The sequence below is a fragment of the Dipodomys merriami genome, unplaced genomic scaffold (genome assembly GCF_024711535.1).
Source record: "Dipodomys merriami isolate MVZ:Mamm:240054 unplaced genomic scaffold, mDipMer1.0.p SCAF_17, whole genome shotgun sequence".
Taxonomy (NCBI): domain Eukaryota; kingdom Metazoa; phylum Chordata; class Mammalia; order Rodentia; family Heteromyidae; genus Dipodomys; species Dipodomys merriami.
In genome coordinates, this window is record NW_027203048.1 from 4,710,176 (window position 1) to 4,782,264 (window position 72,089).

Below are 72,089 nucleotides of genomic sequence, written 5' to 3' on the forward strand. Positions count from 1 at the left end.
TGGTATATATACACAATGGAATTCTATGCCTCCATCAGAAAGAATGACATTTCCCCATTTGTTAGGAAATGGAAAGGCTTGGAAAAAATTATATTAAGTGAAGTAAGCCAGGCCCAAAGAAACATAGGTCCCATGGTTTCCCTTATTTGCAATATCTAGTATAGGTATGAGTCAAGCGGAAAAGATCAGATAATGTGATGTTAGGAAAACGAACCCTTAAATATGTATTTTAATGTTTTCGTTTCTTTCATGCATGTGTTTCTAACGCATTTATAAGATTATTTCTTTGTTGCTTTGTATGTCCCTCCCCCACAGTGTAACCCCCGCTTTCACTTTATTTGATGTCAGTATAACATGTGGAGGAGATGGGGACAAACAAGTCGTTTAAGGATTCAGGTGGACCTGTTGTAACAAGGAGAATTACAAAATGTCATGTCAAAGCAAGCTTTACAATGTCGGTGTGGGTGGGGGGAGGGTGGTATGATTGAGTGGGGGGGAGGGGGGAGGCTGGGAAGGGAGGTGAAGGGTAAACAAAGGAGGAGGCTGCAATGCTTGGTAAGAAATATATGCATTATCCTACCAATGTAATTGTAACCCCTCTGTACAGTATGTTTTCAAATAAAATAAAATAAAATTAAAAAAAAAAAGAAATGTACTCAATACCTTGCTCATGTAATTGTAACCCCTCTGTATGGTATTTCCACAATAAAAAACTTATTAAAAATTTCACTTTAATTTTTTAAAAAGTTTTTACTGGGACTTGAACTCAGGGCCCACATGCTGTCCCTTAACCTTTTCTCTCATATGGCTGGTGCTGTACGTCTTGAACCACGAGCTCTACTTCCAGCTTTTTTTCTTGGCTGACTGGAGACAAGAGTATTTTAGACTTTTCTGCCTGGGCTATATTTGAAACACAATCCTTAGATCTCAGTCTCCTCAGTACTTAGGGTTATAGGTGGAGCCACCAGAGACTGACTAACAAAACTCTTTGGGTTTTAAAAAACAAAAAAATAATTTAGAATTGGAAACATAAGCTCTCTGGTTCATGGTCCACTGGCTCAACTTCTTTACAAAAAGACATCACAGTCAATAACAATGAAATACAATACTACAAAGGGTAAATCTATATATTTTTCATTTTTCAGCTATCTGAAAAATATCATTGGCCCAACTTTAATAATTATTACCATTATCATTTAAATGTATATTTGAAGTACAGCATCATAAACCAAATCAATATTTTAAGTTGTGTTGTGTTTTCACTGGGCATAAAGTTAACACTTTCTATTACCATAACAACCAATCAGGCTCATTTTATATAAAGTCTACCTAGCTCTCCCAAATCAACATTACATCATGGAATACATGTGATATAGTTAACTGTTTATCATTCCTTGTCTTATTACTTTATGAGTAATGACCTAGTTATGAAAGAGATAGTATTCACTTAGAATATTAGAAAGGATTAATAACAGAAAAAGTAAAAATTAAATGTTTTCACTTGTCAGATATGCCCTTTCACTGAATGAATTACTTGCTAATATTAATTATTTATTACTCTAATCTGGGTCAAAACCATTTCTTGAGGTGGCTGCTTTTCAGGTATAAAGAAAGAAGCTATCTTAATTCGTGTATGGAGTTTGCCTTGTTTGGACTTTGGAAAGCTATAAGCCATAGTTTATCTTACTTTGGTTACATAATTATTTGTAAGTTATTCATAATTCAGGGGAAAACTCCTTCAGGTAAATTTCTGCTTACCTCCTCAGCCAGAAGGTTATACTGAGGTTAAGAAAAAACTTTCCTCATCCTCATCAAAGAAGAGATACTGCCTAATTTCTAAGAATAAATCTTAGATATGTTTAGTATCAAAAATCAAAAAATAAATCAAGCTGTGTGCTGGTGGCCCATACCTGTAATCCTAGCTACTCAGGAGGCTGAGATCTGAGGGTCGAGGTACAAAGCCAGAAAGTCTGTGAGACTTTTATCTCCAACTAATCCCCATAAAACTGGAAGTAGAGCTGTGTCTCAAAGTGGTAGGATGGTAGTCTTGTGCAAAGAGCTCAGGGACAGCGCCTAGGCCCTGAGTTCAAGGAACCACAACCAACAAAAAAACAATAATAAAGGTTCAAAAATCAAATTGTGTGTTTACTGTATTATCAAATGAACAATGAGGATAGACATCTAAACTGTAGTAAACCAACTGAAAAAGAAGCTTCTCACAGCCTGGCCAGATATGATGTGCAATATAGTCTTTCCTTTTTTTTCTTTTTTTCTTTTTTTATTGTGAAAATGCCATACAGGGGGTTACCATTACATGGGCCAGATAATGAGTACATTTCTTATCAAGCTTTGTTGCCTCCTCCTTTGTTTCCCCTTCCCATCCCTTCCCATCTCTTCCCTACCCCCTGCTCCCCTACCCCCCTCCAAAGTTATAAAGTTCATTTTTCGACATAATGACTTGTATATCTCATTGTTGTAATGGGCCCACCTGTATCCCTATTTAAATGATTTGTTTTTTCCCTTCCCCTTCACAAATTATACCAACATCAAACACAGTGAAAGCAGAGGTTATACCCTTTTTTTTTTCTTTTTTCTTGCTGGTCGTGGGGCTCGAACTCTGGGCCTGGGCACTGTCTTTCAGCTCTTTAGCTCAAGGCTAGTGCTCTACCACTTGAGCCACAGTAACACTTCTGGTTTTCTGGTGTTTATTCTCTAATAAATAAGAGTTACATAGATGTTCTTTCCCAGGCTGGCTTTGAACCATGGTCCTCAGATAGATCTCAGCCTCCTGAGTAGCTAGGATTACAGGCATGAGCCACGGGCGCCCGACTTTATAGTCTTTTCTTATGTATTCTTTTTTTTTGCTGTTGTTGGTTGTGGGGCCTAAACTCTGTCCCTCAGCTCTTCAGCTCAAGGCTAGCACTCTACCACCTGAACTATAGCGCCACTTCTGACATTTTCTGCTTATGTGATGCTGAGGAATTGAACCTAAGGCCTCATGCATGTAAGGCAAGCACTCTGCCACTGAGCCACCTTCCCAGCCCTCTTAATATTCTTGATAGCAGCAATCTCAAAGAATCCACCATTGGGGCACCTGCACTTTTCACATTGGTGACAGAAAGTGTGGGCTTGCCTGATTTGTATTACAAATGGCGGTATTTAGTTTACTAGTTTTCAAATGTGTGCTACAGTAGTATACAAATTGGAATGCCCGCACAAATGTTACGGGACCAATGACCTATAACACCAAGTTTCTCAAAAACTAGGTTTGGCCCTTAGTTTTGATCAAAGCACTCTTTTGATCTTCCACAAAGTTCATGCCCCTACTGAAGCGGAGATACTGACCACTAGAAGCTGCTGTGTGGCCACTTGTTTAGAGAGGTGTTGGGTTACTTATTCATATAGAAGAGAACGTTTTGTCACTTAAAGGCTTATAACCAGCACAATAAGGATACTTACTCTCCTTACCATGTGAATGCATGGTAATTACAACCAAGTAAACTAATCAGGACTTTTTTTTTTTTTTTTTTTAACAACATAGGACTTTGACAATTTGACAAGAGCTAGCACCATCTTGCCATAAAAATCTTAGCTGGCAGTAGTGGCTCAGGATTGTGGTTCAAGGACATCTGAGCAAAAGCATGAGACCCTAGCTGTAAAACTAAAAATAAAAGTAGTATCGCTTGCCTATCAAGTTCAAGGCCCTGAATTCAATACTAGGGTATTGCCAAAAAGAAAAAAATAGACCTACAAATTCCCAGACAATTTTATACAGAACTTCAAGAAAGTCATTAAATCTATGAAATCCATCCTTTGCCCCTAAATGCTCCCTGGCTGACATGTTTACTGCAGTAAGCAGAGGATTTGGTGGTACCCCTTATTCTGCTCTGACTCTCTAACCTTCCTGGACTGAACTGCAGTAGGTTTTAGGCTACTTTTGGAATAGATAATTGCCAAGGTGCACGGGTACTCCCATCCACAGAAATTTATATAGAAGTAGTAAGAAACTTCTCCGCCCTCCACTGCCCTAGCCTTGGCCATCCTGGTTCTTGGATGATTTTCCACCACTGCTTCTTGTCATCACTCAGTACAGATACCTTCCAGGATGACTGGGGAGGCTGGAAACACTGTGCATGCGAGGAACAGGTAAGAATGGGCAGGCCTCTTTCCCTCATCCAGTATAAGTGACGACCTTACCTGGCCGCATCAAGCAAATCCCGAGAGAGTTCACTGCTGTCAGGCTGGTCTTGTTTGCAGCTCTTATATACATGATATTAGAGTATTAGATGTTAGCACATCACTTTTCTTTAGTAAATACTCCAGTTAACTACTCTACTGTCACCAATAAATCTCTGGAGTTAAGGTTGAGAATTAGTGTGTCGAGTCACAGGTGCAGAACAAATTGTCTTGACAGGGAATTTGTACTATAGAATAAATACTAGAAATGACTTCAAATTTAACCATGCTCAAGCCTTAGAATTGAGTTGTCTTCAGGGTGAGGAGAGGATTGTGTGTGTGTGTGTGTGTGTGTGTGTGTGTGTGTGTGTGTGTGAAAGAGAAAGAAAAAGAGAGAGAGTCTTAAAGATGCAGGTCTCTCTGTTCGGGGTAATATTTCTAGGCTACTTTTCTCACATGTGATGAAGAGTCTTCAAGCATTGTCAAGAGATTCCCCCGGGAGCCACACTAGTCATACAGGGTACAGTGTGTCACTGATAACTTGTCATTGCCAATAACAAGTTTTCATCAGAATGCTTTAGTGTCAAAGGTCTATTCCATGCCTAGTACACCACAAACACCAGTATGACAAACGTGGATGATGGGAGTTTCATTTCATATCTTTCTACATCTGGGCTTTTGCCTTTGCTGGTTTGTGGTATGTATGGTGACTAGCTATGAGCAGGGCCGAGAGAAGGTGAACCCAGGGAGATCATCTTTACGTGTGAAGCTTTCACATGGGGAGCCCAAGCAAGAGCTCCTGGCATGGAGATGAGCAAGAGGTCTACCTTACATGTATGCTGCTGTCCTTACAAGGACCATCTAGCACCCCTTCTGTGGCTTGGGGAGATCATGCGGATGCAGCTTAGGCTCTTCCCCTGTGTGGTTCTCCCCAGCTCGGCTCAGGCTATTTCCTTTATTCCAGTTCTTCCTGTTGTGTTTCTCCAGGAACAAACTCCTAGTCCTTTCTCTCAGATTGCTCAGGATGGACTCCTGGAAATGTGCTCTAACACCTCTGTTGTCCCTTCTGTGCCCTCCTGTTACTAAAGAATGACTATTACCTTGAATGGAACTAAGTATTCTCAATGTTCTTGAGTTATTTCTGGTTATTCTTCTACCTTAGCTGGGTCCTGGAGCACAGGATGTCTACAGCCATCTTCCCATGAGGCAGAGCAAATGTGGTAATCAAGAAATACTGGACAAAGTTCATAATCCAATTAGTAACTCATAAGAGAAAGAATAAAGCCTTATTAAAATTCGGTTTTGAATTGGGTATCAATTATAAGCCAATTTTTTGAAATTAACACATATACATGCATATATAATAGAAATAAAATTACCTCAAACCACTTATAAATGGATAAGTAAAATATGGTACATAGACACCATAGAATATTGCTCAGCCATAAAAGAAATCTGAAATTATGTTCTTTGCAGAAAAGTGGATGGAGCTGGAGTCATGTTGAATAGGATAAGACGAGCTCAAAAAGTCCAATTCTGTGTGTTTTTACTTTTTAGGGTGTAGACTTCAAACACACACACACACACATACACACACACACAACTTGATTATAATCATGGGACAAGGTGAATAGCAAGAGGGAAAGAGAATGATAGAGGGTGAAGAATATTAACATAAATTGCATATATGTATGAAGATGACATAAAAAAATCTCACTGAAAGTTGTTAAGCAATAGAGGAATGGGGATGGAGAAAGAGCAAGCTGTATAGAGGGCATTATTCTGATTAAAGTATAAACTATGTCCCTGAGAAATATCATGGTGGATCTAGAGATGCAATTAATGTGCTCTTAGAAAAATGAATGACAGGAAAGTAAAATAGGATTTGTTTGAGTATGGGTGTCAGAGGGAGAGGGGAGGAGAGAATGGAGAGAGTGAATATGCATGGATGAATTTAAAGCAACAAAACCTGATGAAATTGTTTTAAGAAAAGGCACTGGATGGTTAAGAGAGAGATGGGGTAGATAGTATCTCTCTCTATATATATCTATATATTTATCCATGTGTATGTGAGTGTGTGTATGTAAATGTCACAACGAAACTCTTCCTCCTTGTATGACTAATGCATGCTAATGAAGAGCTTTTTTCAAAAGAGAATCTTACCTTAATACACATGGAGCACTCCATTTTCAACTCTGTTCTATGTCATTAATAAAAGCTCATTGATGCCAATTAAATCGATTTCATGATCCAGTAAATAGGTGGCTTCTTGTTTAGAAACACAGGGTTTTCTCATGGGATTGTATTCTATTCTGCTTCCATTCTTTTCTTAAAAAAACCCGTAAGAATGTTTGCCATTAATATTGAAAGTGAGTCCTTAATAGCAGTTCTGAACTGAGTATTACCAGGTCTTAAAGTTAACGTTTATGCCAGAATTTGTGTCCAGATTCAAAACCTAAAGCTATTTCTGCTTTATGACACTACTGCTGCTGTCATCTGATGTGGACCTGTCTAGTGTCGAGCCTCCCTTAATGGGGTAGAAGTGCCAAGCAGGTGAGGAATGCCCGGATGACCTATTGGTGCTCAACAGATGGTCAATGAATATGTTAAGCAGAGTGGAACAGCAGCCTTGGTCAAAAGCCATGTCTTGGTCGTGACACAGTATTTGAGACATCTGTGCCTAAACTTTACATAATCCTTTATAGTTTTATTTTCTGCCTATGCAATGAGCCATTGGTAGATGAGTCCTTAGAAGTGTCTCTCAAGTCTGTAAGGAATTCTTCAATGAACATATTGGGGATGCTAAGAGCTGGACACAATTTGATCCCTACTTGTGACTGAGAGTAAGGACAAGAGTTTCAGAAATGCCAGTATAAACACCAAACAGCAAGGCTTTTGATTTGGCTGTTTTCCCCAACCAGCGAGTTTTCCTAAGGATGTAATTTATAGACTTGGTTTTTCCCAGACTCTAAATGTAAATCAAACACATATTTTAATTGCAGTTATCTTCGGTCTTCCCAGCTAAATCCAGACTTTTGGGTTAAACACCCATTTCTGTCTATTCTAAGGTGTTGTATCATTGGAAGGGTATGAACAGCTAAGGCTCAGCAACTGAAGAGGCATTGAGTAATTGATCATCTGACCAGTGAATGAATATATGGATAAAAATCAAAGTGGGAATGCGTGCTATCTGTATATGGGTGTTTACAGTTTTTATATGTGTTTTTGTGAGGCTGTTTTTCTAGATGAAAAGAGGGAGAAAGAAATTAAAAAAAAACCACAGTCTCATGGGGAAAGAAAGAATAGGCAAAGAGAAAAGCTGGGGGGAAGAAAAATGAAGGTAAGCAGAGAATAATGAACGGGGAGAACATTTGGCTGGAATATCAGGAAGAAGGCCAGCAACTCTGAGAGTTGATCGCAATCATTGTGACTTTGTTAGCTCTAGAATAATCTTTATCTTACCTATTACTCTGAATACCTTGTTGAACTCAAAGTACAGGTTTCATATGATGGAAATTCCCCTGTTTACCTGTTCTTTCTGACCTAGTTTAAAAGGCCTACTTAGCCATCTCAGTAAATTTCTTGTAGTTGTTACACTTCTTGGGCTGAAGTCAGCAATTCCGGTGAGCAGTACGGTGAGCCTCTTAACCCCAGATTTGTGAGGAGGAATTGAACGATGGAAGAAGCCTTTCCTGACACTGAGTCAAACCGCACCCCCCCCCCCCTGCCCCCCACGCCCCTGGCAGGAGGAAAACAGACGATGTTGCAATGACAGTGTTCACCTTTCCATCTCATGACTGATAACGTTTGGGGAACATAACTTCATTCTTTCCAAAACTCAGGTCAGAAGTCTCTCTGACTTTGTTTTCCCAATCCAGCTTCGGTAATATCAAATAAAACTGAGGTCCTTGCCCCAAAATGAAGTCATCAGCAAATATCTCTGCTCTCCTGGGGACTGTGTTCTCTCCTCACAACTTTCTGAACGACCCCTTCTTGTTAGAACCACAGTTGAATTTTCCAATGAAGTACATAGCACTGGAATGGCAGCCAGTGCTTCTGGGGGAAGAAGAGAAGGCTGGTGCTACCCATGTGCCCTGGAGAAGTAGCAGGATCAAGAGCATGGTTCTGGGAGTCTGGCTGGCTGAATCTGAACTGGCTGTAGGTATGTACGTTAGATGATCTTTGGAAGCATCCCAGGTGAAGACAGAACAAAATGGTCTTATAGCAATAAATACATAGTTAACACAGAGAGTCCCTTGACATGGTGTGTATGTATATATGTGTGTATATAATATATGTAATTATATATATATGTGTACATATATATATATATATGTTGCAGACATTCAAGGCAGAACTAACAATTAGGATGTAAGAAAAGACATCTATTTACTAAATTCAAAGATTTATTTTTTTGTAGTTTATCTCTTCATTGGAACTAAGACCTGTCATTTCAGGAATCCTAGGATGTTAGAACTGAAAATAACTTTTATTATCGACAGATATGCAATTGAGATATAGAGAGGTAAGCTCTTCCAGGCCGCATGGCTGTCCCGTTGTAGATTCGAGATGCTTCATGATTCTATATCATTCTCACTGTCCTGCATGCCTCCTCCAGAGATCCAGTACAAGAGCAAGAAGATGCTGTTAGAGCAATGATGATAACCAGACAGCAGGGCCCTCCGAAGGACCCCCATGTGACTACAAAAAGAACATCAAGCTGGTTCATTCATTTATTCATTCACTCACTTGGCACTAACTTAGGCTACATGTTGAGAGTATAGGAAAGTAAAACAGTCTTTGTTCTTAAATGACTCTAACAATAGTGAGAGTGATGATACAATGAAACCCACTGGAGAGCAGGCGAAGAATGAGTAAAATAGACAAGATGATTTTGCTCAAAGTGTGTGATATACATTTATGTAAATACCACAGTGAAATACCTTTGAACAATTAATTTATATTAATAAAAATTTAACTGGGCTTTGGTGGTTACTCAGGAGCCTGAGATCTTAGGATTGTGTTTTGAAGCCAACCTGGGGAAGGAAAGTCTGTGAGATTCTTATCTCCAATGAAACTACTCAGAAAAAGCTGGATTGGTGCTGTGGCACAAGTGGTAGAATGCCAGCCTTGAGTACAAACAGGCTCAGGGACAGCACCCAGGCCCTTAGTTCAAACTCCATAATTGACAAAAGAATAAAAATAAAAATAAATAAAAACCAAACAATAATATAATCACCTATAAAAATATTAGAGAGCCTAGACATCTGCTGTATAGAGAGTGGATCACAGAATAAAAGCTTAGCATAAGGTAGTAACCCCATACTGACCCCCACCCCCTGCCAAAAAAAAGCATGGTGCACCTAGGAGATTCAAGGAAGCAAACGATAATGTGGCCACTCAAATCAGCTGAGAGTTCAGGAAGTAGGTGCTATTGGATATAGGCTATAAAACATGAACAGAGAGAATGTCATTCCTTCCTTCTCTTCCATGAAGAATTATGTCCTAGATAAAAATATACATGACAGTATGGATAATATATATGCGTATGAAAAGAAATAAAATAAGCAGTTTTACATATTTTTCTATAGGATATAGAAGAGGAGTTGAGAGAGTATCAAGTGCTTTCTATTAATTCTGAAAAAGGAAGTTGAAGAACAGGTGGTCTTGTCCAAAAACTATCCTCACATACAGTTTCCTAGTCCATCTCTGAGGCACAGACATGTCGAGCCTTACAAGGAGGAATGGTGGTTGAGAGCGAAGTGGAGAGCTCTGAGCTCTGCCACTCGTGCTGTGTGCTATCCTGAGATCCTAAACATTGAGTGGTCATCCCTGCAGAAGGGCAGAGGCAATTGAGGTATTTTGGATACGGGGTAGACATGTCGGAGCAGAAAAGTAGAAGAGGTTGATTCTCTTATTCTCAAACTGTTGCACCAATTTACATTCGCACTTGCAGTGAATAGGGGCTCCAGTATTTCCATCATCTGTCTTTTGATTAGAGCTATCCTAGTGGGCGTGAAATGGTTTCGTTGTGGTTTGAGTTTGTATTTCCTTGATGGCTGTCGCTTTCGTAGCTTAGAAGCCACTTATATATCTTCCTTGGAGAATTGTCTGTTACCATCCTTTATCCATTTTTACATTGGATTAGCTGTCTTTTCCATTTTTGAGATACTTATCTGTGTGGGTGCAGCTCAATTCTGTTTTCTTATCTAGGACATATAATCCTGGGTACAAGTGCTTTCTTTTTGCTGAGGTTTGAACTCGGGGCCTCACACTTGCTTGTCAGGTAGTCTAACCACACCCAGGGCACACCATCAGCCCTCTATTTTTTTTATTGTGAAAATACCATACAGACCAGTTACAATTACATGGGCAAGGTAATGAGTACATTTCTAATCAAGCATTGTTGCCTCCTCCTTTGTTTCTCCTTCCCATCACCCACCCCCCTCCCCCATCCCCCTTCTCACCCTCCCCACCCCTCGGCCAAAGTTTTAAAGTTTGTTTTTTTTGACATAACGTCTTGTACATCTCATTGTTGCAATGGGTCCACCTGTATCCCTATTTAAACAATTTGTTTTTTCCCTTCCCCTCCACAAATTATACCAACATCAAATACAGTGAAAACAGGGGTTATACCATGAGGGAGAGACATATAAAGCAACAAAGAAATCATCTTATAAATATGTTAGAAACAATTGCAAGAAAGAAAAGATATTTTGAGTCCTTATCTTGGGGTTCATTTTGCCTAACATCAACTTATCTGACTTCTTCTACTTGTCTCAGATATATAATAGTAATTGCAAATAAGGGAAACCATGAGACCAATGTTTCTTTGGGCCTGAATTACTTCACTTAATATAATTTTTTTCCAAGCCTTTCCATTTCCTAACAAATAAGGCAATGTCATTCCTTCTGATGGAGGCATAGAATTCCATTGTGTATATATACCACTTTTTCTTGATTCATTCATCTACTGAGGGGCATCTGGGTTGGTTCTATATCTTAGTTATGGTAAATTAGTGTGCTCTTGTTTGTGATCACTTGAGTAAATGCCCAAAAGTGGGATTTCTGGGTCATAGGGGAGCTCTATATGGAGTCTTTTGAGGAACCTCCATACTACTTTCCAAAGTGGATGAACAAGTTTACACTCCCACCAACAATGCAGTAAGGTTCCCTTCTGTCCACATCCCCTCCAGCATCTGTTGTTATTAGAGTTCTTGATTATAGTCATTCTAACTGGGGTGAGGTGGTATCTCAATGTTGTTTTGATTTGCATTTCTTTTATGGCTATGGAGGTTTAGCATTTCTTCATGTGTCTATTGGCCATCCTTCTTTCCTCTTCAGAGAAGTTTCTCTTTAAGTCTTTAGCCTACTTATTTATTGGGCAGTTGTTTGTTTGAAGATTTGTTGTTGGGGGATTTAATTTTTTGAGTTGCAGGTATATTTTAGATTTTAGACCCTTGTCCATTGTATGGCTAGTGAAGATCTTCTCCCAATCCGTGTGCTTTCTATTGATCTTGCTAGTTATGTCCTTTGCCATGCAGAAGCTCTGCAGCTTCATGCAATCCCATTTGTCCAACCTTTCTTTGATTTGTTGTGTTTCTGGGTCTCTATTAAGAAAATTTCAGCCTGTAACAAGGAGACCTAGGGTTTCTCCTATTCCATCCTGTAATGTTTTCAGATTGTCTGCTTTGACTCTGAGGTCTTTGATCCATTTGGAGTTGATTATAGTGCAGGGTGATGTATAAGGATCTAGCTTTAGTTTTCTACAAGTGATTAACCAATTTTGCCAGTATCATTTACTGAAGAGGCTGTCTTTTTTCCATTCTATGTTTTTAGCCCCCTTATCGAAGATTAGATGGCTGTAGGTCTGTAGGTTTGTTTCTGGGTTTTCAATTCTATTCCATTGTTCCTGAGGTCTGTTCTTGTGCCAGTACCAAGCCATTTTGATTACTATGGATTTGTAGTAGAGTTTGAAATTTGTTATTGATATTCTTCCAGCAGTGTTCTTTCTGTTAAGGATCGTTTTTGCTTGTTGGGGTCTTTTGTTGTTCCATATGAAGTTTTGGATTGCCTCTTCTATTTCCTTGAAGAATGAGGTTGGAAATGGATAGGTATTGCATTGAATCGATAGATAGTCTTGGGAAGTATTGCCATTTTCATGATGTTGATCCGTCCAATCCAGTAGCATGGGAGTTTTTGCCACTTTCTAAGTTCTGTTTTGATTTCCTTTTTCAGGTTTTTAAAGTTTTCATCATAGAGCTCCTTCACTTCTTTGGTTAAGTTAATTCCTAGGTATTTTAATTTTTGTGGGCTATTATGAATAAATTACTTTCCTGATTTCAGCCACGCTTTTCTCATTGTTGACATACAGAAAAGCCATTGATTTTTGAGGGTTAATTTTATACCCTGCTACTTTGCCAGAGTTTTGAATCAGCTTGTGTAATTTGGGAGTGGAGTCCACAGGATTTAAATACAAAATCATATCATCTGCAAAGAGGGAGAGTTTTACTTCATCTTTCCCTATTTGGATCCCTTTTGTGTTTGCATCTTGTCTTATTGCTGTAGCTAGGCATTCTAATACTAGGTTGAAGAGAAGTGGAGAGAGTGGACGTCCTTGTCTCATTCCTGAGTTAAGAGGAAATGGCTTTAGTTTTTCACCAAGGATGAATGGATCAAGAAAAAGTGGTATATATACACAATGGAATTCTATGCCTCCATCAGAAAGAATGACAATGCCCCATTTGTTAGGAAATGGAAAGACTTGGAAAAAATTATCTTAAATGAAATAAGCCAGGCCCAAAGAAACATAGGTCCTGTGGTTTCCCTTATTTGTAATAACTAGTATATGTATGAGTCAAGCAGAAAAGGTCAGATAAGTTGATGTTAGGGGAATGAACCCTTTCATTCCCTTTCATACAATCATTTCTAACATATTTATAAGATGATTTCTATGTGTCCCTCGCCCACGGTATAACCCATGCTTTCACTGTATTTGATGTTGGTATACTTTGTGGAGGGGAAGGGAAAAAACAAATTGTTTAACTAGGGATAGAGGTGGACCCATTGCAACAATGAGATGTACAAGTCCTTATGTCGAAAAACGAACTTTACAACTTTGGTGGGGGTGGGGGGAGGATCGAATAGGGGGAAGAGGGGGAGTATGGGAAGGGAAGGGAAGGGGCAACAAAGGAGGAGGCAACAATGCTTGATAAGAAATGTACTCGTTATCTCGCCCATGTAATTGTAACTCCTCTGTATGGTATTCTCACAATAAAAAAAATAAACAAATAAAAAAAAGTATGATGCTGGCTGTAGGTTTGTCATATACAGCCTTTATTGTATTGAGGAATGTTCCCTGGATTCCTAATTTACCAGATCCTTCATCATAAAGGAGTGTTGGGTCTTGTCAAATGCTTTTTCTGCATCTATTGAGATAACCATGTAGTTCTTATCCTTGCTCTTGTTGATGTGATGAATTATATTAATTGATTTGTGTATATTGAACCAACTTTGCATCCATGAAATGAATCCTGTTTGATCATGGTGTATGATTTTTTGGATAAATTGTTGAAGTTGATTGGCCAAAATTTTGTTGAGAAGTTTTGCATGAATGATCATCAAAGAAATAGGTCTATAGTTCTCTTTCTTTGATGAGTCCCTGCCTGGTTTTGGGATGAGGGTTATGATGGCTTCATAGAATAAGTTCGGTAGTGAACTTTCTCTTTCAATTTCATTGAAGAGTTGAAGGAGTATTGGTGTGAGCTCTGCTTGGAAGGCCTTGTAGAATTCCTCTGAAGCCCTCTATTTTTCCACTGATCCTTCCTGCCCTGGTGCATGCATATATAATCTGAGATCTACCTATTTTATGCTGGGATGATTGGTATATACCACCATGCCAATTCTTTGTTAAAAAGAGGTCTTGTAAACTTTTCTACCTAGGCTGGTCTCAAGCTACAACCCTCTCAGACTCAGCAAACCAGATAGGATTACAGATGCAAGCCACTGGCACGTTTCCTGGTTTGGCCAGGAATCCAATATGAGTCACCTTCTTGGAGGTTAGTTATGCTCATTACTAGTTCACCAATGTCAACCCATAAGTGCTTTAGTAAAACACTATACATGTAATTTGAAAATACTTTCTTCTATTCTTTGTTTTTTTTCATGATGGTATTCTTTGAAGCACAACTATTTTTAATTTTTATGAAATGTATAGATTTTTCTTTTCTCATGATTTTACTTTTGTTTTGAAAACCAGTGTCATGAAGATTTACTCAAAGAATTTATGGTTTTAGCACTTATATGTTGGTCTATGATTTGTGTGTGTGTGAGTGTGTGTGTGTGTGTGTGTATGAGAGAGAGAGAGAGAGAGAGAGAGAGAGAGAGAGAGAGAGAGAGAGAGAGAGAGAGAGAGAGAGAGAGAGAGAGAGAGAGAGCACCAATATGGGGCTTGAACTTAAGGCCTGGGCACTGTCCTTTAGCTTTTTCACTCAAGAATGGAATTTCACCACTTGATCCACAGCACTATTTTTATAAGAGCCTCAAGGATTTTCTTGCCTGTGCTTGTTTCAAATCTTGTTCCTCAAGCCTTAATCTCTTGAGTAACTAGGGTTATATGTGTGAGCCACCAGAGCCAGACTTAGAGTTCATTTGAGTTGTTTTCCATTCTCTTCTAGAATCCCATCAACTATCCCACACTCCATGTCACTCCTCCTGCCTTATGAGTTTGTGCCCTGGCTGTGCCAGGGTCTCAGACTTTTCTTGCTGTTGATCATCTTGACAGTTTTGAAGAACCTTGACCAGGTATATTGTAAATTCAACTGTAACATGTTTTTCCATTGGGATTTAACTGATGCGTTCCTCATGTTTAGACTGGAAATATGTATCTTCCACTAGTTATTTAATTTTTAATGACATATTATCAAAAGTACATGCTGTTCATCTGACTTTCTTGTTGACATTGACATCAATCACCTGGTTGAAGTAATGCTTGTTGGGTTTCTCCATTGTAAAGTGATCCTTTATTTTTCCATGTGGTGTTTCTTAGACTGAAGACTCTCTATGACTTCTGTGCTCAAGGATGGACAGCAGGATGTACGTCTCTGAGGTTAGGGCATCTGCAAATGTATTTGGGGATTTCCACATGGGAGACATGGCTCTTCTCCTGAATTAATATTTTTACTTATTCAATCAGTTGCTGAATTCATATCAGTATGAATGAATGGATATTTATCTTATGCTTAGTATTATAATTGACTAGCACCTTTGTTGCTTAACGTGATTCTTCGTAGCCACTGAGAAATTGTTTTTGAGCATTGGCAGTGTGTCTTTGACAAACTTAGTGTGTGTGTGTGTGTGTGTGTGTGTGTGTGTGTGTGTGTGTGTGTGTGTGTGTGTGTGTGTGTGTGTTTCTTTACTACTTGTCCCAGTTACAGCATCAGCCATTCAGCCATTTCTCCAAGGAACCCTGAGTTCCTGTTATTGAGAAAGATATTAAGCCAATATCTGGGCACAAGATGTCCTCATTGTTACTTATATATCATGGCTTCTGGGCCATTTATAGAAATGTGGGTGCATATACACTTGGGACATGTACACATCTACAAATAATTTTGCATACAATGTCTGCATCTATATTATGTTCCCCTCTGTCCTTCCTTCATTTAACTTATCATTTGAGGTTTACAGCAATGTCAGAACTGTTAGCATGAACCCCCACTGGGAAAATTTTATCAATCAGAAGATAGCACTTACACATAGTTTCTTCAGCTTCTGGTTTTACAGACTGCACTAATTACCAAAGTTACTTAGATTGGCACCATTCCCACCCAACTCCCTTGGAACATCTTAATAATTATATTGATTTGTAACATTATTCATTCCATCTTGGGATTTCCCTAACCTCCTGACTGAGTTTTTGATATTTGCATGCATAAAGATTTGCTTTGTACTGTTAAATTCAAGATCCTTGGGCAAATTCATGGTCCTACACACTTAGTTCTAGTATCATACAGTGTCCTTTCAATGTACCTCATTTTTGCACAATCTTCTTACATTTCAAATTCCTGACAACTACCCATATTTTAACTGTCTCTGTAGTTGTATCTTCTTCAAAATGTTGTGAAATTAAAATGATATATTTCCACATATATGGCACATTTTTAGGCTGGCTTTTTGCATAATAATATGCATTTAAGATTCATCTATCCATTTTTGTGGCTGACAATTCATATTCCATTGTGTAGATTCATCATAGTATATTTATATATTCATTGATTGCCAGGTATCTTAGTTGCCTTTAGTTATTAGCAGTTATAAATATACCTGCTCTAAATATTTATATGTAAGCTTTTGTGCAGACATACATTTTCAAAACATTTGATTAACTATCTGGGAGCACAAGCCTGTTATGTTTAGCTTTGTAAATTTTCTGTAGTGGCTTTATCATCTTATACTTCTGCTGGCATCAAATGAGAATTTCTGTTGCCTCACATCTTTGGAAGTAATTTGTATTATTAGTGATTTTCCTGTTTCTTTGGTAGCAGTAGAGTTTGGACACAAAGTCTCACACTGGCTAAGCAAGCTTTGTACCTCTTGAGCCATGTCTTTGCTTTAGCTGTTTTTCAGATTGGGCCTAGCATTGCTTTTTATTTTCCCTCCAAATCTTGCCCCAGACTGTGATCCTCCTATACATGCCTTTGATGTAGCTCAGATTGCAGGAAGTATACCACCAGGCGCAGCTGGTCTTGTCAGCCTTTTGGACAGTCTGATTAATGCTATTTTACAGTTTTAAAATTTGTAATTCCTTCATTATGCGTGATTTTGAGCATCTTTCATACAGTAAGTTCCCATATTATGTATGTCTTTTTTGTGATGGTGTCTGTTCAGATATCTGTCCATTTTTAAATTGACCTGTTATCCTGCGGTTCAATTTTAAGACATTTTATTTACTTTGCACATATAGCTTTCATCAGATATGTGTTTTGCAAATGTTTCCTCCCAGTCTGTGAGTTACCTTTTCATCATATTGAGTGTCTTTTGTAGAAAAGAAAAACTAAATCTTAACAAAGCACAAATTATCATTTGTTTTCTTCTAGAAATTTTATAGTTTTGTATTTTATATTTAGGCCTATGATTCATTGTGAGCCAGTGGCTCACGCCTGTTATCCTAGCTACTCAGGAGGCTGAGATCTGAGGATCACAGTTCAAAGCCAGCCTGGGCAGGAAAGTCTGTGAGACTCTTATCTCCAATTAACCACTAGAAAACCAGAAGTGGCACTGTGGCTTAAGTGGTAGAGTGCTTGCCTTGAGCTGAAGAACGGAGGGACAGTTCCTAGTCCCATACTTCAAGCCCTATGACTAACAGAAAAAAAAAGAAAAAAAACGATTTGTCCCATTTTAATTATTGCACATAGACTTTTAGTTGTCTGGGTCTACTTGTGGAAATAACCATCCTTTCTGTATTAATTTATTTTCCTTTGGTGTTGGTCCTGGGACTTGAACTCAGGACTTTTTTGTTCAAGGCTAGTGCTCTCTCACTTAAGCCACAGCTCCATATTTGCTTCTTTTGCTGGTTAATTGGAGATAATGATGGATTTCCCTGCCTGGGCTGGCTTTGAATTGTGATGTTCAGATCTCAGCCTTCGGGATAGCTGGGATCACAGGTGTGAGCCACCAGTACCTAGCTTAAATTGCTTTTTCCTTTGTAAAAGATCAGTTGACTGTGCAGGTTTATTTCTGGGCTCTTTCTCTACACAGGTGTCTTGATATGTCTGTTCTTTCTTCAATACCACATTGTCTTCCTTACTGTTGCAATGAAATCTGACTTCTGTCTTTTTCATTGCTGTGTTTGGTACATTAGGTCTTTTGTATTTGAATTTGTTGATATTTTTTTCTGTGATATTGTTTTCTGTGATTTTGAATGGGAGGTTCAATCTATTGATCAAACTACAAAGAAGCAATTTCTTAGTAACATTGAATATGTAATCCATGATCATGGAATATGTGTTATTTAGGCCTTTGATTTCTTTTATTTGTTTTTTGAATCTATCACATTGGCTAGGACTTCCAGTATAAACTGAATGTGAATGGTGAGAGAACAATATCTTTGCTTTTTTCCTCATGTCATAGATAAAGCACCTAATTTGCATCATGATACTAATGGAAGGGTTTACTTTTCTTTAGATTTTCTTTATCAAGTTGAGAAAATTGACCTCTGTTAATTTTTGGGTATTTTTATATCAAGAATTGATGTTGGATTTTGTCAAATCTTTTTTTTTTTTGCACTGATTGATAACATAGTTTTCTTTTTCAGCTAGTTGATATGGTGGATTATATTAATGGTTGTGGTGTATTATATTGATTTGAATTTTGAATCAGGCTCCATACAGTAAATAATTCCATTTTGTCATGTTTCATAATAGCTTTTATGCATTATTGTATTTTATTTGCTGATATTAGTAAATAAGAGACTTTACATCTATGTTCATGAAAGATATTAGTTTGTAATTGCTTCTAAATATCTTTATATTAGAGTCCTTATTGTTATAGTTGTAAAAAATTGAAGGGGTAAATTTTCTAGTCTTATGGTCTCTGAGGTTTGATCATCACAAGCATTTCTAAACCCCAAATATCCCCAGTCCTTACTGGAGGGAGAGAAGGTACTAGAGGAAGGACAATGTACTTCTCTAGTTAAGACTTTACCCTGAAAAGTAGAAATCGGTAATATTATAGAGTATGCTCTTTTCCTTCTTACCTACTGTCATAAGGATTTTTTCCCCTGACTCTTCACTATGAAAATGTGACTGACAGCATTCCTGGAGGCAAAGGTCATGAATGTCAGGCCTCTCCCGAATGACTAAAGCCCTCAGAGGTATTTCTCACTTTTCTGATAGGCCCTATTCACTCCCTACCAATTGGTCAACATCATTACAATGTTCCTGTTTATTTATAGTTCAAGTTATTTCTGACCTAGTAGCTCAGATCTCAGTGATTCTTTGAAATAAACTGTTTAGATGTTAGTTTGGCTGTTTACAACCTCTTGAAATGTCCGTGTATAGAAACTGATTTTGTAGTTTGTCCATGTCGTTTTGTCACTGAGAGGTTGGGAGTGATGACTTTCAAGCTTTTTCACATATAACTGATATCTAAACTATGGATTTCAGTTGGAAATGTAGTTGTATCAGCACTCTTTGCCCATGGAAATTTTTGGCATTAATATAAAAAATTAATCTTTCATGTCAGGGTCATTTCTGAACTCTCAATTCTATTCCATTTATCTATGAATCTACCCATGACTATAGTATACTGTCTTGATAACAGTGACACTGCTATACATTTTGAAAAAGTGTGTTTTCAAAGTCCATTATTATTCTTTTATTTTATTTTATTTTATTTGAGAACATACTGTACAGAGGGGCTACAATTACATGGGCAGGATAATGCATACATCATTATTATTCTTTTTAAAAGATTAGTGTTTCTGGCTCCTCTGTATTTCCATATGACTTTTAAGATACTTTGTCAATTTATGTAGGTAAGTTTTAGTGGTGTAAGCCTCTGAAACCATTTATTATGATGGTTTAGATTTCAAGATACATATATTATACTTTTAAAATTTATTGCTAAATATTTTATTGTTTCAATTTTATCATAAATGAATTTGTTTTCTTACTTTCCTTTTTGGATTGTTGTTTGCTAGTTTGTATGAATGACCTTGAATGATCCTCTATTGTATAATCTTGCCGAATGTTTGACTATTTTCAGTGTTGGGGGTTGAATCTAGGACCTTACACTTGCTGAGTAAGTGTTGTACCACTTGTGCTATGCCTCTAGCTTTTGCAGAATGTTTTCCCATTATTTCTATTTATTTAATCTTAAAAAAAGAGTTATTAAAGGTTTGAGGTGCTCCCAACTTTTCCGATTCAGGGAAACTGGATTAAAAAGTATCTACTAGTATTTAGGCATTATATTGATTGTTATACTAAGAAAGTCTACTCTTTAAGAGGCAATTATAACATAAACAATCTTTAGAGTGAGTCCCAGGAAGGGGATGTTTTTGTTATGGTCTTGGCAAGAGGATGTTTAGAGAGTGAAGAGAAGGAGCCACTTGGAGAAAGGAAGGGATGGATGATGGCACAAATATCAGAGGATTTACAAGGTGGTAGGCTATGCGCAGACACTGAATTTTAGCTACCTGAAGGTTTGCTTTAGCTTGAGTTTGGGGAAAGTGGCCGAAGGTGTAGATATGAATGAGCACAGGGACTAGACCATACATTAAAATTGTTGTCAGCCAATCAACATATGACGAGTAACCTTGGTGACTTCAGTTTCTCCATGGTGCATGACAATTCGTGATCAGAGGGATAAAGTTTTGAGCAGAGCAATGAAATTCGCAATAATGATTAGCAAAACATTTTAGGAATTTGAAGATTAAAGTAACTCTTGAGTGGAAACTTTTTAAATAAAAATTCTCTGAAGTCTTTTTTTTAATTCCAAGAATTCTATTTTAAAAAGAATTAATTCTCTACAGTCTTTTTATAGAAAATTTCCATTATTACTGAGGTGACTGAGATCAAACCGGAATGAAGGCAGATGTGTAAAAGATCCCTGGTGTGTTTTACCTTCAGGGGAGTTTGCAAAGAGTACATAGGAAAGATTTTAGTTAAGCATGGTACAGACTGCCTTCTGTCCAATCCCACTTGACTTTGAGCCCCTTCGGCCCTTCCGGAACTCGTTCTGAAATAGATCAGTGACAAAATAGTTTCTTTCTAACTCTGCTGGGGAAAGTAAACCTGTTCTGTGCTTCCTAGGGGCTTAAGGAGAAAAACCGTGGAATATATTATCGGAATTAAAATGAAATCCCAACTTACATATGAAATCCTGAAATATATTCCGTAACATCTGTTCAGTAGAAACTAAGATCTGGGCAGGTATTCATTCTTCCCTTTTGGCAGAATTTTGATTCACATCTAGAATGGACATGGGCAAAGAGTTTGGATATTGTGGTGGGGATGGAAGGGGAGAGAGAGAGACAGAGATAGAGAGAGGAGAGAGAGAGAGCGCTTAACTTTCTTTCCCTCACCTTTCAAACATGCACACAAAGAAGTCTCTTGAGCACACAGTAGGATGCCAGCTATCTAAAGCCAAGAGAAGAGACTTCAGAATGACTTGGGATTTGAAGTCTCTAGAACTGCAAGAAACAAGTTTGTCAACAACTCTGGGCTTGGGTTCTACCCCTGAGCTTCTTTTTGCTTAAGGCTAGCTTTCTACCACTTGAGCCACAGTTGCTACTTGTGGCTTTTTCCGTGATTAATTCGAGATAAATGTCTCATGGGTTTTGCTGCCTGAGCTGGCTTCGAACCACCATCTTCTGATCTTAGCCTCCTGAGCAGCTAGGATTACAGGTATGCGCCAATGGTGCCTGGACTCTAGTTTCTTTTTTTGAAGCCATTCAGCCCAGGCATTTTGTTATGGCATCCTGGCCTAAAACAGAAGATTCTAAATATCAGTTATGTGTTAGACACTCTTTCTCATCTAATCATTTGAAATAAGACAAAGAAGCATGAATTATTTCAAATTTGTTAACAGTGAGAATACAACTCAGTGTCACATAGCTTGTAAGTGCTGGCAGGTATTATCATATATTGGCCTCCACTCCAAAGCCTTTCTCAATTTGGGGAATAAGTTAAGCATTCACATACATAAATGAAAAATAAGGATAGAGAGGACTCACAGTCTCACACTAGCTAGGTAAGTTCTCTTCCACTTGAGCCATTCTCTCAGCTCCCTTTTAAGTTACTTTTCAAATAGGCGTATGTTTTATGGGGCTGCCCTGGGCTATGATCTTCCTGCTACATCTTCCTGTGTAGCTGAAATCATAGGTGCATGTCACCATGCTCATCTTATTGGTGGATAAAGGGGTTTCACCGAGATTTTCCTGGGGCTACTCTAGAACTGTGATCTTCTCAATCTCTACCTCTGCTCAACTGGGATTCCAGCAATGAGTCACTGCTTCTGGCCCCTGTTTATTTTTCACTCTATTATTTCTTTTTTAAAATATATGTTTTATTGTAAAGATACTATACAGAGGGGTTACAGTTACATGAGTAAGGTAATGAGTACATTTCCTATCGAGCATTGATACTCCCTCCTTTGTTTTTCCCCTACCATCCTTTCCCTCCCCATCTCCCCAACTTTGATTATTTCTGAATGCTATTTCATGCCCAAGAAGCCTTCTTGCTCTACAAGTAAGAGTGGTTGCCTCCTAATGTTTCATGTGTGCAGATATTTCAAGTTTGGATATCGATCTGTCAGGACCTTGTCTTTTTGAGTTGATGGAAATCTTTCTATGTTTTCCAAGTGGAGTTTTATTATAGTTCTTCCCTGATCCACTCACAATTTTGGGTGGAGAATAGGGAGGAGCAGTGAACTCTTCATTCATTGGCCATCAACCTATAAGGAACTGTGTCCATATATTTGCTGTTTGGATTATGTAGCACTCAGAACTCTTACATTTGAGACCAAACTAGCAGCTGCACAGGATTAAGTCATTTTCTTTCAGGATGGCAGGAGTGCAGGAAGGTATATGGTCACACGGTCTGACAGAGGCAGGGAGCCAGAACCACTCTCCAGTTCTTTGCAAGCACAGACACACAGCCAGAGCCAGCTTCTTCCTGCTTCTCAGGAAGGTACAGTCACATGATCACATTTTTTTCAGTATACTGCAGTGAGGACAGACATTTTGGAAGTAAAGACAAAGGCCTCACTTGCATTCTTCCATTTTATTTGGGGGCTGGATATATATAGCTGAATGGGTTCTAGGAGATCAGAAGTAAAATTCTAGGATACCAGGTACTTGAAAGATGCATTGTACTCACAAACTGACATGTTGAATTGAAATGCCTCTGTGCAACTAACTGCTTAAAGATAATAAAAATAACTAACTAAATAAAAAAAGCTAACTAAATAAAAATAGATTGCACAGACGAGGGCTTTCTGCTGACCAGGAACTTAAATAAGCTTCTTTGATGTTTGTTCAGGGTGACATAAGAGCAAAGTTTAAGTTTGCTTTAGGTTTCTGGTGGACAGGCAATACTGAGCCAGAGATTTACCTTCCATTCCTGTTATCAAAAGACTTTGTTGCTATTGTTTGAATAAGCAATGGAAAATTTGACATCTATCAAGTATATCACCTAGATCTTCCCCTCAAGTTGTTCAAAGTAATAAATTACAATTATGATAGTCAAGCCCTCAAGAGTAGAGGTATATTTAAGTCAGATCAGGATATGCTGCTGTTCTAATGTAAATCTGGTCTTAAAATTTGATTATAATGTTTGCATATATTCAAATATTTTATTGGTTTATGCTTTCTAGTTTCCTATCTTTGTGAAAATTTAGCATTAAATATATTCTAGATACAAATGAATTTCATAGCTTTTTTGTCGTTAATAATTTATATAATATTACCGTTGGGATCTACTATTTCTTGAGGATATAGTTAATACTATGGTAGTCATTTCTTCTGTTGTTATTGATATATTTACTTTCTTGCATCCTCTTGAATTAATTTTGGTAATTTCTATGGTGCTTAAAACTTATCCTTATTTTATTAGGATTGTAATATATGTACTATATCCCTTCTTCTAATTAAGTTTTTTTTCATACTAACAAATCTCTCAAAATTCCTTCTTTGAGCTTGGAACCAGTGGTTTATGTCTATAATCCTAGCTTCTCAGGAGACTGAGAATTATGGTTTGAAGCCAGCGTTGGCAGAAAACTCTGTGAAACTCTTATCTCCAACTAACCAGCAAAAAGCTGGAAGTAGATATGTAGCTTAAATGGTAAAGTACCCATTGTCAAGCAGAAAAAAGCCAAGTGAGTGCCAGGCCCTAAGTTGAAGGCCTAGCACTTGCATAAAATAAATATGTAAACAAATAAATTAATTAATATATTACTAAAAACACAATTTCTGCTCTTCATTACACTTTTTGATTATTATTTTTCTTTGCCAGTCCTGGAGCTTGTCCCTGAGCTTCTTTTGCTCATGGCTAGCACTCTACCACTTGAATCACAGCACCATTTCTAGCTTTTTCCATTTATGTGGTACTGAGGAATTGAACCAAGGACTTCCTGCATACTAGGCAATCACTCTACCACTAAGCCACATTCCCAGCCCTTGATTATATCTTTTAAGGCTTTATTGTTGTCAAAGTAGATTTTATAATACTACTATTTTATAGATTGTTTTTGCTTTGAATTCTATTATTTTCTTTTATTTTCCTCATTTTTTCCACTATCTTGAATGCTCCTCAATATTCTTTTATTTGTCAATCAAAAGATAATTGGGTTTATGAAGTTTATCTTATTCTACCAATATTGATCTGTACTGATGTTGTTCTAATACCTAAAGATAATCTATTGAGTAAAAAAAAAAGTGATGAAAAATCTTCTATAATTAAATTTGCCTTGGACCATTCACTTCCAAGCAGATTATCTATTTATCCATGGAATTTGTAGGTGTGTGCAGCCATACTTACTTCTCAGAATTCCTGTCAGTTGAACAAGTAAAGGAACCAAGGTGAAGCTCTTCTAGGATATGCTTAGTATACATTAGGTAACATTTTGGTACCACTTTAATTATATGTAAGGGTTGTGTGTGTGCATGTGTGTGTGTGTGCGTGTGCATGTGTGTGTGTGTGTGTGTGTGTGTGTGTGTGTGTGTGTGTGTGTGCTGGTCCTAGGGCTTGAACTCAGAGCCTGGGTACTGGCCCTGAGATTTTGTGCTCAGTGCTAGCTCCCTACCACTTGAGCCATAGCGCCATAGCTTTACTTCAGGCTTTTTGGTGGCTAATTGGCAATACGAATTTCATAGACTTCCTGCCATAGCTGGCTTTGAATTTTGAGCCTCAGATCTCAGTCTCCTAAGTAGCTAGAAGTACAGTGTGAGCCACTGTAGCTTGACACAAGTTGTTTTTAGAAGGATAGTCCTACTGTAAACAATTTATGGTCTGAATTTTATAACCTATCCATTTCTTTTTTTAAAAGTTTTTTTATTGTAAAAATACTGTACAGAGGGGTTACAGTTACATGATCAAGGTAATGAGTCCATTTCCTATCAAGCATTGTTGCCTCCTCCTTTATTTTTCCCCTACCATACCTTCCCCCTCCCACCTCCACAGCTACACTCCCCTCCCAGCCTAAATTGTAAAGTTCCTTTTTCAATATAGTATTTTGATCCATTCATCTACTGAGGGGCATCTGGGTTGGTTTCATATCTTAGCTATAGTAAATAATGCTGCAATAAATATAGTCATGCTGGTAGCTTTAGTGTGGTCTTGTTTGTAAGCATTTGGGTAAATGCCCAAAAGTGGGATTGCTGGGTCATAGGGGAGCTCTATGTGGAGTCTTTTGAGGAACCTCCATACTACTTTCCAAAGTGGATGAACAAGTTTACACTCCCACCAACAATGCAGTAAGGTTCCCTTCTGTCCACATCCCCTCCAGCATCTGTTGTTATCAGAGTTCTTGATTATAGCCATTCTAACTGGGGTGAGGTGGTATCTCAATGCTGTTTTGATTTGCATTTCTTTTATGGCTAGGGAGGTTGAACATTTCTTCATGTGTCTATTGGCCATCCTTCTTTCCTCTTCAGAGAAGTTTCTCTTTAAGTCTTTAGCCCACTTATTTATTGGGCAGTTGTTTGTTTGAAGATTTGTTGTTGGGGGATTTAATTTTTTGAGTTCCAGGTATATTTTAGATATGAGACCCTTGTCCGTTATACGGCTAGTGAAAATGTGGTATATATACACAATAGAATTCTATGCCTCCATCAGAAAGAATGACATTGCCCTATTTGTTAGGAAATGGAAAGGCTTGGAAAAAAATTATATTAAGTGAAGTAATCCAGGCCCAAAGAAACATAAGTCCCATGGTTTCCCTTATTTGCAATATCTAGTATATGTCTTAGTCAAGCAGAAAAGTTCAGATAAGTTGATGTTAGGGAAATGAACCCTAAGATATGTATTCAAATGTTTTTTTTTCTTTCATGTGATTGTTTCTAACACATTTATAAGATTATTTCTTAGGGCTGGAGAAGTAGCTTGGTGGTAGAGCACTCACTTAGCTTATGATGAAGGCCCGGGTTCAGCCCTCAGCATTGAAGGGTTAAAAAAAAGATTATTTCTTAGTTGCTTTGTATGTCCCTATCCCACAGTATAACCCCTGCTTTCACTGTATTTCATGTTGGTATAACTTGTGGAGGGAAAGGGAAAAAACAAATCGTTTAAATAGGGATATAGGTGGACCCATTGCAACAATGAGATGTACAAGTTGTTATGTCAAAAACAAACTTTACAACTTTGGTGCGGGGTGGGGTGAGGGGAGGATGGGGGGGGAGGGGGGAGGATGGGAAGGGATGGGAAGGGGAAACAAAGGAGGAGGCTACAATGCTTGATAAGAAATGTACTCATTATCTTGCCCATGTAATTGTAACCCCTCTGTACAGTATTTTCACAATAAAAAATATAGTGTTTTGTACATCTCGTTGTTACAATGGGTCAACCTGTATCCCTATTTAAGCATTTTGTTTTTTTCTCTTCCCCTCCCCAAATTAGAGAAGTGTATATACAAGAGGCAGGGCACCAACACCAAATACAGTGAAAACAGGGGTTATACCGTGGGGGAGGGAACATACAAAGCAACAAAAAAAAATCACATGGTACATTATAAATACATTAGAAACAATAGCAAGAAAGGAAAAACCACTTGTGTCCCTATCTTGGGGTTCATTTCACTTAACATCATCTTATCTAGTCATATGTACATAGCTTTTGACCTTTTCTACATGTCCCAGACATATACTAGTTATTGCAAATAAGGGAAACCATGGGACCTATGTTTCATTGAGCCTGGCTTACTTCACTGAATATATTTTTTTCCAAGTCTTTCCATTTCCTAACAAATGGGGCATGTCATTCTTTCTGATGGAGGTATAGAATTCCATTGTGTATATATACCACATTGTCTTGATCCATTCATCTACTGAGGGGCATCTGGGTTTGTTCAATATCTTAACTATGGTAAATAAGGCTGCAATAAACATAGTTGTGCTGGTAAGCTATCCATTTCTTTTGCATTAGTAATTTGGAAAATGTACCTATTGAACTGTATCTATACTCAAACTTTTAATTTTGAAAATTACCAAAACTATGAGAGCTCGAAGTAATAAAAACTGTAATACTTTATCTTTCAACATGTCCATGTCCATTCAGTGTCCAAAATGAAATATCTTATAAATCTGATATGGAAATTTATGTTTCATTATCTTCATTTGTGGAATTAGTGTGAGACAGAAATTTAGTATGACCATTAAAAACCTTTCTATGATTTGCTATAGGGCATTTATCTTATTTGGTGATAAAGATTGAATTTGAGGCTTTATGCATGGTAAGCACATCCTCTATCACTAAGCTATACCCGCAGCCCTCCCCCAGGGATTTAAAACAGTTTCTTTTGTCTTCTCTAGTCATTTCATTTATTAAAACTAAAATCCATGACTTTATACATAGCAAATTCATTCCTTAGGAGTCTATTAAATTTCATCCCTGCTCTACATTTCCTGAGTTTGGAATATGGACTCCAGCAGCAATAATTATCTTTGTGATACTCAGCAAGTATCTTAACCTCTCTTTAAGCTTCAATTTCTTTAAGTGTAAAGTGGAGACAATCAGTGTGCTTATCTCTGGATTTTTCCAAGAGTTCATAAAGTACTTAGAACAGTCCTGGGGATAATGTTAGTGCTGCATTAGCTAGCTATTTTTATTATAATCTGGGAACAATTGCAGCTACCTCCATTGAAAACTTTCTTGCTGACTTTCTTCTCATTATCAGAATGTCTTTTATGTGTGACGGACATCCACCAATTGTCACCATTTTATTCCCCATTTTCTGATGTAGGAATTATAAATCCCAGCATGAGAAGCTAAGAAGAACAAAATGGTTTTTCAGACCCCAAGATAGTGGTAACTGAGATTTGAACCTGCATTTTTCTGTTACTGACATCTACACACTTCCCTCTTTCTCACTCAGTCTGTGGTCACCATTCTCCACAAAATCTATCCAATAGATTAAGGGTAAGTCATGTCCTGTCTGAGGCCATATAAGGCAGAATGATGTGATCTGGCCCAGCCAAAGCAAGTAACTCTAGGCAGGACTCAAAATTCACTAAATTCAAGATCAGGAGCTTTTTTTTTTTTTTTTTTTTTTTTTTTTTTTTAATATGGCAACACAAACATCAATGCCAGTTAACATCATGTGCCAGTGGTCCTTGTCAGAAAGATTTCTGCCATCACTCAACCGAAACCTCATCAAAGAGATTGGTCATAACCTTCTCTTTCTCTTCTTATCTTCCTTTCTTCCTTCTTTCCTTCCTTGCTGTCATCCTTTTTTTTTTTTTTTTGCCTGATCTCAGAGCACTGTCCCTGAGCTTTTGTGCTCAAGGCTAATACTCTACCACTTTGAGCCATGCACCATTTCCACTTTCTGATAGTTAATTGGAGATAAGAGTCTCATGGACTTTCCTGCCTAGGCAGGAAACTGTAGCTCTTAGGTCTCCAACCCGCCAAGTAGCTAGGATTACAGGCATAAGCCACCGACCATTTTGGTGTGAGGATAATGCTAGCTTCATACAACAAATTTGGAAGGGTTTTATTTTTCTCTTATGGGCTAGTTTGGGGAGCATTCATGTCTTTTGTTTATAGATGTGGTGGAATTCAGCAATAAAGCTGTCTGGATTTTCTTTTGTTGGGAAACTTTTTACATTGTTGCATTGATTAAATTGCTTGTTATGGATCTATTTAGGTTGATTTTATACTCTTGGGTCAATTTTAGTAGGCTCATGCATCTGGAAATTGATTTATATTTTCCAATTTATTGGAATACAGATTTTCCGAATATTTCCTCATGATCTGGATTTCAGTGATATTCAAGGTATCATTTGAGTTGTATTAATTTGAGTCTTTCTCTTTTTCTCTTGGTTAGTTTGACTAAGACATATATTTTATTAACTTTTCCAAGAACTACATCTTTGTTTTATTGATGCATTCTACTGTTCTTTTTATCTGTATTTTATTAATTTCCCTTTGATTTTTTTTGTTTGTTTGAGTCCTGGGGTTTGAACTCTGGGCGTGGATGCTGTCCCTGTGCTTTTGTGCTCAAGACTAGCACTGTACCACTAGAGCCATAGCCACACTTCCAGCTTTTTTGGTAATTTAGTGGAGGTAAGAGTTTCACAAACTTTCTTGCCCAGGCTGGCTTTGAACCCTGGTCCTCAGATTTCAGTCTCTTGAGTAGCTAGGATTGTATGTGTGAGCCGTAGGCACCTCGCTTCTCCTTTGATTTTTATTACTTTTTAAATATCTACTACTTTATCTAAGACACTGAGATGTTTCATTATGGTATTTACTTGAGATCTCTCTGGTTTTGTAATGTGAGCAGTCACAGGTATAAGGTTCCTTCTTAGAACTATCTGCATCATACAGAGTCTAATGAGCGGGATATTCATTTTCCTTTGTTTTCATTGCTTTTTAAATTTTGAGCTTGACTTCTTAAATCATCTGCTGATCATTAAAGAAAGTATATTGCTCAATATCTATATGTTTCTATGTTTTCTTTATTTTCTCTTACTGTTGACTTGTAATTTATTCCATTGTCATGCAATAAGATATAAAAATTATTTCCTTTTGTTTGTTTATTAAAGCTTGCCTTATTTCAGGATACTTACTATTCCTTTCTTTCCTTTCTACTTGGAGAAGCCTTGAATCACAAAATAATTATATAAAGTATTTTAAGTATTTCTCCAGTCTGTCTAAAAAACCCAGCATCTTTCATTTCTTTTTTCTTGCATTTGTAACCTTGGTCTCTTTCTGAATGGGGAACATGTAAGGGTCATTATATTTATTTTCAGTTGTGATAAAAATCTACATAGCATTACATCACATAAAATTTACAATCGTAACAAGTTTCAAGTGTAGATTTTAATGTCATTAAGTACATTTACATTGAGAAAACTCTCTAGAATTTGTCATCATCCCAGATTGCAAGTCAGTACTCAAAACACTAAGTTCTCACTCACTGTCCCTCCAGAATCTGGCAACCTTGAGAGGAGTCAAAAGTAACTCACCAGGGGTCCTGAGCCGTTCCTTGGACACTTCACTTTTTACAGTGCTACTTTTTATAGTGATTGATTTTATGGTGCTCCCTGGGGGAGACAAGAAGGAGTTGCAATTTTGACTTTAGATTAAAGTGGACAGCTGCAATGTTCAACCTTTATGAACTGTCAGTGCTGGGGCATGAGGTGGAAACAAGGTAGTAGAGAGTTAAGGTAGCTGGATGCGTATCTGCCACCTATTAGCTTCATGCCTTAGCTCAGTCTCTGTGGAATTTTGATGTCCAGGTGACTTGTTTCATGCTGGGAACTCTTTCTCTTCTCACTTGCTCTTTTCTTTTCTTTTAATTTCATTGTCAAGGTGGTGTACAGAGGGGTTACAGTTACATAAGTAAGGTAGTGATTACATTTCTTGTCTAACTTGTTATCCCCTCCCTCTTTCTCTCCCCTATTTCCCCCAAGTTGTACAGATCATTTCCAATATATTGTCTTGTGAGTATGGCTGTTGCATAGGTGCAAAATCTCTCTCTTCTTATGCAGAACTCTTCTTATGCACCCTTTAGAGAGACTATAAGACCAATTCTGCCTTAGAGGTGAATTGTTTCCTTTTCTTTTTTCCCGTAAGAGTTGGAAATTAAATAATGCATTGGAAAGTGAGCTTAAAAAAAGGTAGAGTAAAAAGTAAATAAAAAAATTTTAAGAAGGGATGATATACACACAAACCATAGTCTTTTTGTAAGTAGGTATGTCTTCTGTTTATATCCATTCAGTGGCTTTCAATCTATTTTCTTTTTTTACTCTTGCTGGTCTGGGGGCTTGAACCCAGGGCTTGGGTACTTCTCCTGCACTTCTTTTTCATTCTTTCCTACTTGAGCCACCGTTCTGCTGCTAGTTTCTTTGGTGATTAATTGGTGACAAGTCTCCTGGCTTTGCCTTCTTGGGCTGGCTTCAAACTGCAACTCTCAGGTCTCTCAGTCTCCTGAGTATCTAGGTTTACATGCATGAGCCACCAGTGCCTGGCCTTTTCCTTAGTTTTAATTGCCGGAATCTCAGTATCTGTGATAAGAACTCAGGGGTAGTGTTACACACCTCTGAAATCCTTCTGATCATCACTGGCTGTGCTCTTGCTAGCAAGGACTCCAGGATTTGGCTAGTTAGAGTAGTTTTTTCTGTAATGCCGGAGCTTCCCGGAGAATATAGTGTTGCACATACTTTCACGGAAATGGCTTGCTTTCACAATTTTCATACCTGATTGTAAAATCTTGGAAAAGTCCCTGTCCAAGTATGCATTGATGTTCTCTCTTATCGGGTGCCGAATGTAAAATTTAAAAATCCAAGGTAGGCATCCTTTTTATTCTGTAAGATTTAACTGGTTTATCATATTTCTAATCACAAAAGAGCCTGGAGAACAAAATGTATTTTGGTGGGATTATGAAAAAATTTAATCCTTTAAATTTTTTTTTTTACAATGAAAAGATAAATTTGAAAAAAGTGTTTTAAAGAGTGTTATCACATGTGGCGAGCATTGTTCATTTTATGACACGGGAATTTTGTTATTCTCTCACCTCAATAATGCAGAAAAACTCTGGCTTCCAAATTGTTGGCTACTTTGAGATTTTTATGTCTTCATGAAGAAAATCTGAATTTTTCATTGTTAGAGGAAGACTTCTAGGACTTGGAGAATGGTTTTGACGCTATTTTTTGTCATTTAAAATTTCAGATTATGAGCTAGAACTCTCCAGGAAACGTCTAGTAGAGAAGGTAAAGCAAAGGAGGGGTGGACAGCTTCAACATTTGTTTCTGCTTCTTCAGTGATTTGCTCTGTGACTAACCGAAATGCTCTTTGTTCTCTGTTCCAGAGTAGAGACATCACTGCCACGCAGCATGTAGATTTATAACTCTGGCCAAAGGTTTCAACAAATACAGATTTCTCCAATCCAAAGTCCATCTGTGGGTGTTCTCAGAAATTAAAACAACACATTTCTGTCTTCTTTTCTCTGGCAATGGGATCCTTGGGAACAGAATGAAGAGGTATTCCCAGAGAGCTCTCTCAGCTCTGTTAATAGTAACTGGCTCAAACAGGTTGGTGCCGTCCATCTTATGAGTTTTCTCTGTGTGTGTCTCTTTTTCTTTGAGACAGCTCCCATTATGTAGACCAGGCTGGCCCCAAATTTATAATCTAACTGCCTCAGTGTCCCAAATGCTGGGATTATGGGAATATGCCAGTACTCCCTCCTTCCCTTCCTCCTTCCATCCCTCCCTCCCTCCCCCGCCCCCTCCAAATTGAGATAGTGTCAGCACTGACACAGGCAGTCCAGAAGAAGATTCGGTCTATTATGACATTTACATAGCATAAATAGAAGGATCATAACTCAAGGATGTGATGAAAATGCATTTGCTTGCCCACACAACCCACTCTAGCATTGCAATGTCAGAGAAAGAATTTTTTTTTTTCTTTTTTCTTATGTGGTGCTGAGGAGTTGAACCCAGGGCCTCAGGCATGCAAGGCAAGCACTCTACCACTGAGTCACCTTCCCAGCCCCGAGAAAGAATATTTTTAATGAGTTAAAAGAACAAAGCAAAAGAAGACATGGGCTGGTATTAAATTGGAAGATCTGGAAGATACAGGATCATAAGATTTCTGATTTCATATCAAGGATCTCCATCATGTCCTGAGATATAAATCAGAACCTTCAATGGCTGAATTTCTCTCTCACTCCTCCTGAGAATACAGGCCCCAGGGAAGGCATGTGAACTCTTTCAGGCCCTGTGGGTGTCTTGAACAATTTATTGCTTTAGTATCCCACATAAACATGGCAGGGATAACAGATAAATCTCACCGGCTCCCCAGCGGGGGAGGGAGGGAATTGGCTGAGATGTCTGCAGTCCATGTCACAACACCATTTGGAAAACGTTTCACTTGCAGCCAATAGAGTGATACTAAGTAAATCCACTGCAGTGAGCAATTTCAAGTGAGGCATCCATTTTCAAGACCAACCTCAATACTAGTGGAACTCAGTCTCTAAGTGCAGTCTGATCTACCACAGACTGGTATGTGGTATATCACTGGCCAGGTATGGTGTCAACCTTTGAATTACTTAATCTGGGAATAAGCCAGAGGGTCTAAGGTCCACCTGAAAATGAAATACTATTTACCAGAGATAGGAAAGTAGGCTCGTTCATAATCTGATAAGAAATCTTTGATAACTGAAAGTCACACAAATGACAACATTATGATTCGATTCTTGAGAAATTCACTGTCTAGTGGGAAAGTAAGATTAAAAAACAGTAACCTCAAAAATAATAATTGAAGTGCTATCTAAAGGTCTGTCTGGGGTGCTGTCAGAATTCCCAATCCAGCACACAGTGAGGGTCAAAGAAAGCTGTACTGTATCTACTTATAAGAAATTCAGAGTAATTTTGAAACATCCTGACCTCAAGATGACAGTTGCCTCCTAAATAAACTCCTCCCAGAACTAGTTGAAGGACTTAGCTGTTTTCATAAAGGGGCTACATATTTATCTGCATCCTCAGTAGATGGAAGAAGGATTCCAAAAGGTTTAATTCTTAAACATAGGTTATAATATTATTTTTAAAAATCTTTTAAGGGGACATAGGGGACACAATGTTTTCAATACATGTATGTAATGTGTTATGATCAAATAATTTCACTTTCCTTAAACACATCATTTCTTTGTGTTGGGGACCTTAAAATTCTTCACTTGTAGTTTTTTTTTAAACAACAACAAGAAGAAATGGCTCTAAACTATAGGGCCACCATTTTTAACCTTTGGCCCACTCACTGATTTGTTTGCTGAATTAATACTCCTCCCTACATTTTTTACTCTAACAAGCTAGTTCTTTCCAAACAGAGCCTCTGCTTGTTTTGAAATACTTCTATAGCAGATCTCTATCTAGCCACTCATATCATTTAACTGCATGAGACTTTATTTCTTCTGGAAGATAAAAGCATCTTTACTCTCAATACAGTTTTCTGATTTACATTATATAAGATGGTACTTCACTTGGTGCTTGCTATTTTCCCTTCCCTACCTTCTACACACTTTAAAGTCATCTGAACAGTCAGCGCTCAAGCTGTATGACCTTGACTGTTATATTCAGCATGAGATCTCACTTTATAATTAAAACCCTGCAAACATATATTCATTTCCTGAAAAGCAGAATTGAGTGAGCTTGAAAATTGGAGAACCTGATGCTTCAGGATGAATTCAAGGCCTTCAAAGTAACTGCCATCTTCCAAGTCCCCAGTGAAGCTCTTTGTGTCTTACAGCTTAGGGTGTTTCTTCTATTTAGGACAGGGTCTGACTCATGGCTCAGAAGACAGCCTGACTCATGGCAAAATATTTGACATTGGAAACCTCTTACTCGTTTATATTTTCTCACTGATCATGTTCTAAAGTCCATTATTCCACTGGTCTACAAAGGCTGCTGGGGTTACAAGGATAATCCTTCTCACTGTGGGCCCCAAATGCTTCCAGCTGTGTCTTTTATAGACTTTCACTGTCTTACTGTCTTTTTGAGTGGGAATGGTCATAGCCAATGGAGATACTAATGTTTTCAAAAGCCATAAGTAGTTCAAAAGTAAATATGCAGCCTCTGATATAATCAAGCAGATTTTCTTGTGAGAAAACATGGGACAAACTTTAAAGACAGTTTAAAAAATAAGTTTTATTGAGGTGGGTGCCGGTGGCTCACACCTGTAATCCTAGCTACTCAGGAGGCTGAGATCTGAGGATCATGGTTCAAAGCCAGCCTGGGCAGGAAAGTCCGTGAGCTTCTTATCGCCAATAAGCCCCTAGAAAACTGGAAGTGACACTGTGGCTCAAGTGGTAGAGTGTTCACCTTGAGCTGAAGAGTGTAGGGACAGTGTCCAAGCCCAGAGTTCAAACCCTACGACCAACAACAACCAAAGTTTTATTGAGATATAATTCACTTGGTAACCAAATTTATCCAATTAAGGAATATACTTAAATGGTTTATAGTATAATCACAGAGTTGTGCAACTATCACCACAATTTAATTTAATTTTTTTTTAATTTCCAGAGAAACCCTTTTACAATAGCTGTCACCACCATATGTTCCCATTTTTTTCCTATCCTAGCCAACCATTAATCTGTTTCCTGTTTCTAATAAATTTTCTGAAATGGACATAGATAAATGGAATCAAGTAATATGTGGTCCTTGGTGACTGGCTTTTTTCACTTACACTTAGCATACAGTTTTTAAGGTTCTTCTCTGTTGTAATGTTATCAGTAGGTTATTCCTTTTTATTTGTCATTATGTAAATACACCAAGTTTTCTTTATCCACTCACCAATTAGTGAACATTTAGGTTATTTCCACTTTGGGGCTAATAGTAATAATGCTATGAGCATTTGTATACAAGTGTTTGGATGGACAAACATTTTCATTTAGATAGAATGAATTAGAAGGTAAAAATGAAATTGTTGGCTCAGATGGTAATACTATGTTTAACCTGTTAAGAACAGAGAGAACACAGACAATGGTGGGAACTTTTCCTAAGATGTTGAGGAGTAAGAGTAAAAGGAGCTGTCTCCAGCCAAGCCGCTTTAGTTCTCATGACCTGGATATCAGTGGTGGTAGTTGAAGTGTTTCCTGGACAATTCTTAGAAAACCAAACTGAATGCTATCTTCCCATTATCACAACCTTTACGATTCTATTCTGACTCACAGAGAAAGGTAGGTAGTTTTCTACTGTTTTCAGTTATTTTTATATGACAGATCTTTCAAGTACATAGGGGGAAACAGTGAGTTCCATTATCTGTCATCAAATATAGATCTGTTCAGTACAGGTGAGCTGTCCAATGTAATGGACTAGTCATATATGACTTTAAAACTTAATTCAATACAAGCTTAAAGTTTGGCTCCTATTCCAACTAGCTACATTTCTTGGACTAAGTGGCCACATGTTTGTGGCTACAACCATCCCTAGGATGGCTAAGGAACGTTCCTCCTCTTGCATCAAGTTCGGTTATACAGAGTTGTTTAGGTAATCAACCTGCTGTTGATTTTTACCTCTCCCTAGAGGAACTGGGCATTGCTTGGGGACATTTTCCTTTGTATAACCCAGAGGAAGTAGATGGTGTCTACTGGGTAGAGGCCAGAGATATTTCCAAACACCTCAAAATTCATGGGACATTCTTCACAACAACTGGCTATCCTCAAATGTCAATATTGCCAAGGCTGAGATGTCTAAATCTGATGTCTAGATCCAACCAGCATTTTGTCAAAAGATAAAAAGAATCAACTAGCTGGATTTCAAAATCCATATATATGGGTCCCATTTTGAAGTGTCTGATGAAAGAATATGAGGAGAATTTAGAGATGTGTTAGGCTAAAGCTTTCAAAGTGATTCTTCTGATTGACTAGATTCAAGAACTGTTGTGTTAAACTGACTTTCAGCTCTCAACTCCAAAGAGACTCACCTGGTAAACGTTAGCGGTACTCCCAGAGTAATTTAATGACTCTGAGGCCATTACCTCATTTGCTTAATTTCTCCAATTACCTATCTCTCAATTAATAGGGTCATTAAACACTTAAGACTTGCATTAATTTCCCTTCTCTCTCTTTGAATTCTTTCATTCTGCATAAATCTAGTTTGCAAATGATTACATCTTGTTAAATATTGTACACTTTCTGTTTACAAACAGAACAAATGACCTAGAAAATGTCTGGCAGCTGTCTTTGTTCACTGGCAGTTAATGGAGACTGGCCGAGCAATCAGGAGTACTAGCCCTGTAGATAGATAGCATGGCAAGACATAGTCTAGTCCATGTGTTGCTTCCAACTACCTTCAGACATTGCAAGTAGAATTCCTTTTGAATGGTTTGGAATTACATATTTTAAGGTCAATATAGCTGATTAATATACAAAGCACCTAAGTGAATTAATTTTAGTTTTAAGATTTTTTTTCTTTTTCTCTTTCCTCATTCTCTAGCAAACTAGATAAAGGAAATAAACCCTCCTCTCAAGATAGTGAAAAGGTCCTCTACTGTACCCATAGAAACAAGACATAACTGCAAGAAGGTAAAAGATAAGCATCCTAAGAGGAAAAGGGGACTGGAGAGGATGAGATCTTTTCAGGGGAAAATTTCCATGGAAGAGCCAACATCTTTCTCTTTACTCACCCCACAAATACTTGGCAGTGCCTACTTTGTGCCAGGCCCATTGTACAAGGAGCTGGGAATAAGTAGGCACAACCCTTCCATTCATGATATTGGGCCTCCTGGAGGCTAGCCAATCAGTTATCAACTTTTTTATTTATACCGTACAGAGGAGTTACAATTACATGGGCAAGATAGTTATTAACTTTTATTTGTGTGCCTGCTATGTGCCAAGCACACAGACAATTATTACAATTCTAAGTGATAGCAGTACAGTTAATTCTGTAGCTTTGTTTAAGCACAGACATTTCATATGCAGAGACAGGATCCTAGGGCACTCAGTCACCCTTACCAATCATTAATTTTCCCATGGAACTTAACAGCAGGCATTTGGAGACAGGTTGCAATATTTTAGTGGATACTTGTCTTAACTCTGGCCTTCTCCAGAAAGTAGCAAACAATTGTAACCAAGAATCTACTGATATAATTCTCAATTTATTAATGGTGCCAAATTTTTCTTCTGCTAAAAATATATGTTTATTCCTATCCATAAATCTACTAGCTATACAGTTGTGAGATTATTTAGGAAAATCTTCATTATATCATATACTCTGTTGTGTGGTTTATAGTAATCAATCAAAAATGGTTAGGTTTAGTCGATACACAAATTATGCTTAATAATGAAAGCACATAAAGTGAAGAAAATACTTATAGAATAATACCTACTTACATAATGCCTAAAAGATAATAGTTTGAGCCAGGCATTGGTGGCTCAGACCTGTAATCCTAGCTCCTCAGGAGGCTGAGATCTGAGGATCCTGCTTCAAAGCCAGCTTGGGCAGGAAATATGTGATTCATATCCAGTCAGCCACCAGAAAACTGGATGTGGAACTGTGGCTCAAAGTGGTGGAGCACTAATCTTGGGCAAAAGAGCTCAGGGACAGCGCCCAGGCCTTGAGTTCATGCCCCACAACTGACAAAAAAAGAAGGAAAGAAAAAGAAAAAAATAGAAAAAGAAAAAAAAGATTTGCTTTTTGTTTTCAGCTCTATCTCTACTTTTTGCCATTTTAAAGGGATAAAGGTAATACAGCACTTACATATAGCTACCATCTCCTCTTGTGTTTTATTTTTTTCCTCAGACTTCCTTATTCCCAGAGGAAATGAAGATCATAAAATAGATAAATTGGCACTGGAATGCCACACAACTCTATTTCTCACAAAACCTCATGATATGATGTGAATTACTCCATAAATGTCCATGGCTCCACTATCTGTTCTAGGTTGAAGGTCATGTCCATTGGACATCATGTTTAGCCCTCTGTGTGCTGATTCTCAGCTGTAGCCCCATAAAGATGTAAAGTGAGACACTTTATATCTTTTTTTTCACAATTGATCTCATTTTTAAACTCTGTACCCATTGCATTTCTTTCTTTCTTCCCTTACTTAAATGGTATTGTCCTAGCATTCTGTCTTCTGCCTTTGCCTTGACACCCCCTCTTTCCTTCTACGCTTAATTCAGGGTTACCTCCTCCATCCTGATTTCGGGCACCCTACCTCTAATAGCAATTGCCTTTAATAGCAATATTTTCTTACAAAAATACCTGGATTAGCTGCATTCTTCCCAAGGCCATACTTCTTCATAGGGTTCCAACAATTGTTCACCTTATTTCCCCTTATATATATTTATAAGGGCCCTACATATCTCTAGGTACATATACAATTAATGCATGTTTTCTGAAGCATAAGTGACAATCAAGAACTCTGAAAGGTCTGAGATTTTCCCACATTGTAAGCTTGACAAATCAGCTTGCAATGATATGTCATAGGTGCTGACAGAAGCCATGAGCTTCTCACTGAACATGTGAGAGTTGAAAACTCTTATTCAGGCCAATAGGAGTCAGTGGAGGGCCAACACGGCTGCTCTGGTTTCCGAAGTTCCAATCCTACTGCACAAGTGGCCCCTGATGTATGCCCCACACAAATGGGTAGGTACAGGTCACAGAGCCTAGACAAGGTGCTTCTTTACATCAAACAGAGTTTGGGAGCAAAGGTTACTGAGCCTCTTAAGGTTTCTCGCTGCTGCAAACAAGATCTTGAAAGAAACCCAAGATAAGGAGGCATCAAGGTCTTGCATTTGTGGCTTACCTACCAAGGCATCTAGGAGCTCGAGAGGTAGTATTGAAGTAGTGTTCCCCAGAATCAGGAAGAACAGGTACCTGCAGACATCATGCTTTAAAAAAATTTGTGTGTCTCTGTGTGTGTTATGACAAGAAAACTATAAAAGCAGACATGAGAATTTAGCATATTAACCTTTACTGACCAGTCTAATAGTTTCTTCCTTGGTCTTCACTGTACTGTGGTAGAAACTCCCAAGGAAGGCTTGAAATGGCCAGGAAAGTTAGAGAATTTAGGAAGACAGTTAATGTATAACATGCAATTGTGATTTAGAGAAATTCTAGCTAAAAGTGCTTACAGTGAAGATTTGGTTCTTAAAGAAATAAGGTTCAGGGAATGAAGAAAATGAAGTAAAATAGAGTTACTCAGTCCTTGGCAATGATGGATTAAAATGTTTAAAATCACTTCTGAGATTAAAGGTAATGGTCTGTTGTCAGAGTTGATGTGCAGCGGTAATACTAAGCACTTTATTTTCACACACTTGCCAAGAGCTCATGTGTATCTTTTTGGCTACTTGTTATTGTACTTCAAGTAAGTTTTACATTTTATCCAGTTTAATCTTGACATTTTGGACATGCTGAGAACATCACTTAAAGTACCCACTCTTCTGTGTCATCACAAATAATGATACCTCAAATATAAGCTACACATTTCCTTCCTTCTTATGTGTTGTAACTTTTATTGGATACTTCAAGGTCTTCACTGTGAGTTTTTAGGTTCTATCATTGTGTGGATCACATATTAATGACTGTTTTGTACTTAAAGTAATCTTTGTTAAAAGACCATAGCTCTAATACACATGTACCAACAGCATATATTATTTATCACAGTTCAATTTCCAACTTCTAAAAGCATTCTTTGCTACAAAGACTAGGATGACTTTCAAGTGAGATTTTAAGTTCTGTTTAATTTTTAAAAATGTTTACTTGTATCTTGTCTTTTCCTACTGCTCCCTCACTGTTCTCTAAATCATAGAACTTGTAGAAAATATTACTTTTTAGTTTCCATTTGGAAAAAGATTCACCAATTATCTAAGTCCTGATCTATGAATTAACCCATTTCCTATTAATTCTCAGAAAGAAACATATTTGTGACATTATGAAAATATGACCACCTGTGCCACATTGCTGAGGTAGGAATATACCTGCATGACATTTATGCTTGTTTAAACAGAAAACAAGATATTTAAGAAAGCCCAACTTGCAGAACAAACTGAATGGCAAGGGAGTTTCAGTCAGAAGTGAGGAAGGCATAGAAGACAGGCAGAGATGGGGAAGAACATAAAGAGACAGCATAGAACGAATGCCCCAGAGAGAGCATTTTTAGGCTTGGGACAGTAAATTCAGGCTCTAAGTGACTGCAAGAAGTAAGGTGTGGAGGGATATGGGCACCAGGAACTTTCAAGGGCAAAGAAGAGGCTAGAGGCCAGGCAGGAGGGCTACATGGGTTCGAAACAATCCAGGAAGACATGTGCCAGAAAATGATAGGAGAGGAAAGTGGGCTGGACCTGAGCTGGAGGGGGAACGTTAGAAGTTGAAGGGGTGGAGGGTGGAGCTGGCTGTGGACTGAGTGGCTCTGTTCTTGGGAAAAGGGAAGATATGTGTGAAAAGGAAAAGGAGCTGCTCACCCAATGAAGCTTCTTGGAGAGGGAACAGGACAGGATGTAAGAGAGAAGAACTGAGTCTGTGTGGAGAATGTGAGCCTCTGGCCTCACATGGATGCCATGCCGAGCCAAGTAAGAGATATAGTAAACAAGAACAAATGCTGCCCTTCTATGTACTGTGCAAAATTTTCATGCATGCCACATCTAGAGCTACATGGACTACATTTTGTGAGAATGTTTCAAAAATTCCATTTTCAACCAACATAGAATAGTCTATTCTATGATCCAAATACTTTGTGTTGCTGTTTTTTTATAATGTTTCTAGTTGGTGTTATTATACACACATTATACCAAATATCCATGTAAGTGAAGCATTATCACCATAAAAATTTCCATAAAAGGCATTGATGAGGAGAGAGAATGGGTGTGGAAAGGCGGATACCAAGGAGAAAGGATAGAAACAATGTTATGGCTCCAGAGACATACTCTTCTAATTTCCCCAATTAACATGAACACAAGTATGTTTATATGTGTGTGTATGACTGATAGTATCTACTTCATCATGTCCTCATTAACACTGGGGATTATTTTAAAGAAAAAAAACATGAATTTTACATGCATGATAGACATTATCCTTTAAGAAGTGATAGGTTGATTACAGGTCCCAGGTACTGACCAAGCAAGTGTTGCCTCTTAGTGGGCTGAAACAAAACAAAAACAAAAACTCTGACAAGACAGAAAAGACTCTTTGAACAAGAATCAATGTTAATATGTTAATTTTACTAGGGCTAAAGTTCTAGAAAATGGAAAATATAGAAAAAAGAAAAACAGAACACAGAAAAGAAACAATTAAAATAAGGAGAAGTTCTTATCTATCATGATAGGCAACATGATGTGTGATGAGTATATATATATATACATATACTCAGACTTGATTTCTTAAGCTAAGTGATAATGAAGAAAATTAAGGTCTCAATGGCAGGCTCTGAACAGAGGTCACATGCTAACAAGACAGACTGCATCATGTGCATTGAACATCTGTTTCTCCTAAGAGAATGGAAGACAATGAGGCACAAGGAGATTAAGTCGCTTGCCCAGTAGCACAGAATTGTTTTCTAACAAAATTATCCCACTGAAAGGAACATACCTAACAGTAATCACATATTCTGTGTCTTACACTGTGTTTGGAAAAACAGGTTTATATTTATTCTTAATTTTGCAAAAATACAGCTTCCCTAGGACAAAGGAGGAATTTGAAGGGGAAACATTGTCTATTGTGGTTTTCCTTAGTTCTGTCCTTGCTTCCTTTGCCTGCCCAGGAATTCATTTTCCCATTCAATCTCTCACTTAGACTCAGTGAAGATAAACCATATGCTCATATTGATTCTCTGAGATTCAATGCTGGGGGAAAACATAAGCACATCAATAAATATGTGTTTACAGATTACAAGTAAGAGAAACTGCTTAGGTAATTGTGAGAAAGCACAACTGAGTTTAGTGGGACTTAATTTTTTAAATCTCATATCCCTATTGTACTCATATCTCTAACAATTGATTGATAAATTGCCTAGATTCTTCAATCTTTTTTTCTAATTGTAAAATTACGTACTATCTGACTTGAAAAATGACTTCCAACCATGCTATTAGAATCATCCACTTTCTTAATTTCTGGGAAGCTTAACAAAAAAGCTTCATAAGTATTACTAAATTATATATATTATTTTTTTGTGATGTACCCTTGGCTTGAAGTCAGAGTTTGGGCACTGTTCTTTAGATTTTTCTACTCAAGGTTAGCACCCTACCAATTGAACTACAGCTTCACCTTTGTCTTTTTGGTGGTTAATTGGAGATAAGAGTCCCATGAACTTTCTTGACAGGCCTGGCTTGCAACTATGATCCTCAGATCTCATTCTCCTGACTGGCTATGATTATAGACACAAGCCTCTTGACACCAGTTGTATTATTCTTTTAATTAATATACAGCATGTCTTTTCAAAATTTTATTTTTCGTTGTGGTAGTATAACATATACACTATAGTACATTCATCTTTAATATATAGATTCACAAGCTTTTACCATGTAGACACTGGTAGCAATGACATCTTGATTTTAAAATCTGCTGAAAACATTTTATTATAGTAAAGGCTTTTAAAAATTCTTAGGGCTTCCAGATAAAACAATATTCTCAGTTAAATTTGAATCTCATGGGAAGAGGAATCAAAGAGGAGGCAACAATGCTTGATAACAAATGTATTCGTTGTCTTGCCCATGTAATTTTAACTCCTCTGTACAGTATTCTCACAATAAAAAAATTTGAATCTCAGAAATTAATAACTTCTCAGTATTTTAGTGGATCTGGAGTATCAGTATGTTAAAGTTATTTGCTAGTTATTTGAAATTAAAATTTGATTTGTCTTTTTACTTCCTAAATCTGGCAGGTATACTTGTCTTTAATTCTACAGTGTGTCTATTATCAGCTCAACATGTACCAAAATGCTGTGTGCTGCTAAGGCTGAGTTTGCCAGTCACAAAAGAATATGAATGAGATAAGGAATGAAGCAGAGCCTATGAAATGAAGTTTCAATGATGCTAGTATTTTAAAAAACTGCCTATTTAGTGCTTGAGGGGAGTTTATTCTCCAGGGAAATGAGCAATAATAAATAGAAGCAAGGCATACATATCTTTATTTTATAAACTAGGAACAAGGCAATAATAAAAGGGAAGGAGAAAGGGCCAGTCATGGAGGTTCCTTCTAATAGATCTTGAGTAAGAAAAGCATATTAAGGTAGAAGAGGGATCTATGTGGTAGTAATAGAAAGCCTCAAGGCCCTGTACTCTTTATGGAGAGATTAATGGTATTAGCTTTAGAATTTTTACATTTTATCTGTAGGTGTTAGTAATTGCTAAGTGACTACCAAAATCACATTTAACTATTACACTTGAACACAATTAAAAATGTATTCTACTAGTCATTTCAGATTTTAAGTAAGAATTATCAAGTTCTGAGGCCTAAAGTAAGTATCAAGAGATTTAAAACCAGTGAAGACAGAAAAGTCTAGTAGTTTCCATTGCCAAAATAAACTGCAAAACGTAGGGCTCGAGGCACAGCTCAAGTAGCAGAGTACCAACTGAGCAAATAGGCCCAGTGAGTAAGAAGCCCTCGTAACAAAAAAGATAATAAACACTGAAATACTGAAGAAGGTTAAAGTAAATCATAGAATATGCTCAAAGGTAAAACAATAAAAAAGATACACTTAAGCAAAGAACTATTTAATAGAAAAAATTATAACAGAGAAAGCAAAAGAGAACATTAACAAAGTTTGTCAAGAATAAAAGGGAGAGGATATAAATAAAATACAGGATAAGGTAGAAAATAGCCAGGCAACACATAGAGATTTCAAAATAATGTAATAACATTGAAACTATATTAATACAATGGAAAGTTTAGGAAGGATGAATATCAAAACATACAATGACAAAATTCATGTGAGGACCAGAAAAATTGACCACAACTATGAGCATCAACTAATTAATTTAGAAGGTGGAATTTTTTTTTTTTTTTTTGTCGGTCATGGGTCTTGAACTCTGGGCCTGGGTGCTGTCCCTCAGCTCTTCAGCTCAAGGCGAGCGCTCTACCACTTGAGCTACAGCACCACTTCCAGTTTTCTGGTGATTTATTGGAGATAGGAGTCTCACGGTCTTTCCTGCCCGGGCTGGCTTTGAACCGCGATCCTCAGATCTCAGCCTCCTGAGTAGCTAGGATTACAGGCGTGAGCCACCAGCGCCCGGCTTAGAAGGTGGAATTTTTTTTTTTTTTTTTTTTTGGTCGGTCATAGGGCTTGAACTCTGGGCCTGGGCGCTGTCCCTCAGCTCTTCAGCTCAAGGCGAGTGCTCTACCACTTGAGCTACAGCGCCACTTCCAGAAGGTGGAAATTTTTTATACTGTAGTATGAATTTTTTATACTGAAGTATTATGAATAATGCCCAAGTCCAAATGACTTTATACCCGAGTCACTAATTTTCCAAGGAACAATTAATTCCTATGTTATATAAATTGCTACAGAAAAATTAGTGAATGTCAGTTACATGGCTCACTTTCTGAGGCTATTTGTAAGTGATTTGTTTAAAATCAGTGATTTCAAATTTATATAAAGTGACGGTACTGAAAGCTGTTCCCCAGTTTGAGAGTCGACTGCTGACATGGCCATTTGAATCCAAATGTCTGACTGCCAATTATTTATTCAAAAGATTTTTTTCTCTGCATAACACAAGTGGATTCAGGAAGTTAATATCACACCTTAATGTCTATGGCACAGGGACTTAATCCAAAACTCTCCAGAACAGAAATGGAATTCCAGTTGCAGTCCAATCACGCAAATGTCTAACTGATGCTCAGGAGGCAGTCACTCCTTTCACTAGCCTGTAAACTCACTGGAGACTCCTTTTTCTATCCCAAGTAACCATAAAAGGGATGGGATCTGTCTTCTTGGCAATCAGAGAAGCAAGGTGACCCCTCCCTGCCTCTTTCATGTGCACAGCTGTACAAGAGGCTACATCCTCTCCCTCACCATAGCCCAGCTGAGAGTCCCCAACCCTCCATGTCACTCCTTGACCAGGTCCTGAAAGACAAGGCCCGAGGATGCTCGGCTGCATCTTGCAAATCTCAGGCCGGGGAACTGCGCTTCACTTCCGGGTGCAGCACCTGCCCTGAAGTGCGCAGCTGTGGGTTCCCCTTGGCGCATGCGCGCAGGCACCTCAGGCAACAGAGGTCCGAAAGGGTCTGCGTGCTTACCGCCATCTTGGGGCCCGGAGCTGCTCTTAGCTGTGCTGACGGTTCTAGGTGAGTGTGGGCCACACTTGTTCCTGAGGTTGGGTTGGTTCCCATGGAGAGTTCCCATGTCCCCACCTCTCCCGTGATCCCTAGTGGATTTGGCTACTGGGCCAGGGGCCACCTGCAGCCTGTTGGAGTCCACATCCTCCAGCCTCTAACCGAGTCAGTCGGGCTGGCTGAGGCCCAGCCTGCCCTTGGGCTGCGGCCAGGAGACAGAGCCAGGGGTCCTGCTGGGCGGGGAGGGGGGTCCTGCTCTTAGGGGTGGGTCCTTCCAGAAGACAGCATCAGAATAGGAGGCACAGTTGCAAAGAAAATTGTTCTGGATGAGTTACTTAATTCGAACACTTTGCACATTTTTAAACAATTCACGTTGAGGATGAAGTAGACGTATGTTTACTAAAGTGTCAATAAGCATTCAGTTCCCTTTGGGGAATTATAAAAAATAAGGGAAGACCTTTGTAGCACGGGAGCTAACAAAAGAGGTTAAAGGGAAAACCCCCTTCTGCTTTTCTAGATCTCTATCTTAATGTATCTGCCCACTGTGTAGTCCTCCCATCCTTCTCTGTCTGTGTGCAAAGATTTTGCTATGCTGTATATATTGTTCAGACAGCAACCTCCAGTCTGAGTTCCTAATGCCTCTTCATGAGTCATAAAAATATATTTAACTTAGTCTTTTTATTAGTAATTACAAGGAATATAACAGATGATCTGTAATTTCTTGCTGTCCCTGCATTAACACTTAGCTTGTGTGTTTTACAGCTTTTCTGAAGAATTAATTGAGGCTCAGCAAATTGTACATATTTGAAGTGTAGAAAATGTAATAAAACTTGACTATGTATCAGACCTATGAAACTGTTACAGTCAAGACAATAAACACTGTCATTATCCCACCCTCCTTCCAAGTTTTTGTTAAGCCTCCATCCTACATGCCCCTCCTCCTTAGGCAACCACTGATATATCTGCTTTCTGTCACTATAGATTACGCTTTATTTTAGAATTTTATATAAATGGAATCCTACCAACTTGACTTTCTCTCTGCCACTTTCAGTAAGCATATGTTGAGATTCATTCATGTTGTGTACATTTATATTTTGTTGTTATAGAAAAACAAATTTCAACTATTCAAATAAATATGTTTTTGTTGTTTATTGTATTGAACGATATTTGGGAATTTTTTCAAGTTTCTGACTATAAGCCTTTTATGTACAGCCTCTTACAAGTTTTTGTGTAGATGAACATTTTATTTTTTGTATGTAAATGCCTAAAAGTAGACTGGGTTGGTCATATGGAGTATACAGATTTGATGTTTAAAGAAATTATCACAAGAAAGGGAAGGAATAGTCAAACTGTTTTCCTAAGTAGTAATACCATTTTATTTGTCCGTCTTCTGTCTGACATTTTCAGTACTACTAAATATGTTATGTACTTGGGAAGATTACTTTTTACATACAACCATTCAAGTGGACATGTAGGGTTACTCTGATATGATTTAATTTTGTATTCCTCCAATAACAATGAATTTGAGCATATTTTTCCTGTGCCAACTTTCCATTCATGTGCTTCTACCCCATCTCCCAATACCTCCTATCTCAATTGACCTGATTCTAAATTCATGTGTGTACATTGAATGTTGTGGCTGCATTCACCCACCATTCTTCTCTACATTTGTGTTCTGTTTTCTTCCCTGGACTTGGGGAATGTATCTCAGTAGTCAGATATTCAACTTCAGTGCTGAATATGATGGATATAGTCCTCTCTGTTCAGTGTAAGGAAGCCTGGCTCTAAGAGTGATTGTATTCATAGACTCCAGCCTTGAGATTGCAGCATTCCTTGATGAAGCATAACTCCAGTTACTTCTCCCATATCTATGTGAATATAGAAGCAAAGACAAATTTCTGTGCTAATCTATTATAGTCTGCACCTGCAGTTCAGAAGATGCCGCTGTGCTGTGCTTCCCATCCTACCGTTAAGGTGCTCACTGCCACAATATCCTAGGTGTGGCTGTCTCTGGTAGAATTGCTCAGTATGTCTGAGAGATTGTATTAAGCTATCTTTCTATGTTTAGTTTTGTGCAACAGGCATGCTATGTTGGGGCCTTGGGTCTATGATAGAGTTATGATATACTCAGGGACCTCAGTGCAGTCCACAGGGCCCTGCTGTATGGGAACCTTTGGTGGAATTGTGTTCCTCTTTGGAGCCCTCCAGACCCTTGTTAGAATCTTTGAGGTCCTGCTACATAAAGGCCTTCATGTATTTAATTTTTAACATTTGTCTTTAAAAATTAAAGCAGAAAAGAGCACAATTAATTCCATTGGATTTACTCATTGATTATTTAAGCGGTGGCTCTCCCATCTTTGAATCTGAATCTTATGTTGGATCTTGTCCAATTGTAGCAGTTGGTAGATTGTTGCATATGTCTCAGCTAGATATTTCTAGAACTGTGCTACCCAACATAATAAGGCAAATTATGCAACAAAGCTCTGTTAGCTCTTGTTCATGACAACGGCTTTATTTTAAAGTTTGATTCTAAGGGAAACACCCTGCCAAATTTCATACAGGTAATTCTAAATTAATGGCAGTGTCCAGTTTGAATCTTGGGTACATAAAGTTAGTACTTTCTATAGCATAGTAATGTTTGAGGGAATATAATACTAACGGTTGGATCTAGATCATCGTAAATTTATGTCTTAAAATGATAATGTTCATTAGTTGTCTAAAACAATTGTCAGACATTTATTTTGTTCTGCATTTACTCTGAATTATAGTTGGTCTTTGGGTATATACTCAGGGGCTTAATCATGACACACAGAATGTTCTTGATCCTATTGAGGAGGCATTGCTGTGGTAGGAGGTAGATTGACATCTACAGAGTTGTTTATTCTTTTTACCTGTTTAATAAATTTTTTCCGTATTAAAGTTCTTTGGTGAGCATCGCATGGTGAGCATCCACAAACCTCTCCTCAGACTTCTTTGTAATTTATCTTCCTGTCTTTCTCCTTCAGAGCCCCTGCATTCCTACTGAATATTGTGGCTCAAGCTGTAATCCTACTTGGGAGGCAGAGATCCGAGCATTATGATTTAAAGCCAGCCTGGATATAAAAAAGGTTGAGAGAGTCTATTCAACCAAAGGTTGGGTATGCTTGCTATACATAGAGACATAGAGAAGGCTCAAGGAAGAAGATTATATCTCAGCATGTCCCAGATATCAAGACCGTACCTTGAAAATAACCAACTTGAGAAGAGGCTAGTGGCATGGCTCAAGTGATAGAGAACCTTACCTAGCAAGCAGAGGGTCCCAAGTCAAATACTCATTACCACAAAAATAAAAGCAAAACCATCAAAACAAACAATCTGAACTCCTGTGTCTTGGAGTAAACATTAAATGTCATTAATTTGCATATATCTTTATCGAAATCAATTTCTTCTTCCATCAGTGTAGATGTTTATCTACTGTAAAGATTTCTTCTAATTCTCAGGCAAGGCCTCTCTTGGTACTGCCTCCTAATGGATTGCAGGATATCACTTTATTAAGTTGAGAGCAATGAACAAACCAATCTCAGACTTTCCACCTCTGATATGATGTCCCCTCCCTCACCCCAAATAGGCCAGTTGTATTCTTTAAAGGGGGAATAGTCGCAATATGAAGGAGAAAATTTCTGACTGAATAATCTGTTCATAAAACTTCCTCAGGCTTTTGTATTTTCTAGGGCTTAAGCTGTGTTTAATAGTCACAAATTAATAAAAGAGTCCTTCCAGACTCATCTGTTTATTTTTAATACCTGATAAAGTATAGCATAGTTCCTGAATGATTTATGTATTTTTTTCCTTTTCCATTTACAGAGGTGAATGGCCAAAAAAGTGTAGTTGAATACCAGAAGACAGTTTTGGGTGAATCAAAACCCCTTTTAACAACTATTTAAACATATTTTTAAATGATTTAAAAGAGAAGTCACAGGAAAGCTGAAGAAAGGTCTAGGTGTCTAGTGTTAGAGCCTATGGGGTGCTTGGTTTTGCCATGAGGGAATGAATTACAGGTTTAGAAAGCAGAATTAAGTGAAGACCTGTGACTACATAGTTAAGGCTTAAGAAAGCCTTTTATGTCCAGAAGCTTTTTGCTTTTTCCAAATTAAGCTCTTAGGGTATTGCATATTGATTTTATTTCTAGAGACTCTAGGATCAAGTAAGTATAGCCAAGGATCTCTCTAGATGGTCATGACACCAAATTAATTGCTGAGGAGGAAATAAAGCCATACCCAGATATCCTGAAATCTTATCTTTTCCTAGGTTTTAAGTATTCTGTTTCCGTTTGTGGATTGAGTCTTAAGACTAAGAATCTTGTTCTGTTATTTGATCTTTTTTTCTGGGATAACTCTTATACTTTGGGAAGATATTATATTCCTGTCTTCCATGCTTCTTGTTCAGCCTTTTATCCATTTTCCCTGAGGTTTTGGATGTTCTGTTGAAATTTTCTTCTATTTATCTTTATTTGGGGCTTACTTTCCCTCATTATGCTTTTATATATCTCATGATTGTGCAGGTCTTCCTAATCTCAGTTGTTAGCTGCCTTTGTCATATAAAATATATATAATCCTCCTTTGATGTTTCTGAGAATAAGAATCAGATCTTTGGAAAAAGATTTTTTACTATTTCTTGCAATGTATTTTTTCCCTAGTGGAAAAAAATGGTTCCTTATAAGTGGCTCCTTTCTGTTTTCCCTATGACCCATCATCCTTTCTATCTAATCCTTATAAAAGAGAAGCTGATGATTCTCAACTGTTGATTCAGTCAAGGAGGAGTTGAGCTTCATTTTATCATAGTAGGTAGCAAGTTGTGTCTGAAATTGGTGTGAAACAATAGTCAGATATTCATGGCTATGACAAAATATCTGACATAAGTAACCTGAAAATAGAAAGCATTTATTTTCATTCACAGTTTTGAAGGTTACAATTTGTGGTCAGCTATTGTTTCTGGACATCTGGTGAGGTAGAAAATCATAAGGAAAAGGCCTGATAGAGGACAATTACTTACCTCATGCCTGCCTGCTGGCAGAAAGGAGAAAAAGAACTATGGCATGCATCTTTTTAATCGTTGATGAAGTCGAAGTCCTCATGATCTATTTACCTCTCTTAACCACACACCAAACCTGCAATAGATCATCAGCCATTTTTAGATTCCTTTGATCTGGAGGTTAGCATAGAAACAAATCAAAGGAGTGTCTTTTTTTTTCTTGTGAAAATACCATACAGAGGGCTTACAATTACATGGGCAAGGTAATGAGTACATTTCTTATCAAGCATGGTTGCCTCCTCCTTTGTTTCCCCTTCCCATCCCTTCCTGTGTCCCCCCTTCCCCCTCCCCCGCTCACGCCAAAGTTTTAAAATTTGTTTTTTGATATAACATCTTGTACATCTCATTGTTGCAATGGGTGATCTGTCACACAAGACCTGGATTATACCTAACTTGCTTCAGTGTCTTTCCCATCTTTGCTTCCTTTACTGCTACCCAGTCCTTTCCCTATTGTTCACAATCAAAGAAGTACCCTGGGGTTGCCTAATGATGCTGCTAGGGTCTAAATATTCCTAATTAACACTGGGCAGAGAATGCAAACTGTGTGTTCCCTTGTTGGTTGGTGTGCCACCTGCTCTTGTTTCTTTTCATTTACCCCATTGAATTATGAATTTTTCTGAGAAGTTCACCTAAAAAAAGGTCCTTAGTGAGCCTATTTAGCTTCTTCTATAATTCCACATGTAACACTCAGTAGAAATTTGTTTAGGTTTTTGGGAAATAAAGGTTATTCCTATTATTCATACCGGTACACACACACACACACACACACACACACACACACACACACACACACACACACACACACACACACACACACACACACACACACACACACACACACACACACACACACACACCTTGTTATTTCAATAAAATTGTCTAACATATAGAAAGCAGTGAACATAATATTGTTTATCTTACCAATGTCTTGTGTAGTGTACACAGTTTTCATGAACATGTTTACTTTGATGGAAACAGTTATTTTAAAAATGTATACACAAAATTTATATAACATTAATTATGTTTAGTTTTACCATCCATCTGTTCCAGAAGTTAATTATTGTTTATTTTCCTTTTTAGAAAATGGATTCTACATCGTTCTTACCAACATTTTTAGATGTGGACGTGACAGTATCACATATTGAATGTATTCCTAAGGATATTCTGGTGAAATTTCAAGGCAGCTATAACAGTGAATGTCAGTTTGACTACCACATATTGCAGAAGGAAATACAGCATATTTCAAAACTGAAAAATAATGTGGACATTGATGAATTTTGTTTGGTGGAAGAAAGAGTAACTGGAGAATGGCACAGAGGAAGAGTTGTGGAAAAGGAAAACCAACTCTATAAGGTACTCCTCATAGATCGTGGTGAAGAGCTGAGAGTTGATAGTACTCATGTTGCTTCAGCCTGTGAAAATTTATTTGAGCTACCACCACGGGTAGTGTGTGGTTATTTTGCTAACATCCTTCCAGTTGGGGACAAGTGGTCTCCTAAGGCTTTGAATTATTTCAAATCACTAGTAGGAGTACAACTGAAAGGTTATGTACAAGGTATTTTGCCTCTGCAAATGCTGCTTCTTGAAGTGCCAAAAATTATATCTGGGGCCCTTGAATTACAATTAGGAAGATTTATTGATGGAGATTCATTTCATCTTATTGTAGAAATGTTAAAAGGATACCATAAAAAAATGCCAGACTTACTACAGCATAAAGGACCTGTATTGTCACTAAGTAATAACAGTTCTTTACTCGACATCCAACATGTTCTAGATAATTTAGAGCCATCTTTGTCAGTAGGAAGTTTTGAAAGTATAAAGGTATCATCTGCATTGAGCCCAGGTAAATTTTATTGTCAGTTAATTAAATGGATCCCAGAGCTAGAAAACTTGACAGTGTGTATGAATTTGCATTACGATATCATCAGTAAAGACACTAATCCCACATGTGATAATTTTGGACTACTCTGTGTTGCTAAACGGAGAAATGGACAGTGGCATAGGGGAATTCTTCAGAAGCTCCTGCCCAATAATCACATAAAAATTTGGTTTATGGATTATGGCAGTACTGAGGCTGTACCCTCTATTCTTGTAAAGAAACTGAAACAGGATTTTATTTTAGTACCATTGTTTTCATTTCCGTGTTCTCTAACATATTTACACAGTCCAGACAGAGATGCTAGAAAACTTCAACTGAATGTATTCAAGAAAGCCTTATTAGGACAGATTGTATATGCACACATTGATTCTTTCAGTAAGGATGAGCATTTGTATTACGTGACATTACAAACTCAGGAATCTTCAATTAATTCTGAGAGTCTGCTGAAGACTGTAGGCACACAAGCATGTTGCTCAGCGTCTGATTCAGAAATCTCCAACATCTTGAATGAGACAAGTGTTTCTGTCGTAAACAGCTTTGCAGTTGATGGTGTTATTGGAAATGATGAGCAGCTGATAGATTGTCTAGATAAAAATGACATTTTAAAAGTAGGCCTTCCTATTGAAACTGTTGAAATTGAGATAGAAGCAGCCTACATAGCTTTTGTTGCATATGTCCTAAATCCATCAAATTTCTGGGTACGCCTTAATAACTATCAGAATGATTTTCAACATATAATGAAAAACATAAACAAGTATTATGGTCTGTGTGAAAATGATGAGTTGGTTTTAAGAAATCCTGAACCTGGATTATTCTGTTGTGCCCGATATAGCAAGGACAGATGTTTCTACCGAGCTGTCATCACTGAAGTTAATGGTCATAAGATTACTGTTTATTTTTTGGATTATGGAAATACTGATTCCGTCCCATTTTTTGATGTAAAAATTTTGCTTCCTGAGTTCTGTGAGCTTCCTGCCTTAGCTGTGTGCTGTTCACATGCACATCTATTTCCTGTGGAAGATTTATGGGTAAAGGCGGCAGTTGATTATTTTAAAAGAATTGTTTTGAACAAAGCAATTTTGCTCCAGGTTATAGCAAAGAAAGACGACAAGTACATGGTGAATATTCAGAGTCTTGAAGACTCAGAAAATATTGATGTCATCTCTCTTATGTTACAAGCCGGATATGCAGAATACTGGGACGTGGAACCAGAGTGTTTCCCAAAGTCTGTCAGCACATGTTCAGTGTTACATTCAAAACCCAAAAACAAAGTTAACATTAAAAAAGTCCTATCTTCTCTTCTTGAAAAACCTAAACCTACAAACTACCCATCAAAGAAGCTGGAAGAAAATCACTCATCTTTGCACAAGTTCCCAAGTTTAAAAAGTCCTTTTCCCTTGATCACTCCTGCCTTATCACAGCATTATAAAGAATGTATGTTTAAGCCAGGAACAGTTCTTGAGGTCAAATGTTCTTATTATTATGGCCCACTTGACTTTTCATGCCAGCTCCAATGTAAGTTAGAAGAATTAAAATTTCTAATGGAACAAATTCAAGATTATTATAGCACTCATTCTGACCCCTATGAGACTGGGCAGATTGCTTGTGTTGCTAAGTATTCCAAAGATGGGAAGTGGTATAGAGCTGCTGTTTTGAGTCATGTATCAAAAAAAGAAGCTGACATAGTATTTGTTGACTATGGTTATCAAGGTAGAGTTTTAATTAAAGATCTCTGTGCTATTAATCCACGTTTTCTTTATTTGGAAGCCCAAGCCTTCAGATGTTGTCTTAACCATTCAATGGAGCCCACAAGTTGTAAATTATTTGATTGGACAAAAGAAGCATACAGAGACTTCGGAAATTTCATTTCTTTATCTAGAGGGTTATTGACTTGTTTCATATATGCCCTAGTTCTTATTCATCCTAACTGTTTATATAATTTGGTGGATTTACAATCATCATTTCCTAGTGCAAAAATATTCAAAATTAATTATGGCTCCACACCATATAGCATGCTATCAAAGCCTCTCCCATTATCAGTTACTTTTTATAGCTACTATTATTCTTCTTTTAATATAAAAGTTGGAAGTGAAGAAGAGGTATATATATCTCATGTATATAGTCCCCAAAATTTTTATTGCCAGCTTAGTAGAAATAGTAAAGATCTAGAGATGCTAGAGAAAAAAATTGCAGAGTTGATTAGCCTCAAAAATTGTCCAAAGTATGATTCTGTTCAAATGAGATTGTGCATCTCAAAATATGTAGGAGATGGTCTCTCATATAGAGCTTTAGCAAAACCAACAGATTCATCATCTGACCTTCTTGTTTATTTTGTGGACTTTGGAAATAATCAATTAGTAGAAAAAAACATGTTGAGGGCCATTTCTAATCAGTTTCCAGAGTTACTGTTTACACCAATGCAAGCTATTCAATGTTTCTTGTCAGATCTTAGAGATACAGATATCCCAGCAGAGATCAGTAGCTGGTTTGAAGATAATGTTTTGGGGAAACGACTAAAAGCTGTAATATCATCCAAGGAATCAGATGGCCAGTTTGGTGTAGAATTATATGATGAGTATCAACATATAAATCAGACAATTAAAATGTTACTTAATGCTTATGGAAAACAACATCCTGACCCAGCACAGTGTGTGAAAGAGAGCAGTAAGTTAAGTGAGAACAAGAGACTTGCTTCTTCTTTGAACAGCAAAATAGAAAAAACTCATCACCGTAATATGATAAATAAATCCAATCCAGTAACAAGTCACAAAAATCAAATGGATCAGTTAATGCATTCCAAAAGTATATATGCCAGCCTTGGGAATCCACCTCTTCGTTATAAAATCGAGCCTGTATCAAAACACAAAGTGAGGAAGTCATTTCATGATAGGCCTAAAATTAAAGGTGCAAAACCCATCTCTGGCTCAGTCCATGTTCCTGAGGAAAATGATGTGGGCCCAAAGGCAGGAAAGGTCTTATCATTGTCATTTAACAGAGGTTTAAATCCAGCAGCCTCCAAAAGCCCATGTAAGTTCCTGAGACCACAGATCAAAGACCTTCCTCAGCTCCATGTTCCCTTGGATGCCCAGGTTAAAGGGTATATTTCCAATATCAGTCATCCCGCAAGTTTCCATATTCAGCTTACTGAGAATGAAAATGTCATCACCAGACTTGAAGATGCTCTGAATGGAAGAAGAGCAGATCGAGTGAAGAAGCCGTGCCTGAAGGAACCTCTGGTGGGTGATCTTGTAATTGTAGAATACTCTGGCGACAGTGCCATTTACAGGGCGGTTATTAAGAAAATTTTGCCAAGGAATTCTTTTGAAGTAGAACTTTTTGACTATGGTCATACTGCAGTAATGAACATAGCTAATATTTATGAAATCACAAGAGAATTCTTAACTGTTCCTCAGCAAGGAATCCATTCTTTTCTTAGTGGAGTGAAGTGGCATGAGTCTGAGGAGATATGGGATGGTGAAACTGTGGGTTATTTTGCCTCCAGAATAGGGCACAGAATAGTTTCTTGTGAGTTTTTGAGGAAATGTGGTCACAAATGGGAGGTAAATATAATTTGTGATGGGAAATGTGTCACTAATGAACTACTGAAATGGACAGCCTGCTCAAAACTACAGAAGACAGTATCACAGGCCCCTCGTGTTCACTCTCAGAAGGTTAGCGCTACTGATGATCATGCTGTGAAAGCCCCATCAAACCATTATGGAAGTTCTTTGCTCCTTCAGCCATCCTGCCAACAACTGGTTAAAATTCCTTCTGAAATGTTTAAGCCTGGCCAGCTTGAAAAAGCTGAAGTACTTTATGTTTCCAAGAGTGGCAGATTTTATGTAAAGTTATCCAAAAATAATAAAATTTTATCTGACTTAACAGGGTTAATTACTAAAGAAGAAAAGCAGCCCTCTTTCTTATCAAGGGAGGACATTGAAAAAGGCTTAGAATGCTTGGTGAAGTCTAACAAAACTTACAAGTGGTACCGATCCAAAGTAGAAAAGAAATGTGTTGATGAGAAAGTGCTTGTTTTCTTAGTAGATCATGGTAGGTATGAAGTGGTGCCTTTAAGCAATACCAAGGTACTTAGCAATGAAATCAGAAATATTCCAAGACAAGCTGTGCCTTGTAAGTGGATTTGGTTTGAAAATTCCAGAAAGATGCCATTTCCATTCACTTTGTGCTTATTTGCTCACTTGGAAGTCAACATCCTTTTCCTGAAATACTTGGACCCTGCTTGGGAAGTTGAAATTTTGGTAAATGGCATATTACTTATGGAGTATTTAAGGCTGAATATAGTTCAAGTTAGAGAAAGCCAAGGTCAGTCTTCAGGAGGTATTATCAAAGCCCAATCACAGACTCTCTTGTCGCCTTGCACACTAAGGTCATTTCCTCGAGCACCATTCCTGGATGGTAGGCGGTACTCTGGGATTGCCACTGCTGTCTGTGATCCTTGGGACTTCAGTGTTCAGTTTGAAGATTCCTTTGATGCAATGAAACATGTCTTTATGTTGCTTTCAGATCTTCCAGATACCTTACAAACTCTACCCAAAGAGCTTCTAATTCCTGGTTCGAGTTGTTTGTTCAAATATGAATCGGAAGATCAATGGAACAGAGCAGAGATCTCTGGAGTCTCTTCTGGGCGTTTGCTTCTTGTGTTGATTGACTATGGATTTTCTCTTTATATACCTTATTCAGATATACATAATCTTAAAGTTGCTCCAGAGGAGCTTTTGAATTTGCCAAGGCTAAGTTACCCATGCTTCTTGGATGGCGTTGTGCCTGCTGCAGGGGAACACTGGAATGAAGAAGTCACAAGTTTCTTTCAGGAATTTCTAAGCAAACAAGGCTTGGTTTTTCAGCTTAGGGAGTGTGGCTCTGAAACAAAGCTGAAGGTAGATGTGCTTCAGGAGAAAAGCAGTTTGGCAGATATATTAGTTGCAGCTAGGCTTGCAATGTATTCTAAGGCTTCAGCTCATCTTGGAGCTACCATGACTGAATCTACTAAGATCCAATACAAACCTCAGATGAAGCCTATTTGCCCATTGTTGGGTCAGAATTGTCACAAAGAAGATAAAAATTGTAGCGGTAAGACACAAAAGCTGAAAAAGATACCTACTAAGAGGAAAGATGTCTTTAAGAGCATCTTAAGTAGAAGGCATACTAGCAAAAAGTTGCATTCTAGAAATTTAACATTGAGAAATAAAGTTGATAGTAGGAACCATAATGGCCAAGGAATCATTATATCTGATACATGTGAAGCAGATTCATTCTGGGAACTGCCTAATCACTTGAAGAATAACATCCGCCATTTTGAAAACCATTTTGAAAAAGCATCCTCTGAAGGCTTACAGAAAAATAACACAATGGACTTAAAACCTGGAATAAAAGCATTGGATATTAGTGCAGACATTCTTTCAAGAAACTCAAAAGGCAAGTAGCTATTTTCTTAAAATATTTTTATCAGCATAAAGTAGTTTCATTGGTATTTACAAAGTACACAGAATGTACTTTGATCAGATTTATCTCATGGCTATGCAATAGCCATTTTCAAGAGTCGTTTCTGTAGATTCTGATTTTGATTTTCTGTTTTTCATATGCTGAAGTTGTCCAAATTAGAAATGTCATATTGCAAGAAAGCTTACTAGAAAATTTGAATAAGTAGATAAACTAGGAGTGATCATTTGGATGCTGTTTTATGATTTTTACCTTTTTCTTCTTCTTATTGGCAGAATTGGGATTTGAACTTAGAGCCGTATGCTCTACCCATTGTGTCCCACCTCTAGTCTGTATTCTTTTTGAATATTGAACTTTTCAGAATGTTGTGGAGGATTTTAACCACACACATGTGCACACGCTCATGATGGTTTACAAATAGTTCTGACTTTCACAACATTTTTGAGGTCCCTAGACTTCAGGTAGATAAGTCTTGATATGATTAGTTAGCTTCCTGGATTCATTCTGAAGAATCAATTTTCCATTACATGAAATATATCTGTTGTTTTTTTTTCCAGTATGCTGCTAGCATATTGCTCAGCTAGTTAAAATTTATAAACTATAGCTTAGTTTCTGTTAGACATCAAACTTATCTAAAATATTGTTAAAACATTTACATTTTATATACGGTAGGATTGTCTGATTCTGCTTATGTGTATATTAATTTATTGTATGGATTCATTCCTGTGGATTTTGTAGGCTATGTTCTTTTTAATGATTGCTTGTTCTGATTTCATAAATAATGTTTGTTTCATATTATAACTAGAAATATAACAGACTTTACTCTGTGAAGTGTGAAGATGTCATGTTTTTATTGATGTAGTGCTAGAAAGTGTTTTACTTTAATTCTTATTTATGTTTTTATAGGGAACTGATAAATATTTTAAAACTTTCTCTTGTTTCTTCTAACTTTTGAATCTTTCATCATATAGTAGTGATTATGGTTGTGAGAGAGGCAGCTACTGTGTTTTGAGTGATTGCTATGTTCTGTTCACTATGATGAGAGTGCATTATCACTCATTTAATCCTTACCACATTCTATAAAGTAAGTTGATAGTAAGTGAAACTTATTAATCCCCACTTTGGATTCTTGATCACTTTAGAGAACATGAGAAGGGTAAAGACTCTCAGAGAGCAAAAGTCAACATGGTATTGAAGAATATGGTTTATATTCATGGTCAAATGGGCTTGCCAGTATAAAGCTGAAGAACAATTTAGACTAACCATAGAGGCACAGAAAAGATGGTCTTCAGATGAGGGTACTCATGTAAAACAGCTTGTCTTTTCCTCAAAAAGAAAGCAAGACGGGAGAGACTAATCAAGTATGTACACTTCTCCTTCCAAATGGTACTGCAGGACATTGCCTTGTTCCTGAAAGCCTAAGTAAAGCAGCAGAAAGACCAGGAGTGTTGATCTAGGAGTGGAAAGAAGCATCAGGAATGAGGAAAAAGCGTTCTCCCTCAAGTGTCTTATCACCCCTTTGTTGTTAAGGCTCAGTGAAATTAACTCTCTTTGTCTAAGAATATAAAGGTGTTAAGTAAGGAACTGAAGATTACCTCAGATATCTCTGTTTGCTTTTATTCTCCTGACTTTAAAAGAGTAGTTAGATTACTTGAGGAGAAGAATATAAACTCTTTTGTCCTTTCTGATCTCTTAGTGCTCTTAGCACACAATGAATCACTAAATGACTTCAAGTAGTAGTAGCTATTGTAAAAGCAGCCAGAGAACAAATTATTAAATTATATTTCCAAAACTAAAAAAAAGTCCCACTCCAGGAAATAACTTTGAGACAACCATAAGAAGCATAATCTTGGGGACTACAAGTATATTCATATACTTGCTACATAGCTTTTAAACAAAGCACGCCCCTCAAAAACAAACCAAAACTAGGTTAATTTTGTTTACTACCTAGCTCCTATGACCTATACAGTTCTTCCAAGGGCAATTGATGTCTCTCCTGTTGCTATCAGTATTGCCCACAAATATGGATTCTAGAACAGAATGACTTCAGTTGTTTCTTTTGGTTGAAGACACCAAATCTCAAAACTTTTCTTGCCTATTAATCATTAAGTACTGAAAAAGAGCCCTACACAGTCTCAACTTTGGCTTTGGATTGTAATAAACAAAGGAAACTTGGAAAAAAAATTTCTGATGCCAGAATCTCTCTTGAAAAGACTTTCTTTTAATGGATCAGGGGCTATAGCATTGTCATGGGGATTTGCAAGTTCCTTGGTTAATTCTCATATACAGCCAGCCAGAACTGAGAACTGCAGCCCCAGAGCGTACCATGGGGATCTCTCTGAATTATTGTGCAAGAGGAAGTATGTAAGAAAACCCTTAATCTATCACTAACGAATTTGGAATTTGCTTATGTAAAAGTTTACTTACTTAAAATCTGCCACAGGAATTCTATGCCAAACTTAATTCAGAGTAAATACACTAGTAAAACTATCATCATGTGAGAAATGGCCTACCCATTTAAAGATGTTTTTTTCAGTTCTGGTCAAGTATTGTTCCATGGGCAGAAAAAATTGCCTTATGTTTAGGATAGAGGCTGCTTACTTTTTCCTAGTTTCAGTGTACTTTTGCATTCACTATTTAAATATTCAAGGTAAGTGATTTTATTTTTAATCTTTTCTTTTTTTAAATTTTTATTCTTTATTGTAATTGTAAAGGTGATGTACAGAGAGATTAGAGTTATATAAGTCAGGTAATGAGTACATTTCTTTTTGGTCTCTTGCCTGCATACTTGTTCTTGCCTGGGTATTTTTTCAATAGATAACTATGAAAAAAACCATAATAACCCTTCAGGGTGAAAAAGTCCACAGAAGAATCTGGTTATCCTTTGGTAATGAGGTAATGCTTACTGATGGTTTGTGCATAGATTAGATGGCTAGTTGTTCAACTGGAAGACATCTATGAAAGAAATCTGGAATGACATCCGGTTTTAGGGAAGAGATTCATTTGACATTTTACACTTGAGGTTATATATGGAAAATGGCAGACTTAATCTTAAGAATGCACACATGAGTGAGCAGTGCAGATTTGTGAATCATTTGCTTTGGATACTACTTCAGATATGGCCTTGTGTCCCAGTTCCTTGAGGTTGCATAATTACTTCATAAATTGTAAAGCCTTGGGCAAGATTTATAACTTCTCTGTGCCTCTGTCTTTTGTCTATAAAATGAAGATAACAGCAATCACAATCCCATGGGAAAGTTGTGAGGATTAAGTTAAAACATATCCAGGATTTTCAAAAGTACTTGGTGTGCAGTAAGTGCTCACTAACTCTTCAGAATATTTTTAAGTATCCTGATAAAGTTACTGTATTTGTTTTGAAATGTATTTTTGTGAAATAGTTAAAACAAGTTATTGTGTTATTTGATGCAAAGGATTAAATTGAAACAATTTCTGGTAAGGCTATGCAGGAATCTGGAGTTCTTAGGGTGATACATATAATTCACTACAGTGGTTATAGTCATGGTTGGGTTTTTATTCTGAAGACAGGATTAAGTGATAGTCACAGTACTAACTAAATAAAGGATAGGTTGTATTTTTTCTGACTATAACCACTGTACTATCTGATGCGTGGACATATATATATATATTTATATATATCTATATATAAAATGTACATATATTGTTAAATGATCTAGAATTTTAGTTATATATAATTATGCAAGATAACTATAATTTATACCATGTTTTGTTCTTTATTTATGATTTATATTGCAATTTTCAGGAACTTTCAAGTAAACACTTTGAAAATTATAAAACATTCATTTTTCTTTGTTTTTCAGCAGAAGGAGAAGAAAACTCAGATAGCTTATGAATTAGTTTGGAAATAATAAACCTAGAAGACCCTGTAATGCCTACCTTGTTTTAAATGCTCCAGATCTAAAATAAATGTGGTAAGTTAAAGAAATAGACACTAATGGATTATTTCCCTTGGAGACCATGTTAGACCAACTCTGTGATGCTTTACTTTCAGTAAGTTAACTTGGGAAATGTGGTTGACCAACCTAAAGTATCTAGAAAATATTTTGTTTGATCATTTCCTTTTTTTTTTTTTTTTTTTTTTGGTCGGCCGTGGGGCTTGATCTCTGGGCCTGGGCGCTGTCCCTCAGCTCTTCAGCTCAAGGCTAGCGCTCTACCACTTGAGCTACAGCGCCACTTCCGGTTTTCTGGTGGTTTATTGGAGATAGGAGTCTCACGGTCTCTCTTGCCTGGGCTGGCTTTGAACCGCGATCCTCAGATCTCAGCCTCCTGAGTAGCTAGGATTACAGGCGTGAGCCACCAGCGCCCGGCTGATCATTTCCTTTTAAATACATGATTTCAAATACAGTGGCCATTTTACTATTCTGGGGTTTTTAAAAGTGTTTTTTCCTAGTAAAATATTTGTTTCACTTTCTAATTTGTAGAGCAGGATCTGTGGTAATAGTTGTTACCCAGAGAATTAACTATTTTCCCTAGAAAATATGTGCCTATTCATATTTATTAAAAAGGTATAAAAGAGAGGTGAAACCTAATTCCATCCTTCCTATCTGTAGCTCATCCCATGGTATTTTCTTTCTCTTACTTTTATACTTATATCCGTTTTTAATTTGATTTGATATTTTAGGTTGTTAGTTTTTATTATTTTTAAATAACATGCATTAATTTGTACATATTAAAGAGGTTCAGCAAAAATTTCCAGATGTGCATACAGCATGCACTGAGTACATCCATCCTCCGTTATCCCCGGTTTCACCTCATACCCGCCCCACCTCTAGTAATTACTGTCCTATATTTGGGACAACTTAAAAAAATTTTTGTAAAGGTGATGTACAGAGGCGCTACTGTTACACAGGTAAGGTAATGAGTACATTTATATTTCTTTGGGAATAGTGTTACCCCCTCTTTCATTTTTCCCTCCTTCCCACCTCCCTACCCCAAGTTGTAAAATTCATGACATTTAAGAACATGAGATGGGAAGGCCATATTTTGTCATTGCACTTACTTGTGAATTGGAATTTATTTTGCTAGTAAACCTCAATCAAGCATTCAAAGATTGTTTTGATTCCAAAAATAGAAAGTGTATAAATATACTTGAGTCACAGTAAGCCCAATAGTTTGGAAGAACTCAATATTAGGGAATTTAAAGAGTGATTACAAAAGCTTGGAAAATTCCTAAGAAATCAAGTGAAATAAAAATCAGTGTATATGGGCTGGGAAGGTGGCTCAGTGGTAGAGCGCTTGCCTTGCATGCATGAAGCCCTGGGTTAGATTACTCAGCACCACATAAGCAGGAAAAAAAAAGCCGGAAGTGGCACTGTGGCTCAAGTGGTAGAGTGCTAGCCTTGAGCTGAAGAGCTGAGGGACAGCGCCCAGGCCCAGAGTTCAGGCCCCACGACCGGATCAAAAAAAAAATATCAGTGTATCATTATCTGTATGTCTATATTGAACATGTTGATATTGTCATCTTTCTGAGATTGGGAATTAATTTCCAGAAATACTGTTGTTTATAAAAATAATGGGAGTGTAAAGGTGAGTTTTAAGGTTTATTCATTCTAGAAAACTTCATATATGTGTTTATATATTTACATAACAAATTAGTTTCAGACTTGTAGCTATTTTAGAACATCTCTTTTGTTCTAATATGAATTCTCTGAATACTTGTTGTTTTTCCTCCCCTCCCTAACAAAGAAATGAAAGATTGTCATCTTTATGAAGTGTTTCTATAGGAAAATTAATTTACTGTGTATAGCTTCAAGACTATTGAAGAACTGGAGTACTTTCTTGTTTTTGTTGTTTTGGTGCAGAACGTGGTAGAGTTAACAATCGGAATTAACTGAAATGCATTTGAGTGCTAAAGTAAGATTATGTTGTACTATCATTTCTGGGTGGGGAAATACCAGTCTTATCTCATCATGCAGGGTCTCAGCATTTAGGTTTTCAGAGTTCTTTTAAATTTCATCTACATGTTCCAGTATTTTCTTTTATGTTTGTAAATGACAGAATAGGCAAACTAGAAAATTTATTTGTAGCATTTAACTTTTGAATAGTATAAAATGACTTTTAAAAGATGTTCATGTTACTTATTTCCTAATTGATTTTTTTGCCTATTTGACAAAACTAGCTGAAAATATGATTAAAATTAGTTTGCCCTCTTTTAAGATAAATGCTGTTTAATTTAAAAGTTTGTTTTTATTATGAGAATACCATTCAGAGGGGTTACAATTACATGGGCAAGGTAATGAGTACATTTCTTATCAAGCATTGTTGCCTCCTCCTTTGTTTCTTGTTTCCCCTTCCCATCCCTTCCCATCTCCTCCCCCTCTTCCCCCACCAAAGTTGTAGAGTTAGTTTTTGTACATCTCATTGTTGCAATGGGTCCACATGTATCCCTATTTAAACAATTCGTTTTTTTTCCCTTCCCCTCCACAAAGTATACCAACATCAAATACAGTAAAAACAGGCGTTATACCATGAGGGAGGAACATACAAAGCAACAAAGAAATCATCTTATAAATACGTTAGAAACAATCGCAAGAAAGTAAAAACATTTGAATCCTTATCTTAGGGTTCATAATTTAAGTTTTATGCTTTTAAAAGTTCATTGGGAAGTAGACCTGTGGCTCAAAGTGGCAGAGTGCTAGCCTTGAGCAAAAGAGCTCAGGGACAGACCCCAGGACCTGAGTTCAGCCCCATGACTAAAAACAAACAAATAAACAAATAATACAGATTCATTAATTGTTTTTCACATTATGTCAATTATTTCCTTACATTGCATTTACAACATGAAAGATACATAGTAATGGTATGGTTTAGAATATTTTAAAATTAAACAAAATGTAGCATATTTGTATTAGGGTATATATGTAATATAAGTAATATATAATATATAAGTTATTTTTAAATATTGGTAACATGTTTTTGCTTGGAAAATTGGAAATCAGAACACTAAAGATATTAGTTTAGTATTATTAAATTGAAGCCTTTGAAATTTCATTTCCCCTCACTTCACTAGATATAAAATATATTTTAAACTCATATAAAATAGCTTACCAGTATAGAAAAAGGTGTGATTACAAAGCTTTTCTCATCTGCAAGTTGGACAGAATTATCAAGAAGGAATAACTATGCCTATCAATAGGAATAGCTTCTCCACATAGTAGCTTCATGACTATCCAAGTTTCATATCCTTTAAAATAGGGACCATAATGTTGGTTTGCGAGACTGGCCAGAGGACTGAATAATTCATCTAGGTTCATAGCATAATATAGGGATGTGGTAAGGACTCAACAAAACTCTATGCTTTGGTTGGCTTCCTAATCTACTGTCTGTCTGTAAAATAGGGATTATTTTACAAATAATTCTTTGTTCCTCTTCTTCTTTAAAAATTTAACAATACAATAAATGTAAGGTGCTTAGGGTCAGGCCAGCAGTAGATACTGCTTAACCATTAAGCTTCTGCTCCTTGTTTCTTAATGAAATCTGTTACATATTTCAATTAATAAATATCAATTCTCAGGTAAAAAAGAAAAAGTTATGTTCCATTAGGAAAATGGTTAAGATGATTGGCTTTTAGAGAATATGTTCACATCATGCATCTTTCAAAGATCTGAATTGATTTAAAGTAAAGCATCCAAATCTTTCAATTAAGGACAAATTAGCCAGATGCTGGTGGCTTACATATGTAATCCAAGCTGCTCATTAGGCTGAGACCTGAGGATCAAATTCCAAAGCTAGCTGGGGCAGGAAAGTTCATGAGACTCTTATCTCCAGTTAACCACCAGAAAAACTAGAAGTGGTGCTTTGACCCAAAGCCATAGAGCACTAGCCCAGAGCAAAAGAGCTTGGGGAAAGAGCCCAGGTCCTGAGTTCAAGGCTCAGAACTGACACCCTCCCCCCACCCACATACATGGGCAATTATGCATTACCAGTGTATGTCCTCAGACTCTAAACTCTTCACTGTGATATGCTCATTTAAATTTCAGTGTTCACTTTTTCTCATTTTTTAATTTTTTTCCTCTGAGTATATTGAATTAATACCACTAATGTTTTTCTGATTTTTTTCTCAAAGAGTATTAAATTCTAATACCACTTTAAAATGTTCTTCAATTTTACTAGTGTATAGTCAAGTGAAATTCTTTTTCCTTATGTATTGACTTTTTGAGTCAGAATCTTTTCATAATAAAATACTTTATGATTCTGTAAAGTCTGATTTTTTGTGGGTGTTGAAAGATGCTAATAAAACGTTTATGTTTTTAAATTCATGGCATGTGTTTACTGTGATGACATGCTAAATTCATTTAAAAGTTTCTCCAAACCAAATTTAGTTTTGATTTAAAGCATCATTACATATTTTCTCTTGTTTTAAAAGTACTGTGTCTTAATCCAACTGTAGACTTACTAAGTTTTCTTTCTTCATTTTTAACTTTTAAAGGATTTCTGAATTTTTAAAGTGAATAATCTTTTAAGCTTTATTTGGTCTATAGTTTAGATAGCAATCATCTCAACCTTGTTTAAAACTTTTCAACATTCAGTTAAATTTCTTCCTGTATGAAGATTTCAGAATAGCTTTCGTGGCAATGAACTTTATAATATAACAAGAATATTTAAGATTATACTAATTATTTCCTTTGGCTATGATGTTGTAACATCTTGATGTCAATCTTAAGTAATAGTTTTAATCTAATTTTTCATTTCCTCATAATTTCCTATTAATCAATGAAGTGATACATTATTGACTAGAGCTACCATTATTATTTTACTATCCATATCACATTTTTATATCTGTTTAATCCTTGTCTTCAAATATCTTCTCATTCCTATTAAATTGTCCTCCTTTATAATTGGATTTTCACATTATCCTCTAAGGTGCATTCAGTCATCAGATATAATGTAAGTAACTGTATTAGACATGAGATACCTAAAAGTATATCTATTATATTTGTGTAAACAAATTAATACATAATGAAGAGTGGTTTATAGTATAGTGTGTGGTTTTTGTGTCTGCCTGTGTGTGTGTGTGTGTGTGTACGTGTGTGTGTGTGTAAGTTGATACATAAGAGAGAAAGAAGAGTGTGCCTAATTTTCTACATTGAGAGACCTTGAAAAGACATGCCAAAAATGTCTCAATTGAATCTGAGTCTTAAAAGATATGTGTTAATGATTTTCTAGGGAACTTGAGCAAACATACAAAAGGGAAATTATAGAAAACATATTACTGCCAAGCAAAGTTGATATATTACCTTCATGTCATTCTTGTTGGAACTTTTATTTCTTCTAAGAGCAATATATTTAGGGGATTCCTCTGGACTCTTTTCCTATTGTAGTACAGAGAGTAGAAATTCATAGCAGAGAGTATTTCACATCTCCAGAGCCTAGAGCAACTGTGTTGTGTCTGCTTCTGTGATATTGACTGTTTTAGATTCCACATACAAGTGAGATTTGTCTTTCTGGGTCTGGTTTATTTCACTCAGTATAATGTTCTCCAGGCTTATCCTTAGTTTTGCAGATGTCAGGATTTGCTGTTTAAAGTACCGCCTATTCTTTACCCATGCATCTATTTATAAATACTGAGGTTGGTTCCATATCTTGGCTGTTGTGAATAATGTCATAATAAAGGTGGGAATACACACTTATTTTATTTTCTCTAGCTAGATTCATACATGGGATTGCTGGTTGGTAAGGTTGGCTATGTGGGCCTCATATAAACCAAAACATTCTCTGAATGTCAGCTTAAAAGTTGGTTAAATCTTAATTGAAGTTATGCATGTCCACAGCACTGGTGAAAACATTAAATATGTGATCATGACTTTGGCCTTTAAGAAGAAATTTATTTTCATATTCACATTGACCATATCTTTGGGTATGGCCAGAAGAAATTCCAAATCCACTGACTAGACATATGAGTCTGCTGCTGAAATGAGTATTTATTCTCTAGAGATACCAAAATCTCATGATGGTTCAGTCCCTTTTGCAAAATGGCATAGTGTTTGTGTTGAGGAACCTATTCATATCCTCTTACAATTGGTCCTTTGTGTCTGTGGGTTCCACATTTGTAAATTCAACCAACTGTGAATTAGAAATATATTTAGAACCTTATTGGACATGTGCAGACTCTCCTCTTGGAATGATTCCATAAGTTGAATGGTGAACCAGAACCAAAGAAACATAGGTTGCATGGTTTCCCTCATTTGTTGTAACTACAATGTGCCTAAAAATCTACAAGAAAACACACTGGATGGTAAGAACAAAAAATACACTGGGAAATAATAAATTAAACAGGACTCTAGACATTCAAACTGTGAGACCAAAGGGGAATATTCTTAGGATCACAAAGGCTCAATTACTGTAGGCATATGATTATATGATGATATGATTTTTTTGTTATTTTGCTTCTTTTCTCTCCTTTGGCACTGTTTTTTTTTTTTATTTTTTGTACCTTTTGTCTTGTATGTACATTTATCTGTTTGGGCAAGGGAAGGGAGAGCACAGAAATGGTGGGACAAAGGGTGATACTCACTAGACACTATGTTGAAAATGAGCCTGTAGGTGAGGGGGATTGGAGGGGAAAACGGGGGGAAAATGAGGGAAAAGGGGGACACTGTTAAAAAAGAAATGCACTCATTATGTGATTTATTCCCCTCTGTATATCACCTTTAAAATAACAAATAAGAACTACAAATATATAACATTTACATTGTATTAGCATTTAATATATTGTGCATAGGTTATATTCAAATTCTGTATCAATTTTATATAAGGGACTTGAGTATTTCAGATTTTGGTGTGTGTGTGTGTGTGTGTGTGTGTGTGTGTGTGTGTGTGTGTGTGTGTGTGTGTGTGTGTGTGTGTGTGTGTGTGTGTGTGTGTGTGTGTGTGTGTGTGTGTGTGTGCGCGCGCGCACGTGTAAACATCTGTGTCCTGGAACCAGTCACCTGTGGACATCAAAGAAATAAATGTATATGTGCTTGTTTTGGATGTGTGGCAAGCTGGTTGTACAACTTTTTCAATGCTCTCTCAGTATGGATTTCGCACAATACAAAGTTTGAGGCAAAATCTTAAATACAGTTACACAGTGAATAGGATGAATTAAGTTAAGGAGACTGGCATAGAGGAGAAAAACCAAACTTCCTTATGTATCGTTGAGTTGATCATTGGGTACAGTGGGAGCCAAGTACCCAAGAACTGTAAGAATACACACAAGACTTATCCACCTGTAGAGATTGGAGTAGGTTTTTATAGAATCAGAGAAGGCTCATAGATAGAAGATGGAGAGATACACTACTCATGCTAGAGGTGAGATACCACCAGAAAGTGAGTTCGCAGGTACCAAACTGAAATTAGTGAAGACTGAAATTAGTGTTAGATTGAGAGATTTTAAGACTCTGGTAGCATCTGGTCTAATTCATTTCTCAAGCTACTCACATCTGCCTTCCAACAAATGAAGTCTAATCTGCCTTTGAGTCAATTTGATGACTGATTGCAATCAGTATAAGAGTTTATTAGGGAAGAGTTGGTAGAATATGAGACTCCCCTTTACAAGGTTGCAATTTATATTCTACATCTCCTGTCTTCTGCACGTAGGTTTCCTCTAACTTGTCAACATTTGAGGTATTGTGGATTGCTTGCTCATGGGGAGACCAGGCCATTATTCCTGAGGCACTGACCCTTTAGGTTGTTGCAGTTGCCTGTGTTCCAGTCATGAGGAACAAAGTACCAAAGATAGCCAATGGATCTTTTTGAGTCCAAGCATAGTTTGTTCAGATCCCAATATTTAAAGCAATTTTAACTTCCCATGACACTGAGAATAAAGACCCTCTTTCAGTGAGTAGTTTAGTTGTCTGCTGATCCACAAATGAGAAGTGTCAGAGGAATTAGGCAACAATTATAGCTTCAAAGTTGAGGAAATTTTATGTCATTTGGTGAAATCCTTAGACCTTATCCATGTAACTAACCAGTTCCTAGATTCCCATAGACCCTAAAATTTAGAGCTAGAGTAGGTCACATTGAGGTTAGAAAGACAGTCTCACTCAGTAACTTGGTTCAGGACTTAATGTGTCCTGGCAATTTGCTATAGCACATTATATTGGATGTTGCTTATGGGTATCTATTGTATTCTAAATGTTGGTAGCTCCAGCCTCATGTGTAAGCTAGTTCCATGAGCATTTAATAGCTACTTTCCCCATTTGTTGTATAGATTGGCAGACCAACATATGGTAAGATTGGTAGATTCCGTTGCTTTGAACTTTTTATTGTACCTTTTTTTTTTAACATAAACACGTCTATATGAAATCTCATGTAAGTAAGACAGCTGTGGTTGTTAGATTAAAGGAGCTGGTAGATGTGCTATGTCAAGGAAGTTACCTGACATCTAAATACATATTATTTCATTAAAGTTTGTCAATTACAGTATGAAATGAGTTCGGTGTAATGTATTTGTCACCATGTGTCTGGTTATCTGTCCCCTATGAGGATTCATCATTGGTGTGACAGGAATAGAGCTTGGGAGACATGACTTTTTGAAAAGTGTCCAGAATATTGCACAATGAGTGACACCCGTCCTTGTCAGCATATAGCCATTAATGGCCCCTGTGTGTGTATGGATGGGCATGGCTGAGAATACTTTTTGAAAGTGTCCAGAATATTGCACAATGAGTAACACCTGTCTCTGCCATATATAGCCATTAATGACCCCTGTGTGTGTACAGATGAACATGGCTGAGACTAGAACCTCTTTGACAGCCACCATTTTTATAGTATAACCTTTCTGGGGTCTCAGTTGAATGATCAGTTTGCTTTCCAGAGTTCTTTCACTCTAGCTAAGATCAACCTACAAAACCTAAGCACTTGTCATCTCTAGTATCTTCTCCCACCTTATGGCTTATTAACACTGCCCACTAACTAGAGTCTTTCTCTGTGGATTTCAGCCCAGAAGTTGAAGGACCTGAGGAGGAATTACCACTCAAGCTTTTGGGTCTCATTCTCCCTGGCTCTCCTCACTAGAGCACCCAAATCCCAACTACCTTAACAGCTAGAAACTTTGATCTCTTCATCCTTTAAAAAATTCTGCTTTGTGCTTGGCTTATAACTCCATTACTGTAATCCATGTAATTTTCCTGGGGAAAGGATGTGGGCAAAATAGTCATTTTCTCATGAGTAACTTCTAGTGCCTGTGAATAGTTTCATACATTCTTTTTAGGTTTCTTGCAGTTGTTAAGTAACCTACCCATTTTCATGGCCCCTAATAGGAGTCCCTAGTTTCTGTTTAAATATAATTTTTATTTATTTTTAAGGTGTGGTACCAGAGAGGTTACCATTTGATAAATCAGGACATTAGTACATTTCTTTTTTTGGGCAATGCCACCTCTTCCTTCACTTTTCCCAGCTTCCCTCTCCCATCCCTGCCCACAAGTTACATTTTCCATGTAGTGTAGACAAATAATATGATTCCATTTGTTCACCTTTCCTCCCTTCCTTTCTATGTCCCCCTTTAAGTCTCTAGAAAAAAACAAAAGCAAAAACAAATACCACCACTGCTACCACCGCAATCCCCTAGTT

The 72,089-nt window shown here is 37.2% G+C and overlaps 1 protein-coding gene and 1 long non-coding RNA gene across 4 annotated transcripts; both read left to right on the plus strand.

Annotated features, from left to right (window-relative positions):
* The first annotated feature begins 8,140 nt into the window (after positions 1–8,140).
* On the plus strand, positions 8,141–32,416 carry LOC138829079 (uncharacterized). Of its 2 annotated transcripts, XR_011372483.1 has the most exons (5): positions 8,141–8,338; positions 14,119–14,234; positions 14,853–14,979; positions 32,061–32,101; positions 32,200–32,416. It is a non-coding gene; the product is annotated as an uncharacterized lncRNA (long non-coding RNA). The 2 variants fall into 2 exon arrangements; XR_011372482.1 differs by lacking the exons at positions 14,119–14,234; positions 14,853–14,979.
* Positions 32,417–54,008: 21,592 nt separating this feature from the next.
* Positions 54,009–62,445, plus strand: Tdrd15 (tudor domain containing 15). Of its 2 annotated transcripts, none has more exons than XM_070025071.1 (2): positions 54,009–58,475; positions 62,339–62,445. In XM_070025071.1, exons 1-2 carry the CDS (start codon positions 54,155–54,157, stop codon positions 62,368–62,370), a joined length of 4,353 nt encoding a protein of 1,450 aa, XP_069881172.1. In that variant the 5' UTR covers positions 54,009–54,154; the 3' UTR covers positions 62,371–62,445. The 2 variants fall into 2 exon arrangements, with proteins under 2 accessions (XP_069881172.1, XP_069881173.1); XM_070025072.1 differs by having other exon boundaries at positions 62,342–62,445.
* Positions 62,446–72,089: the final 9,644 nt, after the last annotated feature.

What these genes read in the sequence shown, in the direction of transcription:
- Tdrd15 (XM_070025071.1), top strand. Translation starts at nt 54,155, where the DNA reads ATGGTGAATATTCAGAGTCTTGAAGACTCAGAAAATATTGATGTCATC. An exon ending in TCTTTCAAGAAACTCAAAAG is followed by an intron (nt 58,476 to 62,338) that starts GCAAGTAGCTAT and finishes TTTGTTTTTCAG; the next exon opens with CAGAAGGAGAAGAAAACTCA.